The following is a 72,089-nucleotide window of genomic DNA, read 5'->3' as shown; positions in this document are numbered from 1 at the left end:
ACATTTGTAGTTTTTTTTTCTAGCGAAAAACCACCAAAAAAAATTTTAAAATACTAATCTTTATTGTCAATTAATAAATTAAACTTAAGAAATAATCAAAATATTATCAAAATACCCACGATCATGATGCACCAAAAGTTTAATTATAAATACAAAAACTTTTTAACAGAAAATATACATAATAAAAGCGACAAACCAGCACGTAAAGAAACTCAAAATAAATAGACCTGGCTTCATACCCTCGTGTCTGGCACAGAGATTCTAATGTTAAGGTATACTAATAGGTGTTTTCGTGGAGCACATCCTGAATGTATTCTGAACTTAACCCGGATACAAATATATGCGCAAGCGTGTCTCGGAATATATTCTGAATTTGTTTCTGCACGAACAATTTCCGGATGTTTTTTGGGTTGCCTATGCCAATTGCCTAACCTTATTCTTTTATCTTTATCTACGCTAGGACAAACAACACTCCAAAACAGGAAAAGTAATTTTACATAATATTGTGGAAATGAGATCTTTCATACTTATTTGCCAAATCTACAGCTAAGTCCCTACTTAATCTAAAATTCTGTATAAATTGTTGGTTATTAAATTGTTGCACAGTTTCCTCAAAAAAATTTGCATTTTTTGGAACATTTAAAAGTCCTACAATCTCTTCCAAATCTTCATCACTTGAACTGAGGTTCATCATCTAAAAAGTTTTTAAAAATAAGAAACTGAAATACATAATACAATTTAAAAAACCTTACCTTTTACAACATTTGTATGATAACACAACAATTCAAAATTTTAAACTTGTTAGGTTAGAAATACAATCTCGAATCTCTTAACAAAATAAATAAATTCGTCAAATCAACTTCTGCACATGTGCGGACAATAAATCCTCTCTTTAATCCCAGAACTTGTTGAACGCATTCCGAATACGTTCAGGACAAGTTGTTGCGCTCCGCGAACAGAGAACTTTTTATTCAGAGGAGGATTTTTCAACACCGCGAACAGCCAAAATTCTAATGCGCAAGCGTTCTTCCTCTGAACACGTTCAGGACGTGCTCCACGAAAACACCTAATAGTCCAATATAGCTCTTTCTCTGTCACTTACATATAATGCTCGTAAAATCTTTCTCTCTTTACTCGTGCCAGTACTGACTTCGGCGCGAAGGAGATTCTCCTGTCGAATACTCTCCGCTGTCGGCAGGGATTGTATTGCGCCCATAGTTGCCATATTTTATATAATTTATGAAGATCAAAAGAAATACACACAAAAACATTAATAGGAATTAAAAAGTTTTGAAGATAAAAAATATGTTTATGGATAGTTAGCAAGGTAGTGCCATGGCTCTATGGCACTACCTCACGGGCCGCCACTGCTCCATTAGTAGGGATAAACACAACAATAGGGAAACAGGTAACATAATAATTTCAAGAATGATGAATTGGTTGCACATGTAAGTCCATTTCAAATGAGTTGTAGGAATAATATTCAGACTTACTCAAGTAGTAGTAGTACTCAAGACTTACTCAAAACCACCTTAGATAACAGCGGAAGACTTTCTATGAGCAACGCCAGAAAATTTTTGATAGCCTTTCACTATAATCTAATTAATATTACGGTCATTACATATGTAGGATGGAGGTTGTTTAGATCTAGTATCATCAAAGCTTATATGTATTTGGTCCATATGCAAATTTCTTGATTTTTATCTGTGTCGATATTCCCCTGTTAGTCTCGCAGTTTGCTAGCTGTGTTGTGGACCAAGAGCTAGCAACGTCGGAAAAACAAGTATTTTAAGACAACTGGTTCTTTAATATTGTTACAAAACTGACTTAACTTTTCTATGATATTTTAGGCACTAATGTTTAATTTTAGTGGACTTTATTTATTTTTGATAACTTACAACTAAACAAATTAAAAACACTGAACTTTTATTTTACAAACTACGATATCTAATTTATTTATTACACCAAATCTACTAATTTATCTAATTACAAATTCAAAAGTACACCGACAGTTTAAAATTCACAACTAACTGCTAATTTCAAAATCCCTCTTATTTATACAATGCTTAATCATCTCGAATACAAAAGAATTATCCAGAATAAACGAGTATTTACATAATAATTTAAAGCACACAAAATCGATTTTTCTAGTACAATAACAAAAGAACAATTATTAGAAAAAGGTATGTAAACAACTCAATCGAGATCTTTCTTTAAATTAGGGTCCCTCATAAATCAATAAACCACAGGTGCATAAATCATTGCTTAAGAAAACGTTCTTGGTAAACATCTTCGGCGTCTTAGGCAGGGAGCTGAAAACAGTCGGGTGACATAATTATGTCACAATTTATTATTTTCTTTGCTTCCTCGAACACCGTACCGGCCATATGGCTACTGATACAGGTTGCGTTCATTACTGCGTAGCACACTTGTACAGATAGATATATCGTTTCTGTATCGGACATTTCTGTGGTTTAAAAAGTAATGGCAAAAAATTTTTTGTCTTAAAATATTTTTTAAATTCAATATACAAGGTGATTGATTGGTGTGATAAGAAAGCTCAGTAGATCCGCTATAGTAATAAAAGTTAATAACAAAAGTTGTAGGCAACTTTGAGCTTCACATTACAAAATTAGTTAGAATGTTACAGGGTGTTCGATAACATAGTGGCAGACCAAACTTATGTATTTTTTAACACGCTATATTTTATTTTATATTCGAAATCCTCTTAAATTTCCTATCACAAAAATGTACCTAAAGCTTTGTTATGATATACATATAGGGCATTTACAAAGTTATAACCAATTTTCTATGAAAATCGTAACAAGTTCAGCTCCCTGTAAAAATAAAAATAAGTACAACAGCAATGGTTTATTGGTGCCATATTTTTTTGTTGATTGTGAAAATTTTTAAGAATTGTTGGTATTGCTAATTTTCTTTATATCGAATACAGGGTGAGTCAAAACGCAAGTACATTCTTGTATCAGAAATTTTAAGTAAAACACCGTGTATTTTATATTACTATCGAAAAGTACCAATTCCGTACTTTAATTTTTGTATAATATTCCCTATGTCTAAATTTGTTAGTTTTCGAGATATTTTCATTTTTTAGAGCAAGTTATTAATAATTATTATAGGGTGTTTATTTAAAATTACTGAGAAAATAATGTATTTGCGTTTTGACTCACCCTGCATTCGATATAAAAAAAATCAGCAATATCAACAATTTTTGTAATTTTGCCAATCAACAAATATGGCACCAATAAACCATTGCTGTTTTGCTTATTTTTATTTATACAGGGAGCTGGACTTATAACGATTTTCATAGAACATTGGTTATAAGCTTGTAAATACCCTGTATAACATAACAAACCTTTATATTTTTGTGATGGGGAAGTTAAGAAAATTTCGAATATAAAATAAAATATAGGGTGTTCCATTTAAAAAAACAAAAGTTTGGTCTGCCACTATGTTATCGAACACCCTATAACATTCCCTAATTTGTAATGTGAAGCTCAAAGTTGGCTACAATTTCTGTTTTTAACTTTTATTGCTATCTATTACTATAGCCGATGTACTAAGCTTTATCACACTAATCAATCACACTGATTTTGTATTTACTTGTAACAGGTATGCTGCACGGTAATGAACGCAACTTGTATCAGCAGCTAGATGGCCGGTACGGTGTTCAAGGAAGCATAGGAAACAATATATTAATTAAAGAATCAGCTGTCTTAAAATAATTTCTCGAAAACGTTGACTTTTAGACCATTGGATTTCTGAAGACCAGCTGCTTGTTTCACCTTTTTATGCATGTTCAACGTATCATGTTTCTGTTCTAACAACTCTTATCTCTTCAGTCTGTGATTCAATTTTTTTTGGTCTTTTTCCTCGTGGATAAATTTTAAGAATTTTAATAAATTCATATACCTATATACAACAGATGTGTTTACTTCATTCCGCGTTGTTTTATCGAAGGTATACAGCCAACTACAGGGTTTACCCTTTTTAAAGTCTATTTGTCTCTGAATCTTGTTGTACATTAGTTTGTTCTTTTATTTTCTTCTTTCTTCCATTAGTTGCATTATATTGTCGTTCATCCAACATTTTCTCTTCTATTTCTTTTCTGTTAGATATCTTTCTCTGATCTTGTTAAAGGTTTCACTATATTTTGGAGTGATTCTTCGGCATTATATGTTTGCTTCATGTTAAATTACACTCAGCATTTATATCAATTGGATACTTTAACACTTTCATAGTATTTTCACAAGCAGCTTTGTGTAAAACAGTTTCACCTTTTTGGTTACATGTATTAATATCCAATTTTGTGCATTGTAGCAAATATTTAAAACTGTTTCAATTTCTACTGTTTTGTTTTATTCTACACTAGATAAATACATGTGCATAAGCAGGTTCTGACTGTAAGTATCCAATTATTTTTATTGAATTTCCGTACGCAGCGCATTGAAGCACGTTATCATCTTTATTGTTGCAATCATTAACATACATTTTATCGGATTGAACCAGATATTTGATATCAAAATTTTAACATAAAGAAGTACACAATTATACGAGAGTACAAGACAGCAGAAACGAAAAATCAATCATAGATTACTTTTTGGTAAGCAGCAACAAATGGAAAAGAGTACAGGATACGAAAGTGAAAAGAGGCTCGGAGATTGGCAGTGACCACTATCTAGTAATAATGAGAATGAGAACAACAGAGGAAAAAGAAGAAAAGAGAAGAAAGGGTAGTAAATAAAAAATAAAAAGTTACAAATTAAAAGAGGAAATATATAAGAAGAAATTCCAAGAAAAATTAGATAATACTTTGAAAGGTAGGGCAAAAAATACAAATATAGAAAAAAAAATGGGAATATCTAAAAACCAGCATAATCAAAGCAGCTGAGGAAACTTGCGGGAAAGCAAAAATAGCAAATACTAACATGAGGAGAACAGAATGGTGGACGGAAGAAATACGAGAGAAAATAAAGGACAAAAAAAGACAAATGGAAGAGATACCTAAACACAAAACACCCGGAAGATTACGAAGCATATAAAGAAAAAAGGAAAGAGGTGGTTAAAATAGCGGTGAAAGCAGGAAAGGAAAGGTCATGGAAGAGATTTGGACAAAAAATGACAAAAACTTATAGGGAAAACCAAAAACTCTTCTACGGTGCATTAAAACAACTCAGACAAAAGAAAGAGCACATTATGCCGAATATAAAAGACAAGAATGGAAACGTACTAACAGAAGAAAATCAAATAATGGAAAGATGGAGAGAACATTTCAAAGAGCTAACTCATGTAGACAAGGACAACATAGGGGTGATACAAGAAAGGAATGAAGAACAACAAGTGGAATCCATAACAAGAGAGGAATTAGAGAAAGCAACAGAAAGAGTAAAACTGTGCAAAGCACCAGGCAAGGATCATATCACCCCGGAAATGATAAAATTCATGGGGACAGAGGGAATGGATAGCATGAAAGAACTAATGAATGATATCATAAATAGAGCAGATTTACCAAAGGACTGGAAGAAAGACATTATATTACCAATACACAAAAAGGGAGACAAGAGAAACTGTAATAATTACCGAGGTATCACCATATCAAGTATCCCTGGGAAGGTATTCGCAAGAATAATAGAGACAAGAATAAAAACCCAAATAGAAACAACTATGGAAGACACACAGTGTGGATTCAGGAAGGACAGAAGCACGCAAGACCTTATATTCACATTAAGACAAGTAAGTGAGAAGGTAAACAAGAAGAATAGAGAGATACATATGTGCTTCATTGACCTGGAAAAGGCGTTTGACAGAATCCGAAGAAAGGACGTTTAGAAGACACTAACAGAAAGAGGAGTCGACAGACACATAATAGAAGTAATAAAGGATATGTACAAAAATAATACAAATACAGTAAGAACCAATAACGAGGAATCCAGATAATTTTCTACAAGTCAAGTCGTCAAACAGGGATGTGTGCTGAGTCCACTGCTATTCTCAGTGGTACTGGATGAAGCGATAAAGAAAGCCAAGAAAAAAATGAGAAAACTAACATTAGGATACTGGCAAATGAAACAGACTCAACTATCGGAGCTACTATTTGCAGACGACATTGTATTGATAGCAGAAAACAGAGAAGACTTACAGAACAATCTTGAAATCCTAGAAGAAGAACTATCAAACATAAATATGAAAATTAATACAGAGAAAACAAAAACAATGATAATTTCAAATACGAGGAAGACACACGCAATAGAATTAGACGGGAAACAACTAGAGCAAGTGGAATATTTTAAATACCTAGGAGTAATAATCGAATCAAATGGTAAACAAGACATGGAAATAAACGAGAGAATGGGACGAACAGGAAGCTTATTTAACACTATGAAAACAACATTTTTTGGGAAAAAAGAGATACCGGAAAAAGTAAAAACGGCAGTCGTTAAATCAGTAGTTAGACCAACAATCATGTATAGCAGCGAGACATGGACATTGACGGGGAGACAAAAATCCAGAGTCAATGCTATGGAAATGAGGTTCCTGAGGAAAATAGCAAACAGAAAAAAGACAGACAAAATACGAAACAAAACAATTAGACAAAACCTAAAACTAGAACCAATCAATGAAAAAAAATAGTAGAAGGACAACTTAGATGGTTCGGGCACGTGTGTAGAATGTCGAACGAGAGGCTAACAAAACGAGTGTTCGAAACGAGAATGCAGGGGAAATACAAAAGAGGGAGACCAAGAGTTATGTGGGTAGATGAAATCAGGAAAGAAGTCGAGAAGAAGGGATTGACATTGGAAAGTGCAAGAAACCTAACGCAAGATCGGAAAGCATGGAGACTACAATGCCAAACTTAACTCCACCAGCCTTACGCCTAAAGGTAGAAAGGCTGAGGACTAAGTAAGTAAGTAAGCAATATCAACAATTTTTGTAATTTTGCCAAAAATATGGCACCAATAAACCATTGCTGTTGTGCTTATTTTTATTTATACAGGGAGTTGAACTTATAACGATTTTCATAGAACATTGGTTATAAGCTTGTAAATACCCTGTATAACATAACAAACTTTTATATTTTTGTGATGGGGAAGTTAAGAAAATTTCGAATATAAAATAAAATATAGGGTGTTCCATTTAAAAAAACAAAAGTTTGGTCTGCCACTATGTTATCGAACACCCTATAACATTCCCTAATTTGTAATGTGAAGCTCAAAGTTGGCTACAATTTCTTTTAGACCATTGGATTTCTGAAGACCAGCTCTTTGTTTCACCTTTTTATGCATGTTCAACGTATCATGTTTCTGTTCTAACAACTCTATCTCTTCAGTATGTGATTCAATTTTCTGTGGTCTTTCGTATTTCGGTTCTTATTTGTCTATTCGGTTCTTATTCCTCGTGGATAAATTTTAAGAATTTTAATAAATTCATATACCTATATGTATAATACAACAGATGTGTTTACTTCATTCCGCGTTGTTTTATTGAAGGTATACAAGTATACAGCCAACTACAGGGTTTACCCTTTTTAAAGTCTATTTGTCTCTGAATCTTATTGTACATTAGTTTGTTCTTTTATTTTTTTCTTTCTTCCATTAGTTGCAGTATATCGTCATTCATCCAACATTTTCTCCTCTCTTTCTTTTCTGTTAGATATCTTTCTCTGATCTTGTTAAAGGTTTCACATATATTTTGGAGTGATTGTTCGGCATTATATGTTTGCTTCATGTTAAATTACACTCAGCATATATCAATTGGATACTTTAACACTTTCATAGTGTTTTCACTGACGGGGTCGAGTTCGCTCCCAATGTTAAGAATTTTACCTGAACTAAAAAAGGTAGAGTCCGAATTGGCTCCCATAGACAAAATTTATTTTACCTAAAAATGTCGAAAATATCACCCAGCGTTGTCACTTCTTTCAAATTTTCTCTTTTTGTTAGAAACAGGTACCTTCCTGGAAATATCTATGGGAAAGGAGGAAGACCTAACCGTTCGGTGTTAACTTAACTTTCGGGTATTAGAGTGTAGAGCGCAAACCGGCCGATTTCAGGTAAGAGCGCAAAACGGTCGAGCGCATACCGGGCGACACCGATAATTTGTGTTAAAATTGCCACATATGCCAATGTGGAACTAAAACAAACTCTAAAAGTATTTGTCTAAAAGCATAATTTTCCTATAAAAAGTCTATATCACTATGAAAATTTCCTAAGCAGTATAAATATTACACGATTTGGCAACAATGTCTAATGTTTCCGCGATTATATGAGAGCCTACCCGCATTCATGCGGGAGCCAATTTGTACCCTTCTAAAATATACCTGAACGAAGCGGAGCGAACTCGACTTCACCCGTTTTCACAAGCAGCTTTGTGTAAAACAGTTTCACCTTTTTGGTTACATGTATTAATATCCAATTTTGGGCATTGTAGTAAATATTTAAAACTGTTTCAATTTCTACTGTTTTGTTTTATTCTACACTAGATAAATAAATGTGCATAAGCAGGTTCTGACTGTAAGTATTCAATTATTTTTATTGAATTTCCGTATGCAGCGCATTGAAGCACGGTATCACCTTTATTGTTGCAATCATTAACATACATTTTATCGGATTGAACCAGATATTTGAATGCTTCCAGTGAGTCACTATAAGCCGCATAATGAAGAGGCGTAGTACCGAATTCATCAACTAATTTTGGGCTTAGTTTATAATCATATATAAGTTTAAGCACATTCATAGAGTTTTTGCCGGCAGCTACAGTATTTCTCATGATCATCTTTCAGTGCGTCACAGTTTTTCGATTTCTTTCTAACGCATTAAATTGTATGTGACAGAAAAAAAGGCACGTCGGTGATTACATTTCGTCGGTGACATTTTTATAACATTTATTCTAGTTATTCTAGTTGTCGATAGATGGCGCCATAATAAAAAAATAATTTTTTTTTAATTAGATAATAATATTACAAATATAATCTGTATAATTTATAAGACTATACAAATCAAAGAAAATACCATTTTATAAATGCAAGAAACACATTTGATTTATTTTTATTCCAAATTGAAAATAAAATGTGACAACTGTCAGATTTAACTAAAATGTCATGTTGAATAAATGTCATAAATGTCTTTTTCCTATCATTTGTTACGCACTGAAAAATGGTCATGAAAAGGACAATATGTGTAAAACAGTTTAACTTTTTTGGTTACATTTTCATGCCTTAATGTATAATGTTGTGTGTTGTAGTAAATATTTAAAACATTTTGTAGTATTGCTATTTTCATCTAAAACATTAATCAAGTTATGATAATTGTCGACTACGAAGGTTAGCTTGAACAGAATTTCCTTTACTAGCACTATGAAAGAAAGTTTGTTTAATTTTATTTGTAATATTAAATAAATGTGCGTAGGCAGTTTCTGAATGTATGTTTTCAATTATTTTTGTTGCATTTCCGTATGCAGCGCAGCGAAGCATGGTATGACCTGTATTGTTGCAATTATTAACATCAATGTTCTCGGATTGAAGCAGATATTTGAATGTTTCTAGTGAGTCACTATAAGCGACATAGTGAAGAGGCGTATTACCGAATTCATCAACTAATTCTGGGCTTAGTTTATAATCATCTACAAGAAACTTAAGCACATTCATAGAGTTTTTTCCAGCAGCTATGTGTAAAAAAGATAGACCTTTTTGGTTACATGCCTTAATATCCAAGATTGTGAATTGTACTAAATATTTAAGACTTTTTACTGAATCGTTGAAAACTGCTTCATGAAGAGGACTATTGCCATTTCCATCTACGATATTAATGAGGTACTGATGATTATCGATTAAGAAGTTTAAAGCTTGTACAGAATCTGTTTTTACTAGCTCTATGTAAGGCAGTTTGTTTCATTTTATTTGTAATTTTAAATAAATGTGCATAAGTAGGGTCTCAATGTAAGTATTCAATTATTTTAATTGAATTTCCATATGCAGTGCAATGTAGCACGGTATCGCCTGCACTGTTGCAATCATTAATATCAATTTTCTCAGACTGAAGCAGAAATTTTAATGCTTCTAGTGCCATTATAAGCCGCATCGTGAAGAGGCGTATTATCAAAAGCATCAACTACTTTTGGGTTTAGTTGATAGTCACTACAGTTGTAGTCATTAACGTTCAATTGCGTAGCGTCTAATAAAACTTTAAAAGCTTCCAGAGCATTAGCGTAAGCTGCTTCATGAAGAGGTGTACGTCCGTATTTGTCAACCAGGTTTGGATTTAATTTATATCTATGAATTAGACAAGTTAATATGTTGACAGCATTTCCTATAGCAGCGTTGTGTATAATACTTTTTCCGTTTTTGTTTGCAGTACTTAATTCAAATATATATAACTCAAATATTTATTTTTAGGTACGTATTTATCAACGTAAACAAGTGAATAATTATTCACACAAAGTAATTCCCTTTGTTCGAAGTATGCAAGTATATCAAGAAAGTCAAACAGGCAAGCATAATGAAGCGGTGTATCGCCATGTTTATTAGCAGTCGTATATTCCAGGTCATATTGTTCTATGACTGTTTTAAGAACAGTCAAATCACCTGCTTGTACAGCCCAATGAACAGATGTATTTTCATATGTATCTATAACGGTTAAATTCAATCCATGGTCTTTTAAATAATCAATCAAATCTAAAATAATATCATAATCTACCTTTTACCGAATACCGTTTTTCTGATCCCTCCTCAAAAGTTTCCAGTACTCATCAAAAAAAGCTGTTGTTTTAAAATCCTCCCGACATTTCATTTTCTCAAAGATAATATTAAAATATATTTTTAATAATAAAATATAATTTTAAAATATATTTGTCTGAGACCCAGCACATCATTATGATATAATGAAATACGGTACATCCTTTCTCATCAACACAGTTTATTTCAGCACAATTTTCAACTAAGTACTTCACAAGATGTGGACACTGAGCAGATAGGTGCAATGCTGTTTCTCCAGAAGAACCCCTATGATTAATAACTTTGGAAAAACCATCGTATTCCTGAAAGGCTGCACATGGATTCGCTCCCGGGTTCAGGTAGGAAGACCTAACCCTTCGGTCATAACTTAACTTTCGGGTATGAGTTTCGGAGCGAACTCGTGTACAATAAAAGTGGTTTTATAGGGGTTGGGAGCGAACCCATGTGCGCCGTCCTGAAATACAAATTTCACAATATTAAAATAGCCTTGAAATACTAAATAAAAGGTGATATATTTTCAACCCATCTTTGTTCACTAAGTATCCGACCAAACTCATTACTAATCTTACTGAAACATCTATCCTCCACTGATATTTTGGTTTTGTGAATTTCTTCAAAGAATTTAGATATACAATAGTTTATATTAAGACATAGTTTAAGAAGAGCTAAAAGTATAGAGTCGCTAATACGTTTATGACTGAGAAAATTCCAGATGTATTCGGTAACAAAGTATTCTTCGAAACCTTTGTGAATAAATTTAAATTTTCCGTTCTTTTCTTCCATTATCCCAATTGAAAGCATCGATGAATTTATAAAAGGAGATACACCAGTATTGAAGAGTTCCTGTAATTCTCGTGGAAGGCTCTGGCTAGCAGCAAACTTCCTTGTTTTTGTTAAGTAAGTATTTTATAGACCAATACTGTTTATGACACAACGGTCACATTTTTTTTGCAGAACAAAAGTTTTTTTCCTCTCTTGAATGTGTAATGGTAATGACCATATTCATTATTACAATGTAATTCTATTCATTAAAAAATATTGAATAGAATCATTAATTCAATGAATCGTTTTATCGATCCAATGACTTTTTTCATAATACTAATAATTTGTTCATTGTATATATGAAACTATACATCAGGATTATGCGGTTAAATTAATGAATATAAAACGTTGCACTAATGTACAATGTTCTTTAAATTACGAACTCGTTTATTGAATCAATGTTTTCGTAACATTAAATCAATATCAATGGGAAAGTCCCCGTTGTTGTCGACTTTGATTAATACCTCGATACATTGTTTTGATGTAACGCAATCATTGTTTTAATGTAATATACCTGAATCAATGATCAATACATTGTAGCAATAATCTTGTACATAAACCGATACATTTCTTAAAACTCTATAAGTGTTTTTATTGGTGTAAAAAAATCACGTGACAAGAGTTGCAGCCTCCTAGCAGACAGTTGCAGCTGCAGACTCTGAAGAGCGGTGTTTGGCACTAGTGATTTGGTTGATTTTTCTAAGGTATGTATTTACATATATTTTTAACTATTTATAAATTATTTTGTTGGATTTCTATAAAAAACAGTTGTACTTCTATTTCCACTTTTGCAGATTGATATGGACTTCGGAGTGGCATTTGGAGATGGAAATGAACTTATTGATGGATGGGACAGCAATTTCGAAAGAATTATCTCCTTTCTTCAGTGTGAAAGTCATATCAAGGATAAAACAAATAAATTTTTATTTGAAAAAATTACCCATGAAGACATTACGGAATGTAAGTACCTGTTCCTTTATTCAATCCTACATATCTAGTATTAATTAATTTTTGTTCTCTGTAAATTTAAATTTTTTGAAAAGCTAATTCGACAAATGAATCGCTTATTTATGAAAGGCCTCTTTAGTCCTGTCGCCAGGGGGGGGGGTACAACGGCCTCCTGTATTCAGATGGACTTACCCAAGTTTTTTTTATGTATTTTGACCTGTAGAACACGAATTTTTTGGGTAACAGTTGATCCGGATGTCGATAAGATTGTTATAAACCAAGAAGTTGAGGAATCACATAACAGCTATTTCTCGCAAAACAAAACATTTTTTTGTATTTTTTGGGCCATTCTAACCAAAAAATGTTCCTACAAATTTTTTCGTAGGATCCACAGTTTTCGAGATAAACGCGGTTGAACTTTCAAAAAATCGAAAAATTGCAATTTTTGAACCCGAATAACTTTTGATTAAACAATAAAATAGCAATTCTGCTTACCACATTTGAAAGTTCAAGTCAAATTGTCCTTCACATTACATTTCGAACATTTGTACTAATTGTAGTGGCATTTTCTGGCCGCTGATCACAGTTTAAAGAAGAAGAATAAGAAAAAAGAAGATATTAGGCTTCTTGACACGTGACGTGGGCACATCACTGTTTTTTTTCTGTGCGCGGCTGATCACACGCGTGTTCGAAATAATTTTATAAAAATTGTTAAAAAAGCGTTTAAAATGCCAAAAAAGGTCATCAAAGAGTGATTGTTTATCCCGAAAGCGGCGGAAATATGAAGAGTTGCAACAGAAAGTGCTAAAGTTGAGAGAGAAAATGGATGAAAAGGACTCAGGTATTTATATATTTTTCTTTGATTTTCTTATGGTAGTTAAATTAAATTTAGCGTGAATAAATAGCTATATTTATTAATTATTTACAAAGTGACAATTTTAATCAACTTCAAACATGGAGACTTTTATTTTGTTGTTATCAATATATTTTTCTGTTGCCATAGTACCTGTTTTTTCTCCATCTTCCTGTTCGAATAAAAAACAGGCACTATGTTGCCGGACTGCATTGGTTTTCCTATTAATGTTTATTTCGTAGAAAATGGGTTAACATAAATGACATGCAAAAACGTCACATTTTGCAAAGAAAAATTATATTGTTTGTCTCAATAAGGGTGCCTTGAGGTAGTCCAAAGTAATACAGACTAAATAATTAAGGATATAACAATAAATCAGAGGGTACTTTTAAGTTGCCCAGAAAATCTTTATGATTATGTGACCTGCTTCTATTTCTCAGAGGCACTTTATATTTAACTAATTTTACATATTTTACTTCGAATTTACATCACAAGAATAGCAAGTTACTTACACAAAATTTGTGTTTGGCTTGTCTTCAAACAATAATACTAGAGGAGCGGGTATGTTTTAATAGCCCAGAAAATCTTTATGATTTATTTGAGATGCTCCTATTTCTTAGGCTCTATTTTATAGTAGCCCAGAAATTTAAAATACAATACATAATATTTATTTAAATATTTTTTTGTACATTTTACCTTGATTTCACTTTTCAAGCGTAGCAAGTTTACTTACACTAAATTTTTGTTTGGTTTTGTCAAAATATTAAAAATAATATTACAGAAACCATTGTGGAGGTGCATAGCCCGTCAGTTTCACTAAATAATACAGACAATGAGATCCAATGCAATTTGAGCATAATTGAGGATTTTGGTTTTACAACCAGCAGTACTTATTGAGGAGTCGCAACAACAAACAGAAGATTTTTTCATTGAAGAGGTACTTACAGAGAAAGAATCTATTTCTCTAAATATGATTAACTTAATTGGGGAAGACCCATTAAAAACTAACCTTAATGCTTCTGAAATGTTACCAGATGTAGCAAAAAGGCTAAACTATTCTCTTTCCAAAGACTTAGACAAAAGTATTGTGGGTAAACTTACAGAAAAATTCTTACCTGCTACAAACTGCGAAAGACTTTGCCCACCTCAGTTGAATTCTGAGGTTTTATCGGCCATAAAAGATAAAAATAAAATTAGGGAAGATAAATACTTGCAAACTATGCAAACAATTTTAGCTGCAAGTATTATATCCCTTTATAAAGAGGTCGAATTAGGATTAAACAAAAAAAAAGGAATATCGAAACAATTGCCAATTCCATAAACTTCAATATAGAAGTGTTTTATAAGATGTCCTTGCACAGAAGATTTTTGCTCAGTTCTTCTTTAAATTTAGAATTTAAAAAATATTACACGAGCAACCTATAGACAAATATTTATTTGGGGAGAATTTGATTGAAATATTGAAAGAAAGCAAAGATGCAAGATCGGCAGCTTTTCAAGTCAGCTCTATAATGAAGCCACAAAAAGCCACTTTTTTTTCCGAAGACTGCGCCACAACGCCAAGCTGTTTTTACCACTCAGCATACAACAAGAGTTCTTCCAGAATCTAACAACTTCAATCAGCAGAGTTTAAACTTCAATCCAGCCTCAAACAGACCTAGATTTCGACAAAGCCACTACCCAAATCATCCTCAACCAACATCGAGATACAAACAGTTGAGGAGACAACAGCACCAAAACCCAACCAGAACAACCAGGAGGTCATACTAAAGGTAAATAAAAAATCAGCAGGAAATGTGGCTAATTATTTTAAAAACCGGAAAAAGATTACTTCAGACATCAAAGTTTTAAGTTGGGTCCAAGGTTTTAATATTTTATTTAAAACAACACCGTCTCAAAAGAGAGCACCAAAAGTTTTTCATAGACCCAAATGAGTCGTATGATTTAGCTATAAAGCAATTACTTGATAAGGGAGCTATTTCTCCTTCTTCACATACAAGAGAGCAATTCCTTTCTTCATATTTTCTAGTGCCCAAAAAGGACGAAAGTCATAGATTTGTTTTAAATTTAAAACAGTTAAATTGCTTTATAGAAGCCCCACATTTTAAGTTGGAAGCCTATAGGTCAGTTCTCAAGCTCATTTTCAAGGGTTGTTTTATGGCAAAAGTAGATTTACAAGATGCCTATTTTGCTATTCCTCTTCATGAAAATTAAAAAAAAAATATATTTAAAATTTGAGTACAAAAATATTCAATATCATTTCAACTGCTTACCATTTGGTTTGAATATCTCGCCTTTTATATTTACGAAAACCTTAAAACGAGCCTTAAACAATCTAAAAACAAGAGGCTTTACTTCTGTCATTTTTTTTAGATGACACTTTACTGATTTCAAAATCATATTTGAAATTTAAAGAAAATATTGTTGAAACTTGTTCAATGTTTTCCCGCCTGGGATTTACTATAAATAAAGAAAAAGTATACTTTCACCCACACAAATTATAACTTTTCTTGGTTTTACGTTTGATTCTAATAAAATGATATATTTTGCTCCTGCTACAAAAAAGAAAAAATAATTAATAGTATTCAGACCATCAAAAATAAAAGTACATGTATGATAAGATCATTTGCAGCTTTAATCGGTCAGTTGGTAGCAGTTTGTCCTTCAGTTAAATATGGAACATTATACTTAAAAAATTTAGAAAAAGAAAAGTGGCTTGCTCTTTCTAAATCTAATAGTTTTAACACAAAAATGACCATACCTAAATACTTGTAAAACGATTTCAATTGTTGGTTAGGTACATAACATACCAATTAGTGAACAAAATATAAAAGAATCTAATTATGTACTTGAAATATTTTGTGATGCATCTATTTTACCATGGGGAGCATGCGGTAATGATAATAAAACTCATGGTTTTTGGAGTTATGAACAGCGAGAACTACATATAAATGTTCTTGAGTTATTGGCAGCATATTATAATGACTTGAAATCCTTTTCCAAGGAATATAGGAATTGTAATATTTTGCTAAGAATAGATAACACAACAGCTGTATCTTGTATTAACAAGATGGGGAGTGTGCAATACTCTAATCTTAACAACATTTGCAGATAAATTTGGCAATACTGTGAAAATAGAAATTTCAAATACTTGCATCTTATATCAGTACAAAAGAAAATATTATTGCTGATTCAGAGTCAAGATCTTTGAAAATAGGAACAGAGTATTCTTTAAGTGATAATTGTGTTAATATAATTTTTAAGCAGCTTCATATTCCAGAAATCGATTTGTTTGCCACATATCTTAACAAAAAATGTGCAAGGTATGTATCTTGGAAACCTGACCCCGAATCGGAGAAAGTTGATGCCTTCACTATAGATTGGCATGGATTAAAATTTTATGCTTTTCCACTCCACCTTTTGCTATTATTCCAAGAGTTTTAGAAAAAATCATATGTGACAAAGCAGTAGGAATTGTGGTAGTAGCAGAATGGCCAAATCAGATTTGGTAACCAACCTTTAATAAACTGATATCAGGCAAAAAGATAATTTTAGGACCTGATAAAAATTTAATTTTGAACCCTTTTAGGCTTTCATATCCGGGACACCAACATCTTACCCTGACTATCGCATGTTTGTCAGGCAAGATTTTTTAAGAAAAGGTATTCCTGAGCATTCCATCGCAATTGTGATTGCATCTATTACAACAAAAAAAAACTAAATTTACATGATACAGTTTTCAAGAGAAGGTGGAGGTATAGTATAGAAAAAATATGGACCCTTTTGCTTATGAATTATCAAAAATTATTAATTTTATTAAATATATCGTAGATCAGGATTATACATATAGCTCTACAAACATTCATAGAGCTGCATTGGCATTCATAATAGATATACCAGAAAATCATAAAAACATGTTTAAAAAATTTTACAAAATATATATAATCTCAAACCTTCATTGCCCAAATATCAATTTACTTGGGACCCTCAACCAGTATTATTTTATTTAGAAACATTATTTCCTCCCACAGGTCTTTCCTTGAAAGAACTTACTTGCAAACTTGTAATGTTGATTGCTCTGACTACAGCTCACAGGTTGCAATCCCTATCTCTAATAAAAATTCAAAATATTTTCATGGATCAAGATAAAATTGCGATTTTGATACCAGATAGGATAAAGACTTCTTCGAAAAATAAAAATCAACCTATTTTAAGATTTCTCTATTTTAAAGAAAAACCACAGTTGTGTGTAGCATCGACTTTATGTCACTATTTAGAGATTTCTAAAAATATTCATCTTCAATCAGAGGACAAGTTGTTTATAACAATAAAAAAAAAACCATATAAAGCAGCATCTACGCAGACTTTGAGTAGATGGCTAAAAGATGTTTTAAAATTATGTAACATAGACACCAATATTTTTAAAGGGTATAGTGTTAGACAAGCATCTACGTCAGCAGGAGCTAGGGCTAGATTAAATAAGTATAGAAACTATTAGAGAGACGGCGGGATGGACAGAAAATTCTCAAGTATTTAATATTTTTTATAATAAACTTCTAGCAAAAGATTACGGACTCTTTGCAAAAACTATATTTTCTGTTTAGTCCATATTATATGCTTCTGCGTTTGTTTATTGTTTGTTATACATTGGTAATTATATGTTTATATTATTATTATTACATAAGAACAGTAATTTTCTTATTATTTAAAAACATTACTCTTAATTGTTCTAATATTTCTTTTTTTTGTAAAGTTCCTAATAAAAAAAAAATTTAAAATATCGATTTTTGGATTGCAATGTAGTTTTGTTTAATTATCGCACAATATTGCTTAATCTTTCAACAGCCTACAATTAGTACAAATGTTCGAAATGTAATGTGAAGGACAATTAATTGATTGGTTGACTTACCTGTTAAGGAAGGACAATCATAATTGTCCTATCTTACATTTCGAACATTTGTACGCTCCCTCCCTTTGATTCTTTCGAACCCACCCGTTTTTGTGCGATCAAAATAAAAAAAAAAAAAAAAAACAGTGATGTGCCCACGTCACGTGTCAAGAAGCCTAATATCTTCTTTTTTCTTATTCTTCTTCTTTAAACTGTGATCAGCGGCCAGAAAATGCCACTACAATTAGTACAAATGTTCGAAATGTAAGATAGGACAATTATGATTGTCCTTCCTTAACAGGTAAGTCAACCAATCAATTAATTATATCGGTTTTAATTATTTGTATTGCTAAAAATGTATTATTTTATTGTCAAACAAAACTATAAACACCTAGTGCTTGAGTGATGTTTTCAATGATTTCTCATTTAAAATCGAACGAGTAGGTAGAGGAGGTAAAAGTGCAAGCAGGGCTATTTCTACGTAGCATTCATTAAAACGCATGTATTAAGCACGGGAAACACTATGTGTTTATAGCTTTTTTTAACAATCAAAACATAAATTGTTAGCAATGCAAATATTCAAAACAGATATAATTTGACTCAAACTTTTAAAGGCGGTAAGCAGAATTGCTATTTTATTTTTTATTCAAAGGTTATTCGGGTTCAAAAATTGCAATTTTTTGATTTTTTGAAAGTTTAACTGCGTTTATCTCGAAAACTATGCATCCTAAGAAAAAACTTGTAGTAACATTTTTTGGTTAGAATGACCCAAAAAACACAAAAAAATGTTTTGTTTTGCGAGAAATAGCTGTTATGTGATTCCTCAACTTCTTGGTTTATAACAATCTTATCGACATCCGGATCAACTGTTACCCAAAAAATTCGTGTTCTACGGGCCAAAATACATAAGAAAAACTTGGGTAAGTCCATCTGAATTAAGAAGGCCATTGTACCCCCCCTGGCGACAGGACTACTTGTCACAAAATGTAAATTTTGGCAAACAAGAAAAAACTTTGGGCAGCTCGGCATGCAAAGTTAAATGCTATCCCGACTGGGCTAATATACTTTTGAGTCTGATATTATTGCATGTAACTTTTTTTGTATTGTAATATAATTTAAATCCACCAACCACTTAAAGTCATATATTTTGGCTATCTGTGGGCAAATTTTCAGCCATATCAATTATAACGTATTTTGGGAATGGAGGAAAATGTAAAAAAGGGGGTATTTTAACGATTTCTACTCTATACAATTTGATCAAAAACTTGTTTTGAATCAAAATAACTTGTTATAATGCCATATGACATTTTTGAGTCCCTTCTGTTAAAATATTATTTTTTCCATTGATACTTTAGGGTAATAATGCAAATTTGTTTAAATTAATAAACACCAAATAACTGTAAATTCGCAAAAAATAACATTTTGGGAAAAAAAAAAGAAGAAGAAGGAGAAGAAGAAAACTTTTTCACCTTAATTACTTTTACGACCATAGAGGTATATAAACTCCTGGACAAAATTAACGCACCACTTATATTTTTCTCAATAATATTTATTTATTGATAATTTACTGTACGACAAGTTGCCTATGGACCTTGTTTGACAGTGACAGTTGTTATGTAAGCTAATAATAGTCTTGTTTTAACAAGAATTTGTATTAAACTTCGTTTTAGACCAAAAGTGAGTTACAACTTTTCATAAAAAGTGCCGATTAAAGCAAAGTGCTACTGAGAAACAAGCTTTTTATTGTGATATTTTTCATCACATGCATGTTTGGAAGTTCATTTGCATAAAAATCAAATAAAAAAATGAACCGCCAAAGAAATTTGTCAATGGAGGAGGCAATGCGAGCATCGACTCTCCTAGATGAAGGATATTCAATGTGATACGTTGCAGGTTTATTAGGAAGACATCATTCCAGCATCAGTCGCAAGGTGAGGCGATATAATGAAACAGGGTCGTACCATCGAAGACCAGGGCAAGGGCGAAAACGTTGCACTAATCAAATTGATGATCGTTTTTTGAGACAACGTGCTCTCAGAGAGAGAAGAGTCACCAGCAATTTGCTAAAAATTGAACTAGCAGATGTTCGAAATGTAGCGATATCGTCTCGAACAGTTAGAATACGTTTACATGAAGCAGAATTGAGTAACAGGAAACCGGCCAAAAAACCCTTGCTTACCAGAGAACACAGGGTTCAGAGATTAAATTTTGCAAGATTGCATCAAAATTGGACCATCGATGATTGGAAACGAGCTCTTTTCTCCGATGAGACTAGAGTAAGCCTAAAAGCTCCAGAGGGTCATGATCATATCTGGCGAAGGGGAGGAGAAAGGTTTGCCAGCTGCAATATCTCTCCTAAAATACCTTTTGTTGGTGGCTCTGAAATGTTTTGAGGGGGAATTTGTTTTGAAGCTCGTACGGAGTTGGTCCCCATACGTACGAGGTCTATGAATGTCCATTATTACTTAGACAACATTATTGTCGAACATGTAATGCCTTTTACTCCGTTTCTTGGACCTAATTTTTTATTCATGCAAGACAACGCTCGTCCTCATGTGGCTCGACAGGTTATTGGCTACCTAAATGATGTTGATACTCCATTATTAGAGTGGCCACCTAACATTCCGGACATGAATCCTATAGAGCACCTATGAGACTATCTAAAAAAAAGATTCGAAGTCGTAGACCCCTTATTGCCAATCACAACCAACTCATTGAGGCCGTTATTGAAGAATGGGAGAATATTCCGCAAGCTTTTGTTGAACATTTGATATCAAGCATGCCTCGACGCATAAATGCAGTCATAAGAAGTAGAGGAGGGCCTACACCGTATTAGTGTTGACCAAGATGCATTTTATTGTGTTACTTTACTGATTTTCTTCTTTTTGCAATTTGGAGTTATGCTAGCTTAATTACGCATTTCCGGCAAAAACAATTTTTTAAAGAAACAATAAGGCAAATTAAGGTCATGATAAAGTCATGTTGGACTTATTTGTAGGTGTTTATTATTATTTCAATGTAACTTAGTTTTATTTTGTGTTCATATTGTAAATATTTAGATTAATTAAAGTGGTGCGTTAATTTTGTCCAGGAGTTTATTAACATAGAGTTAACCTACCTTCCGCGCTTCCTGACGACAAGATCTCATGGACTGGTTTGCGGCATCTCTTTCTAACACATTGTATCGAGAAACTAAGATGACATTAAGTGTGAGCATAGGTACGGAAGGGGAGGACAACTGTCGCAGCTTTACTATACGTAAGAGTGAAACAGCACTAATCCAAATACACTTAACGAAAAAGGTACGTAATAGTAATAAAAACGTTAATTCAGACAACAAAAGCAATACTTAAAATTTGTCCAATTCTTGGTTTTATTGCAACAACAAAACGATGTTCATCAATTCATTATTTTCGTTAGTTGATTCAATGTATTACGTTTATTGAATGGATGAACATCCATTGATTAATATTACAAACACTCTTCACTGAGCCAACGAACACTATTTATTGAAACAACAACGTCGTTTACTGACCGACGAAGACTATTCGTTGTGTAAGTAACAGTGTTATTTCTCCTAACGTATTTCGATTATTTCTTCAATTATTTCCGTTTATTCTTACAATTAATTCCGTTCATTCCCACAATAAATACGGTTATTCTTACAAGCAATTCTATTCACTCCTACAATCAGTTTCGTTCATTCCTACTATGAACGTATTTTATATTAATAATTACTGAATGCATTAGCTCAATGTATGATATTAATTGATTAATAATAATTTTGCAAATCCCCTTTTTTGTCCCAAACCTAATGGACTTTACACTGTGTGACATCTCATATATGGTTTCACTTATACAGTGCGCTGGAAAAAGTGTTGCCCCCTTATTAACTTATTTATTTTTAGCACATACGCAAAACTCTCGGACAGGTCGATTTTTAAAATAATCAAAGTATATTATAGCATCAATGTTTCGAACTTAACGCGATCCCTCTTCAGGTGACAGCCACAACTTTGGTTTTTTTAAATGGGAAAGTACATCACGTCACAGCTCATGTAAAAGCGTTTGAAATAGTGATTCCAAAAATGTATAACACTTTAATCCTTTCTGAGAGCGCAAGTGCAAAATTTCGATCGAATTCTTTTTAAACGCATTCATTTTTTTTGGAATCCTGAGAAAACTAATAAGTATTTTTGAAAAATTTAAACGCAGAATAAAATATTACATTATTATCGAGGGTTGAAAGTCCCTTAGAATAAACTGAAATTATAAAATTTATAATTATAATTTATATTTATACTTATATTTGAAATTAAAAATCATACTAAGTTTTCTCTTCTCACCCCTGTGACTTATTAAAATATTCATTATAGAAGTTCTCAGGAACTTCAGACCCTCAATAACACTGTAATATTTTATTTTGCGTTTAAATTTTTAAAAAATACTAATTAGTTTTCTCAGGATTCGAAAAAAATGAATAAGATAATAGACACACGAAAACTTCCTCCCAGTACGGACTACACTTGGAAACAAAATGAAATTATTCGGCACTTCGGCAGAGGTAACAGCATTGTTTAACAAAAAACGATAAGGAAAAGCCGTGACATTTCAAATGGTCAAGCAGAACATTTATTGTTTCAACAACTTCGTTTATTGTTACCATGAACGCATTGATTGTGGTTATTAAACGCAATAGTAGATTGATTAATGCATTCGTTGTCACAACAATCAGTTTACATCTATGAAATAATCAAATATTACTCTATATTAACAACATTTGTACATTGTTTTAATGAAATCTGTACGTTGTCACGATAAACCAAGGTAATTGGTTATAATCTCTCTAATTGCTTAAAACTCTATATAACAAAGTTTGCTTAGAATTAATCAGTTTACGCACTTCCGGACTTATATTAAAGGTATCTTTTTTCACTCCCGAAAAGGGGTGAAAGGCACCCCCAGGGGTGCACACATCGGCACAATATTACTTTTTTTGTTTAATTTTTTAATTTTTGCAATAATTTATTAATAACAAAGTCGCAACGTAGTTTAAGCTATCACGACTAGTGGCTATCGATTTAGTGTATAAAAATACTATGAAAAAACTACAAACTTGCTGTAGTTAGCGTATTATTTTGAGCTTTTCGACGAATAAACAATTATTTTGTTATTAACAAAATGAAAAAATATTTTGAGTATTCTAACTAGTCGTATTTGATTCAGCGACCAAAATACACCAGAGAAGACCTTAACACTATCAATTTCTTTACAGGGCTTCCAGTAAGACCTGGAAAATACCTTATTTTACCATAATTTGTTAATAACAATTAAACGGTCAATATTTGGTCTTCCAGACCACTTCCATTGGATTCAGCGGCCCAAAAAACCAATAATACCACCATCAAAACACGACGAACTAGAATTTCCCACGGGACCCCTTATGTTGCGACTAGACTTAATAGGAAACCAGTAACATAATTTGTCGAATGATGAATCATGTGAGTCCAGGTTGGAGAATAGGTTGTACAAATAAAATTCAGACTTACTGAAGTAGTAGTAGCTATCAAGATTTATTCAAAACTTCCTTACACCACCTCACACTATCCACATCTTGAACATATCTATTCTATTTAGTGACCCATATTACATCCTAGTCATTATTTAAGGCCATGGGTACATAATTCGCAAATATTTTACGGCTATCCCTAGTTTTTCTGTCTTTACACGGCAAATTACGTGTAGTAAAATTCACACTAGTATGGATATGTAAACATTACTAGAATGCCATTCTACTTGAAAATGTCATCATTAACTTAAAGATATGGCCTTTGAATGTTATTGGCTAACTGTTGTTTGTATACTTGCAAATTATTCATTCAGTTAATAAATGTGATTATTTCATTTATAGGAGATTCTGACCAATAGAAAGCTACAGAAATCTGAATTAAATCGATAATTTTTGATAATCTCCCGTCGTTAAGTATATTACGTCAGATGCCCTTCGTTGCAACATTAATTAATACATTCAGTGACATTAATGACAATTAATGTTTTAAAAATTATAAAAGTGATGACTTTCAATCGTCAAATATTTATAAAAACTGTGTGTTTAATGGTACTTACATAAATAAATTACAATAAAATTTTGGTTTTGAACAGTTTTATTCATAAAATAATCGCAACAAATTGCACTCGACCTCTGAAATTAATATAGAATTTCAGAGCTCTTGTGCAGTTACTACTGATAATTTTTTTGCTAACTATGTATTCAGTGATTGTAATAAATTATATGTACAACAGAAACTAATACTCAATCGAGAAAAGAGGAAAAGTTTGAAAGTGATTTTTAAATAATATATTGTTACTATGGAACGCTTGCAATTTTGAACATCTTTAACAACAAAATACTTGGATCACTGAATAATATATTATCCTGACTTATTCTCTGCTTGGATCTTCCACAAATAATACACAATAAATAACTTTTTATTAAGTTCACGTCTTAAATCAATTATTTATCAAATACACTACATATTAATATTATTTAATCAACAACTCAAAATATTCCCGATGTCATGTCAAATATTTAAAATTGTCACTGATTGTCACTGTCTAACTGACAATATGCTGACAATATTTTATTCGACTAAGTGCGTTGTAAGACAAAGATAGATTTGGAAAATATTACCACCGATATTGTGTTCGTTTTTTTCGAATCCTGAAAAAACCAATAAATATTTTTGAAAAATTTAAACGCCGAATGAAAGACTAAATTATTACCGAGGGCCGAAAGTCCCTTAGAATAAATAAAAAGTTTATTTTGAATGAGATATTTGAAATTAAAAATCACACAAAATTTTCTCTTAGTTTTTCACCCCTGTAACTTATTAAAATAAATATTGTAGAAGTTCTCAGGGACTTTCAGCCCTCACTAATAACGTAATCTTTAATTCTGCGTTTAAATTTTTCAAAAATACGTATTAGTATTCTCAGGATTCGAAAAAAAAAAACGAATCCCTATTTGAATAGCCTTGCAGCCGAAAATACGTACCCATCCGCTTAACGAAAATGTTTCAATGGATTAATAAATAACTCATATTTATTTCTTAAGTATAGTAAGTAAAGTAATCTCACATCAATTCATATTTTCTTTAATTTAAAACAGCAGTTTGCTTCGGATCTATCTCCTTAAGACACATCCCACTTTTTTCTATGTGTAATGAAGCTGAAGACTACTATTTTGACATCACCATAGCATACATAAAGAAGCGCTTAATACGCGTCTATTTAACTATATTCCTTTAACTAGCATCATTTAAAATTTACCTTCCCGAAGATCTTGCTAAGGTCAGGCAAACTCCTTGATTTACCCAAGTAAAAAAAAGAAATCCACCTATTGTATCTTTATTATTAATTTATTAATATGTCAGCCCAAAATAGCATGTTTTAAGCAGTCTTTTTTTTTGTATTTCAATATCTACCGATTTCCGAAGTGGAGGCCAAAACGCCACACCGCACATATCTTATGGAAAATATAATGTCTCAAATTCAATAAAATTTACATGAATAGATTGGTCTCGAATTAACGGTTATTTAATATTATTGCGCCAACTCTGAATTTTCAATAATAAGAGCATACATTGATATAAATAAATCTGAAAAGAAGTTAGAGAGAGAAAAATATTTTAAAATTCCTAAATTATCGGTACTCCATAAATATTCTCCGGGCGTTAAGCCTCTTATTATAATATTTTCACTAATCCGCTTAGATCCCGCGGGGATTAAGCTGTTTTAAATACCACCCAGTGATAATACTGATTGTAAATGGCATTTTTATGAACTTCGAAAATGTGATTTCAATAAACTTTAATTGCAATTTGCGCCTCAATTAATCATAATTAAGAGTTGGCGCAATGATATGAAATAACCGATAATTTAAGACGAATCTATTCATGTAAAGGGTACCCCCCGTTAAGATAGGCAAAATGCCCTCACTCTCAGAATTAATTTTTTTAAATTTTTTTACGTTCTCTGCAATTAAAAAATGAGATAACGCGGATTTTTAGCTCGCCACCCCCCTTACCCCTCCCCCCACAGCCAAAAACGTAGATTTTTAGATTTAATTTTTTTAGTTGGGTTGCAATTGATTTAAAAATTTCAAAAAATTCACACGTGTAGTTGAGGCTTTTGCAAAACACGTCTATTTTTTATGGATCCTTAGGTCGAGTGTACATAACCTCAATTTTTTTTTTAACTTTTTTAAAACCTATAACTTTTTTTTGGAGGGGGCTGCAGGTCCAATTTTTTTTTGATTTTGTGTATTTTATCAAAAGCTATCTCTCTGATTGTTTTCAGATTTTTCCGTCAGGTGCGCCATCTTGAAAAATCCGGAAAACTGTTTTTTTAGGGGGTTTTTAGGGATTTTCTCCATTTTATAGACTGCAACATAGATCAACTCAAGGTTTTGTTAATAGATTATGTATAACTTGAAATAAATGAGTATTTTAGGATTATGAAAAATTGGGGTGGCGAGCTAAAAATCCGCGTTATCTCATTTTTTAATTGCAGAGAACGTAAAAAAATTTAAAAAATTTAATTCTGAGAGTGAGGGCATTTTGCTTATCTTAACGGGGGGTACCCTTTTATTGAATTTGAATAACATTATATTTCCCATAAGAAGTGTGCGGTGTCCTTTCATTTTCAACTTAAATTGTGGCATATTTCCCAATAAAATAGTAAATTGCATTTGATGCCACAAGAAAAGAGTAGCTTCAGGAAGCCTAGGAATATCAGGAATATCATTAAGCCTATAGATATATGTGAAAGAATAAAACGGAGTGACTTTAGATACAGAAAACATTGGAAAACACACTAGGCGTAATAAAGATATTCGAAAGTGAAAAAATTTTGAATCCCATGTAGTGGAATATGTGAAAAAGAACAGATTAAAATAATTTTAGACAAAGAAGAGGGATAATAAAGAGAAGAAATACATGAGCAAAATGAATTAAAATTGTTTGCTGTGACTAGGGAAGAAACCGCTGAGATTTAGTTGACTAAGTAAAGACTATTTTATTGTTTTTCTAATCTCGTGTAATTACAGTACTGTCCAAGTTTTTCGTAGTTGAATTAATAGGTTTGTTCTAGCAAACAGTCAAACTAGTTAGAAACCGTCAGCAAACAGTTGGTCAGTGAGAGAACATAATACAGTCACCAGTGCTATCCCCTCTACTCGCGCTGGTCCGCTATTCGCTGATGGTTTCAAACCGTTTGAAACTGATGCTAGAACAAACCTATTATCTAATATATTTTTCCTGATTTTCATTAAGTCTAAGATTTGTTCATTAGTGGTTGTATGCTAAATCGCTGTTTGTTATATTCTATTGATACAACAATATAGACGATAATATTCATTATTGTTATATAGCTTTGTGGCCTAATATTTCCTCTGATAGATCAAGATCACTGCATGAAACTTTTAAATATAACTTCAATTATTCTTATGGCTTTCCCACGTACAGCTTTGTGTAGAACGGTATCACCTTTATCATTGCAATCGTTAATATTTAATTTTTCAGTCTTTAACAAATCGGTGAAAGCTCCAAGGGAGTTGTTAAAAGCTGCAACATGGAGTGGTGTATCCCCATGAATATCAACCAGAGTTGGACTCATATTACACTCATCAATTAGATATTTAAGAATTTTCGTAGAGTTTTCACACGCAGCAATGTGTAAAACAGTTTCACCCTTTTGGTTACATGTCTTAATATCCAATTGTGGGCATTGTAATAAATATTTACAGCTTTCTAATGAGTCATTGGAAGCTGCGACGTGAAGAGGAGTATTGCCTTTTTCGTCTACAACATTAATGAGGTGCGGATAATTGTTGACTAAGAAGGATAAAGCTTGTACAGCATTCCCTTGACTCGCTCTATGCAAGGCAGTTTGTTTCATTTTATTTGTAAAATTAAATAAATTTGCGTAAGCAGGTTCTGACTGTAGGTGTTCAATTATTTTTGTGGCATTTCCGTATGCAGCCCAGTGAAGCACGGTATCTCCTCTATTGTTGCAATCTTTAACATCAATTTTCTCGGATTGAAGCAGATATTTGAATGCTTCTAGTGATCCATTTACAGCCGCAATATGGAGAGACGTACTACTATCTTCATCAGATAAATTTGGGCTTAGTTTATAGTCATTTATAAGAAACTTAAGAACATTCATAGAGTTTCTAGCAGCAGCTATGTGTAAACTAGTTAGACCTCGATGGTTACATGTCTTAGTATCTAATTTTGTGCGTCTTAATAAATATTTAAAACTCTCTAATGAATCGTAGAGAGCTGCTTCATGAAGAGGAGTATTGCCATCTTTATCTACACTATTAATGAGGCACGGATAACTGTCGATTAAGAAGGTTAACGCTTCTACAGAATTTCTTTTACAAGCTGCGTGCAAGACAGATTGTTTCATGTTATTTTTAATATTAAATAAACATGCGTAAGCAGGTTCTGAGTGTAGGTATTCAATTATTTTTGTTGAATTTCCATATGCAGCGTAGTGAAGCACGTTATTACCCATATTGTTGCAATCATTAACATTAATTTCCTCCGATTGAACCAGATACTTGAATGCTTCTAGTGAGTCATTCACAGCCGCAATATGGAGAGGCGTATTACCATTTTCATCAACTAGCTTTGGTTTTAGTTTATAGTCATCTATAAGAAACTTAAGCACTTTCATAGAGTTTCGACCAGCAGCTATGTGTAAAACCGTTTGACCATTTTGTTTACAACATGTATTATTATCCAATTTTGTGTATTGTAATAAAAATTTAAAACTTTCTAATGAATCGTAGAAATATGCTTCATGAAGAGGAGTATTGCCATTTTCATCTAAAACATCAACGAGGTACTGATAATGGCTAACTAAAAAAGTTAAAGCCTCTACAGAATTGTTTTTACTAGCTTTGTGCAAGGCAGTTTGTTTCATTTTATTTTTAATATGAAATAAATGTACGTAATCAGGCTCTGAATGTAAGTATTCAATTATTTTTGTTGCATTTCCGTATGCAGCTTTGTGAAGCACGGTATCACCTGTATTGTTGCAGTCATTAACATCTATTTTCTCAGACTGAAGCAGCAATTTGAATGCTTCTAGTGAGTCATTATAAGCCGCATCATGAAGAGGTGTATTACCGAATTCGTCCTCTAATTTTGGGCATAGTTTATTGTCATCCATCAGAAACTTAAGCACATTCATAGAATTTTCATACGCAGCCTTATGAACGACTGACTCACCACGTTCGTTGCATTGATTAACATCAAGTTTGGCCTGAGTTAACAAATACTTAAAAGCTTTTAATGCATCGTGTGAAGCTGCTGAATGCAAAGGTGTATTTCCGTAATTATCTACCAGATTTAGCTTTGTTTCTGCATTAGTATTTCTATTAAGTCCCATAGTTAAATGTTTAATTACATCTATTGCGTTGCTAGAAGCTGACCTGTGTAATAAACTAACACCTCTCTTATTTTTAGCAGTTAAGTTTACTTTGTTGTTTTCCAAAATTATTAGAGCATTAAGAGAATTGTTTTTAGCTGCATCATGGGCAGGAGTATTGCCGTATTTGTCAGGAATATCACAAGCTAACTTACAAGTAAAAATTAAATATGTTAAAGCATCTGCAGCATCTCCCCTCGCTGCACTATGGATGATTGTATCACCATCGTTATTTTTTTGTTCAAAGATATGTCTGTATTTATCTTTTGAATAAAGATATTTGATTATTTTTATAGCATTTCCACCTGCTGCGCTATGTAAAACAGAATTACCTTTGTTGTTGCAGTCGTTAATGTCCAATTGAGCAGTCTCTAATAAAAATGTAAAAGCTTCCAAGGAATTAGTGGAAGCTGCTTCATGAAGAGGTGTATATCCGTAGTTGTCAACTAGTTTTGGATTTAATTTATACTTATTAATTAGACAAATTAATATATTGACAGCATTTCCTGAAGCAGCTCTGTGTATAGGACTTTCTCCGTCTGTGTTTACAGCACTTAAATTCAAATATTTATTTTTAAGTAATAAGCTTTCAGTCTGTTGATCCACCCGATTTAATAATTTTACCGTTTTTGGAGGTTTATAAGAAGAAACAAGTGAAGAATTATTCACACAAAGTAACTCGCTTTGTTCGAAGTATTCCATTATATCAAGAGAGTCAAACTGGCAAGCATAATGAAGCGGTGTATCTCCATTTTTATCAACAGCCGTATATTCCAGTTTATATTTTGTTATCAGTGTTTTAAGTAAAGTAAGAAAACCTGCTTGTGCAGCCCAATGAACAGATGTATCTTCATCTTTATCTTTAACGCTTAAATCCAATCCAAGATCTGTTAAATAATCAATCAAGTCAAGAATAACATCATATTCTACCTTACACCGAATTCCTTTTTGCTGATCCTTCCGTATAAGTTTTAAGTACTCATCAAAAAATGTTATTGTTTTAAAATTCTCCCGATATTTCATTTTTTCAAAGATCATATTAAAATATATTTTGTATTTGTCTGAGTCCCAGCACATCATTATAATATAATGAAATACAGTCAGTCCATTTTCATCAATGCAGTTTATTTCAGCACCTTTTTCTACTAAGTACTTCACAAGATGTGGATAGTGAGCAGATAGGTGCAATGCCGTTTCACCAGAAGTACCCCTATGATTAATAACCTTGGAAAAACCATCGTATTCGTGAAATACAAATTTGACAATATTAAAATAGCCTTGAAATACTAAAAGTGATATACTTTCTACCCATCTTTGTTCACTAAGTGCCTGACCAAACTCTTTACTAATCTTCTTGAGACCTCTATCTGATATTTTGGTAATGAGAATTTCTTCAAAGAATCCAGATACACCGGCATACTGTGAATTAAGGAAAAGTTTGTTAAGAAGAGCTAAAAGTATAGAGTCGCTAATACGTTTATGACTGAGACAATTCCAAATGTATTCGGCGGCAAAGTACTCTTCAAAACTTTTGTGAATAAATTTAAATGCTCCATTTTTTTCTTCGAATATTCCAATTGAAAGCATCGATGTATTTATAGAGGGGGATATATCAGTATTGAAAAGTTCTTGTAATTCGCGTGGAAGGCTCTTGCTAGCAGCAAACTTTCTTGTTTTTGTTAAGTAAGTACCAAAAGCATCTCTTACAACAATACTGTTAATGACACAACGGTCACATTTTTGTTGTTGAACAAAATTGTTTTTCTTCTCTTCTAAAAAAGCTTATAAAACTCATACACACTTAACGATTTAGAAAATATTTTTGATATATGCTCTAGATGATCCTCGTTGTTTAGTAATATATCGATTAATAATCTTAACGCAAATGGAGTTGAACAAAATTTTTTAATTCCCGGTGCTTGTGCTTTTAAATCGCGAAACACTTTTTTTGTTTTCTGTAAGCTAGTTACATTTTTAAATGTAACGTACTTCTCAAAAAAAATCTCTTGATCTTTTTCATTAAACGGCTCTACCACAATTGTTTCCACGTCAGGCTTATTTCGAAAGATAAAATCGTAGTTCCTGCAGGCCATTATTACTAATAAAACGTTCAGATTCTCTAAATTTGATGCATCAATCAAATCTTGCACTTCATGAATGTACTCTGAATTATTTTCGTCTATTCCATCGATTACGATAATCTTCTCAATAGATTTTAAAGCCTGTATTTCGAAGTTACCTCTAGTATCTTCACTGTAGCTTAACAATCCTAAAAGACTGAGATTCGAACTTTTATTTTGTAGATACTCTGCTGCTTTTGATAATTCTATATTTATTATCCATGTCAGTCGGGAGCAACTATAATCAGTCAACTTTCGCGACAATATTATATTTTCTAAAAGAGTTGTTTTTCCAGCTCCTAGAGGGCCAGTAAGTACAGCTACTTTTTTATTAATCGTATTTAGTTCTTTGAGTAAGAATTCTTCAGAAAACAAATTCAGGAAATCCATACTCAAATGTCGAGGCACATAGTATTTTTCTGATGTTATGGAAGGTATTGAATATTTTCCTAAAGTTAAAGGTTCCTTTTTAATTAATTGCGATATAAATAACTCGTCAGTTAGATATTCTATCTTGCAAATTGTTACTATATGATCTAGCTAGTACAATATGTTGACCTTGGAATTCTAAAACTGTTGGATTTCTCAAGTCTGAGTCATCAGTGGATAACTTATATAACTTTAATAGATTCTACTAGTTCTATGTACGATTCTCTGTTTAAATCACATGATTCTCCTGCAGATTTAAAAAAGGAAGAAATATAAGACTTATCCATGATATCTGTCGACTTACAACCATCCATTAAATTTGCAATCTTACAATTATTTAACAGATGTTTTAATGTTACAGCTTCACCTTGAAATTCAATAGTCGTGTTACATACTATTTCTTTTGTATTTTCATCGAATAGATTCAAGCGGATTTGATCGTTTTCAACCTTAGTATCTTGAAACCCGAAATTTTTTGCAATAATGATAACCTTCTTTTGTTTATTAGTCTCTAATATTCTCGATATTTTGTTATATATTTCTTTACTTTGATTCTCGTCCATTTCGAGAAAAGAAACAACTAAATATTGAACGTTTTTTATTTCAAAACATTCCACAGTACTTTTAATCGTTTTGTAATTACTCTGTAAAGCTAGAAATAGTACTTCTTTGAAGAACATTTCATCGGGTTTGTCTTGTTTCTTATAAATCTGTTTTATACTGTTAACTATTTTAGCTAAATATAAATCCAAATTATGTTCAACTTTGATTAAATTAATGGCAATTGAAAACTGATAGGGATTTAAAAAAGAGATTTCGTAATTTAAAAACTGTTGAATGCATCTATCATTTTCCTCTCTATACCAAATAAGTCTCATATAATTTTTCGTCATAAAAACGGAATGTTTAGAGCCCAAATTTCGCCAGTAGTGAACATGATTTATTATATACAAATTTTTTAACGAAGGGTTTTTTTTCTCCATGCTCATAATGAGGTCAGAAATTTGTTTATCAATTTGTTCTATACTAACTTTGATGACCACAAATTTGGACAGAAACTCTTCAATATCAGTATGATTTAGAGAAATATTTCGCCACGTAAGTTTGTCTTTATCGACATCGCTTATATTTTCTTGATAAGTTTTAACTTCGTCAAATTTTTTGCGATGTTCTTCTTGAATACTACCCATTCTAACTTGAGTTCCAAATATTTTGTTTATTATATTATTTTCAGATATTCTTTTAGAGTTAAATGTACTATCTGGTAAATTGGCATTGGTACATAATACTATAGCGTTCGTCTTGAGATCTTTAAACTTCCATTTTATGTCATTATATGACAGAATATATTTGTAAATACTAAAATTTTCAGATTTTGGATTAGTTGACCAGAAGTTCTGATGAGAGACTTGTTTGTTTTCCTTAAATTTTGCCTGTAGTAATAAGCACTCATCATTAATTTTAAATACCAAATCGTCGAATTTTCCAGCCTCTATATACTCATTTGCTAAGCTCCAGTTGTCAAAATGTTTGAATGCAGCCACTGCAAATAGGCAATGGAGTTTCCATTCATAGTCAGTGCCTAGATTTGCGACTGGGCCTTTAGGATATTCTCCTACCGCTTTTTGTGTTTGTACCTTTCGGGTCTGCTTGTCCTAAAATATATAAAAGTGTGATTGAACCATAAAGTGGTACGAGTACAAAATATAATAAAAATATACGAAAAACAACTTTGGAATATTTTCAAATACAATTGGATATGGTAAGTGAGTCAAATATTTGGATATGGTAATTGAGTCAAGTATTTTCAAATAGTTTAAGTTTGAGTTGTGGTTCGAATTATAATTTGACAACATTTATGATTTCATTTTATACTACCAAATATACAGGGTGTAACAAAAATACAGGTCATAAATTAAATCACATATTCTGGGACCCAAAATTCGATAAATTAAATCACATATTTTGGGACCAAAAATAGTTCGAATGAACCTAACTTACCTTAGTACAAATATGCAAATAAAAAAAGTTACAGCCCTTTGAACTTACAAAATGAAAATCGATTTTTTCTAATATATCGAAAACTATTAGAGATTTTTATTGAAAATGGACATGTGGCATTCTTATGGCAGGAATATCTTAAAGAAAAATTATAGTGAAATTTGTGCACCCCATAAAAATTTTATGGGGGTTTTGTCGCCTTAAACTCCCCCCCCCCCCCTTAAATCTTGTGTACATTTCAATGAAGTTATTTTTGTGGTACCATTAGTTGAATTCAATATTATTAAAACTTTTTTAGCTCTTATGTTTACATTAAAACTTTATGTTGTTCCTTTAAACCCCGCAAATGGTTGTGTACGTTCCAATTAAACTATTACTGGGATACCATTAGTTAAACACAGTGTTTTTAAAACTTTTTTGCTTCTTTGTACTTTTTCAAGAAGGCACCTTTTATCGAAATGTGGCTTCTTTTTATGATTCAAAATACATAATATACATACCTAAAAATGTAAATCATAAATAAATTTTCCTATTATTATAAAGTCTCGATAATCGTACTTAACCATATACAAATATATGGTGGATTTGACAAATATTCAAAATATCTTGATAAAAACTGACTTTTCGAAAAAGTACTAAGGGGCAAAAAAGTTTTTAAAACGTTGTGTTTAACTAATTGTACTACAATAATAATTAAATTGAAACGTACACAAAAGTTTAAAGGGGGGGGGGGGTTAAATGAACAGAACCCCCATAAAATTTTTATGGGGTGTCTAAATTTCACTATAATTTTTTTCACTATAATAGTTTTCGATATATTGGAAAATATCGATTTTCATTTTGTAACTTCAAATGTCTGTAACTTTTTTTTGTGCACATTTGTACTAAGGTAAATTAGGTTCAATCGAACTATTTTTGGTCCCAGAATATGTGATTAAATTTATGACCTGTATTTTCGTTACACCCTGTATCTAGTTCATTTCAAGGATTTACTGTCTAATTTCTAAAATCAATTGTTTTAAAGAAGTCTCCTGTTTCGGTAGTCGTGAACAAAATGACATCCTCGTCAGATGAAAATATAGCAGTAGGCCAGTCAACAAAACATTCAACCTAGGAATTTTGTACACTAAGATGAATCGTTATGTAACTTTTTGCATTCGATTCGGGAGAGTGTTAGGAAATTTTGTGAACTAAATTGATCGCCGGGAGATGAAAATTGATGAAAATTTTGGGAATATGAATTGCATTTTAAACGTGCATTTCGAAGAGATGGAAAATAATAAATGGATGGAAAATAAAAAAATTTAGAACTCGGGAAGTATTGACAGAAATGAATTTTAATACTCGGGGGTTTTGTGGGTCGCTGAGTACGAATTTCACGACCGCGATGGTCTCCGAGTTACCTGGTGTCCAGACTGACCAGGGTGGAACTCGTCGCTTGGAGTTTTATGTTATAATCATTCAAAATCAGTCAATAACCATTACTCGGGGGTTTTGGGGGTCGTTGAGCAAGAATTTTATGACTGCAATGGTCTCCGAGTTACCTGCTGCCTAGGGCGGAACTCGTCGCCTTAAAAATAATTCATAACTATTATTCGGGGGTTTTGGGGGTTGCTGAGAATGAGTTTCATGTCGGCGATGGTCTCCAAGGTACCTGGTGCCCAGGGTGGAACTCGTCGCCTAGAGTTTTATGTTATGTTATGTAAACCCCCGAGTAATAACCATTACTCGGGGGTTATATGGGTCGCTGAGCAAGAATTTAATGTAAGCAATGATCTCTAAGGTACCTAGTTGCGTGGTTCAGTTTGCATTTTTATTGAAAAATATAACTGACTCCAGGTTACAAGCGTTGTCAATGCAAAGGTGGTTGTAAAAGTAATAAGTGTGCATGTCGGGCAAACAATACTATTTGTAATTCCAAATATTATGGTTCACTACCTTAATCAAAATAAAAGTGATTAGTCTTCAAATGTTAATTTAAATAAAAAATAACACATCATGGATAATTTAACTGGCACGATGCTTTAATAACACTATATGGCGAAACCGACATATTAACACTGAGATGAAGTCAAGAATTTATAAAACCAGTGTAACGGCAACAATAATAAAACACCGCTAAACGCCGTAAAAATGAGTGGCGCATACAATATTCCAGCTACAAAAGATCTGATATGAATATTGCGTGGCGCGAAAATGTATTTTCATTTTGATGCAAAACAAAATTTTAGTTTTATTTTAAAAGATTTTTCCATAATATTTGCTTAATTTGAAGTGAAACTGCAACACAAAAGAGTAACTTTGATACAGTTTGAATTTTGAAACTCTTGTGGTGCGTTTACTTCTTTATAGGAATGGGAAAAACCTACCGGTTTAAACCTAAAACCGGTTTTTTTACTTCGTAGTAACCGGTTTTACCGGTTGTTTTTTGTCATGGTTATAACCGATTTTTTCTTTTTAAAGTAAAAACCGGTTATTAGGTTTTTACCGTGATTAGGATTAGTTAAGGTATTATTTTGGATCCCAATCATAATTATTATTCTCAAGTAATTATTCCAAACAAAACCATAATTCAAATTTTATGTTATTTTATAAAATACAGAAGCAAACTGAAAGTATAATCTCACATCAGCCAGAAACAATTATTAAGTTTTATATTTATTTATTTTTATATTTCCTTAAAAAGGTATTTGTAATCATAATATTTACATAAGACGTGATCTGGTTGAATTAGACGCAAACATCATCCATTTTTCACACTTAACTCTTGACATTGAAAGTGGGTGAATGACTTTTTATGATTACCAAAAATAATGCTCTGACTATCAATATCGAATTACTGATTACAAATACGAATCTCCAAGAATTTCGCTACGTTTTCAAAACGATACACTCATACAGGAAGTATTAAGTGAGTTAAAATGTACCTATTCTACAAATATACAAACGTGTTAAAAGTAATACATGTTCTTTCGATAGTAAGTACTAATTCTGATCATATTAATATCGAGCCGAACGGAGTATCGCAAACTAAAATGTATTGTAAATGTAATTTTTTAACCTATTGGATTAAAAAAAACCGAAAACCGGTTTTTCCAAAAACCGTTTTTTTTGGCCGGTTATAACCGCCAGGTTAAACCGTAAGCAAAAAAACCGGTATAACCGAAAACCGGTGTTTTGTCAAAAACCGCCATCCCTACTTCTTTAGCAAATATTATGGAAAAATCTTTTAAAATAAAACTTAAATTTTATTTTGCATCAAAATGAAATTTTATATCTCCACAATGAGCTCCACCCATTTTACGGCGTTTAGCGGTTTTTTATTCTTGTATGAGGAGTTTTTCAAAGTTTTTTTTTATAAATTATGAAGTTGAATGCAATTTTTCTTGATTACCCGTTAAGCTTTATAAATGGGCGCCTTTGTCGCATTATCTTCCAAATGATCTAGTGTCCGTCGAATGTAAACTAGATTTTTTTCTATTCGAAATAGATTGAAAAAAATTATTGGGATGGCCGGTTAATGAACTCGGATTGCCCATTGCCAGATCAAATTTAGCGTCGTAACCACTACAACTACATAAACCATTTTGGGAATAATCGTTAATTTTATTATACTGTTGTAGCTTAATAACTTCTAAACGGCTTAACCGATTTTGATCACTAAACCTGAGTTTTAAACTTATTGGCAAGTAGTATCTGAGGTCTAAGGTGCATCTAAGGTCAAGTATGATAACTGAAGTGTTACAGGAATTATTGAGCTTGAAAAACCGTTTTTCCCATAGGAAATAGATTTGATCATACGTATGAAGCCTATAACTTAAAAATTCGAATTTTCCCGGATATGAGGTATACACTGTCAGCTTCGTCTAGAGTCCTTCTACAAACGCCCAGTTATTGGCGCAAATTGTAGGTTGAAATTTTGAGTAATTATTGTCGAAAAACCAAAATTTTCAAAGTTTAGTTTTTTAGTTTTTCGGCGATACTGAGCCGTGTCTATGTCTGATCCTGACAGCTTAAACACCATTTAAAAGTTAACTCAACACTATTGATTTGGTGTATTTGCGGTTCTCCTGTCTCTTCTTGAACCGAAGATATGTACCCCCAAAAAATATGCCGTTTTGTACCTACCACGTCCTATAGCTGGCTTATGGGTAGTCAAAAGTCACAAACTACATCGGTTCTGAATTGGTCCTGACCCCCTCTTTAAACACAGAAAAAAAATTCAGATCGGTCTAACTTTTCCAGCCACATACATACATACATATCCACAAACATTTTCCATTTTTTAAATAGAAAATGAGTCATATTTCTGAGCTCGGTAAAGGTCGGACTTAAATTTTCGAAGTGTTTGGGAGTTTTGGGGACGAGAATGGGCCGTAAAATCCACACCCTTGGACCAAAATGTATGGTTGATATATGAATGAGTGTCTTTTTCTGAACTTAAAGATGGGATTTGGCACAATTTTCAATTCCGTCAGATTTAGAAAATCGAAAATTTCGTGTACCGTAAAATGATTTTGACCGATTTTGTACTTTAATCCTATAAAAATCATATTTTAAATTTTGCTACATTTTTGTATATGCAAATATGTTATGAGTTTAGGCGTCTACTTTCAGTAGCTTAGATTATAATTACAAGAAAATAATCATGACTTAGAAAAAAAAAATAAAAAATGCTTTTGGCCAAGTTCACCCCATCTGGGGGGAAGTTGACCGTATATGCTATTTGCCTGTTAAACTTATTTTTTAGAAAGTTCTCTAAGTACGGTAAAGTACAGTGAAGTTATCTATAAAAGCCAAATTCCGCCTTACTACAGTGCAATGACAAAAACATTATTTTCTAACAAGGTTAAAACATGTTATTTAAACTCACATTTACCGCCAAATATGTTTGATATACTTATTAGAGAAAAATGGTTAAATTTTCAGTACATATTTACCGATGGGTCAAAAGACGCAAATGGAACGGGCTGTGCAGTATTCCACGAAAATAAAAATTACCATCATCAATATAGCCTACCTATTGAATGCTCAATATACACAGCAGAAATGATAGCAGTAATGTTTGCTGTTCAGTATGTACTACTGAATCCAACTAGCAATTATGTTATATTTACTGACAGTAAAAGCGTGGTGGACAGATTGAGTAACATTCAAACAGTCAAACACATAAACCACATTGAATTGAATATTCTTAACACTCTGTTTGAAATTATACAATTAGGAGTAAATGTAACAATTGCTTGGATTAAGGGCCATTCGAGAATAAAAGGCAATGAACTAGTTGACAATTTTGCTAAATCAGCTTATGTGATCGGAGAAAAAATAAACAAAAATTTAATTCCAGCTTCAGATATTGATACTTTTAGCAGACAAAAACTTAAAAATAATTGGCAATTGCATTACAGAGAATGTAATACTGGCTCAAATTTTGCTCATTGTAACCCTAGGATATTCTCAAAAAGATGGTTTTACACAGAATATAACAGACATTTTATAAAGACCATTAATCGGTTGAGAGCCAATCATGCTCTTACGCCATCTTACATGCATAGAATCGGCTTGGCAGAGACTCCCAATTGTACTTGTGGCAAAATCGGAGATCTAACACATGTCATATTAGAATGTCATTTAAACATAAATAACATAAACGACCTTTATAAGGACTTAAAAGATTTAAAATGTTTTTTGCCAATAATCCTAAATACTTCAATATTTACAAATGATATGGAAATACTTCATCTCATTTATAAACATGTTAAATTATGTAAATACAAGTTGTAAACGTAATATGTAATAAATAGGCATAATTTGTTAATGTGATTTGAAAAAAATTAAAAAAAAAATAAAAAAAATAATAATATTAAAAAAAACAGAAAATAAAATAATAACAAAAAAAATAAACAAAAAAAAAAAGAAAAAAAAGGAACAAAAATAAAAAAGAATAGAAAAAAAAGTGAAAAAAATTAAAATATATATTAAAAAAACACAGTAAAATAATTAAAAAAAAACAAAATAAACAAAAAAGCTACACAATGTACCAATGTATCTATAAAACTAAAATTGTAGAATGTACTTATGTTATAAGAAATTTATGACTATGAATCTGCAATCAATCAGAAACAAGTCTGGCTAATTGGCTCTGCCAAAGCCATTTTTCAAAAAAAAAACTTATTTTTCTTTTAGGTGGGGTTAATTTGACCGTTTTTTAAACCGTTTTTTAAACCATTTTTTTTAATTCGTTATATCGGTGGATTAACAACCCTTGGAATATTAATTCTTTTTTATTTATTTAAAAATGAATTCTTAGATATTTGTAAATTTGAATCGTTAAAAATAATTTTAAAAGTTATACAGGGTGGCTGAAGTATATCAGAATAGATATTTTTCTAAGTTTTTTGGTAAAATTCACCCCAGCGGTCAAAGTAACCCCATTTTACGGTATATAATATATAGTGTCGCGTGTAGGGGGCTGTGAGTGTGCGCCACTGTAATGACATGCATCAGAAACAAGACCCGATACAGCCACAATACAAAGACTACTGGAAACGGCAGATATGAGAGTACAGAGAAGAATTACAGGAAATATGCTGAGAGATCGAAAGAGGAGTGAAGACATTAGAACATAATGTAATGTACAGTGTATAAACGAATGGACACTAAATAGAAAAAAAGAATAGAATAATCATACAACCAGAATGGGGGAGACACGTGTGGTCAAAATAGCCAGAGTTAAATCACGAATCGGTGTTTAGAAGAAGTATTGGCCGTACGTGCAAAAAATGGAGTGACATTTCCCGAGTTCTACATTATTTATTTTCCATCTCTTCGAAATACACTTTTAAAATGCATTTTTCTTATGTACAAAATGCAATTTCATCTACCGGAGATCAATTTAGTTCACACAATTTCCTGACAATCTCTCGAATCGAATACAAAAAGTTGCATGACGATTCATCTTACTGCACAAAATTCCTAGGTTTTCGACTTTTTAGTGCTTCGTTGATTCGCCTACAGCTGCATACTTGCTAGTGACAAAGCTTAAAAAAACATACCAAAAATTTTGGGTTTAGCCATTTTATACGATAAATTTGGGACATAGGTCTTATATAGTGGCACAGGAATTGAATAGTGATCCTGTTAAATTATGATAATTACTTAATTAATCCTGTTAAGATGCCTTTGTCTTTGGTCATATGAAGAGTACAGAGGAAGAACAAGGAATGTCACATTTTATACATATTGAGATAAACACCAATAACACTGTTCTACAAAAAAAAACTTTTTCTTTTTTTCTGACTATCTGGCACTTGATTATCAATGATTTTGGTCTCCTAAATTCAGATTTACTTTCAAAATTTCTCTATCAGGCACCGTTTTTGAGTAATTTGAATTTTTGTTTGATCCATTATTTTACAAAATACGCCAGTGGAATAAAAGACTTTTTAAGGCAGGACCAACTATACGTGGGTTAACTGATGCCAGCTAATATATATTACGAAAATATATTTAAAAAAAAATAAAAAAAAATATTTTTGTCCCCTACACCTTTCCTCCTTAGATACCCCACGTGAGAATAATACACATTTTACGTATGTTTTTAGCTGCTGTATATTTAACATGAAAACTAAAAAGTTTTTACAAAATATTTTTTTTAATACTAGTAGAATATATACAAAGATAGAAAAACATAATTTCACATTTTATTTTTTGCTTTTGTATTTATCGTCGCAGTTTCTTTTAAGATTCCAGCAGTAGTCTGCAAGCATTGAAGGTTGCCATTTTCCCTCATACCTTTTTTCCATTGCCGCTATCTCTTGATGAAAGCGTTCTACATGCGCATCTGATACTTTGCTGCAATCATCTGGTAAGTAGTCTAAATGGGAATGAATGAAATGAACTTTTAAAGACATATTACGTCCCATATCTTTATATGCATTTAACATTTTCTTAACTACATCTTTATAGTCTTCAGAACGATGTCTTCCCAAAAACTGCTTACATACTTTCTTGAACGCAATCCAGGAACGCTTTTCTTTTCTAGACAAAAGTGTGTCGAAACTATCGTCTTTCATCAGATACTTTATTTGTGGTCCCACAAATACACCATCTTTAATTTTTGCATCAGACAGGCGGGGGAACTTGGTAATGAGGTAAGCAAATTCTTGGCCATTTCTATCCATTGCTTTCACAAATTGTTTCATTAAACCCAGTTTAATGTGAAGCGGTGGTAAAATTACATCTTTAGGGGCAACAAGAGTTTCATTCGTCACATTTTTCTCTCCAACTATTAATTTTCTGGTTGGCCATACTGTTCTTACAAAATGTTCTTTTCGAGCACGACTATCCCACTCACATAAAAAACAACAGTACTTCGTATATCCTCCTTGCATGCCAACATGTTAGTACATGTTGAAGCACACCATATGATTCTTTCGTCAAACTTGCATAACTAATGGGAACCGAAGATATTAAGTTACCGTTATGAAGTAAAACAGCTTTTAAGCTTGTTTTAGATGCATCTATGAATAGGCGCCAATCAGAAGCTTTATATGGTCTATCCAGGGCTGTCATTAGGCCTCTGATGTCCTTACAAAAGGTCATGATGTCATCTTTCTCAAGAAACTTGACAAAATCAAGCTCTCTGTCTCTATAAACTGTTACACGTGTGTTTGGCTGTAAAAGCTTCTATTCTTGCAAACGTGAACTCAGAAGCTCTGCCTTACTCTTACTTAGACCTAAATCTCTGACCAAGTCATTCAATTCACCCTGAGACAAAAGATGCGGCACTACGTGTTTAGAAGGCTCATATGTTGGGTCTAATGCAGACAAGGGCTCTTCATTCTCTGAGTTATTTTCCCCCGCAGAAGTGTCCAAAGGTGTTTCTGCTTCTGTTTCTGGCATATTCTCAATTACACTATGGATTTTATCTTCATCACGGGGAACTGGTCGTACAGGAATTTCTGCATTATGAGGTACTGGTCGTATAGCAGAAGATACGTTTATGGGGTATCCTATGTGTTGTTTAGACTTCCTGCTAGTAAAACCCCGTACATTTGTTAGACAAAAGTAGCAATCTGTAACATGATCCTTGGACTCGCGCCATACCATTGGAACACCAAAGCCCATCGAAACAGGTTTTCCATTCCACCACTGTATCAACTTCACATAACAGTTCGCACAACAAAAATGTGGCGCCCATTTTTTATCCTGATCACCAATGGCACAACCAAAATATAGTTTGTAGGCTTTATGTACAACTGGAGACATTTGTTTTCTGTGTCTTTCAAAAATGTATTCACCACAAATATAGCAGAAACTGTCTGGGTTATTGCGGCACTTATAACGTGACGACAATTTCTCGGACACTTAACACACTTGACAACTTTCTATAAGAACGAATTAGATGAAACTAACCCCACCCATATTGTTACATTAGGTTTTATAAACTGCCATGCGCTCATGCGCACGAGGTTAGAGGTACCGCCTCCGCCTTGTCGAAAGTTTGTGCTATTATTAGATCCCTCTCTTTTGTCTGTCCTATTGTGTTGTGAGGATTATAATAATCCCGAAAATATAGTTTTAGGTATATTTTTGCCCTTGGTTACTAATTTGGTAGGAATTACCAGGTAGATATTATCCTACATAATTGTATTTTAATTAGGGTAATTTTTACCTGAATTTTACCATAAAATACTAAATATCTCAAAATCTGTGCCTGATAGAGCAATTTAAATTAAAGATTCTGATTTAGAACGAAAAGGCCATTTAGGATCAATCATCAGTACCCCAGAAAAAAATATTTTGTAGAACAGTGTAATATAAAGCTTTAATTCTTATGATATCTAAAAACTACTTAGTAGATTCTTAGCAGAATTCTAGCAATTCCTTTTCTATAATTTGAATATAATATAAATCTATATTAACTTAATAATTTAATAATGTCCCAAGAAACTGCTAACATTCCTTTTTTTTCAGTGGCGTGCGGACAATCCTGGTCCTTCGCCTGGATACAAATTCTTAGAAAATTTATAAAGACTGATCTTTCTGTTTATTGTCCTGAATCGATAGCCTAGTCCAGGGGTCACCAATTAGCGGACAGCGGTTCGCATCCGGACCGTGAGCTAGTTTTGTGCAGACCGCGATTTAATTCAGAATATAGTGTTTTGCAATTGAAAATGTTTGGCCATGAAAATGTGTACTATGTTTGTCAACTTATATGTGCGTAGCCGCTTTTCAAGAAGGAACTTTATTAAAAATCGGTACAGATCTGAGCTAACAGATGAATCTCAACTCCATACCTAATGAAAATTATTTGAACTAAACTCATTCCAGACTTCAGACAGGTGTAAGATTTTTTTACATAGAAAACAATTTTTTAGCTAAATTCAAAGTTATCTTTTTGCCCGAAAATGTATTTTTAGGTTTTTTGGGCGATTTTAAACAAAAAAGGTTTCTTATCATTTTTCTTAAAAGTTGATAGTTTTCGAGTTATAAGCGATTTAAAATGTCAAAAATGCGAAAATACGCACACACATTTTCGAGGCTTGAAAACTCATGTGTAAATTATTAGTTTTCCGGTTGACTAGTGCTTAAATTGAAGCTTATACATTCAATTTCAAGATTCTAACGAGTAATCGGGGCTTATTTCAATATAGATCGTTGTTTTTTAATTGTTAATCGCCGGTCGTCGCACTTTATGATGCGTCTCTGTCGCACGTATACATATTATACGTACTTATGCCAAAAATCCCCAACAAATACTGGAGATTTATTAAAATTTTATAATATATTATTAACATAGTTTTTTTAGATACCTAATTTATTTATTTATTTATTCAATTAATTATTGCCAATGTGCTAATTAAATACGCCAATCATATAGTGCGATACGCACCACATAGTTCGACTTGCCGCCGCGGCGGATTAAGTGTCGAGAGGACGCGTATAATTAACAATTAAAAACAACGGTTTAAATTAAAATGTGTCCGATTACTTAAAAGAAACTTGAAATTGAATGTTTAAACTTCAATTTAGGCACTTGATAACCTCAAAAATAATTATTTACACATGAGTTGTAGAGCTTATTTTCGCATTTTTTAGATTTTAAATCGCTTCACTCGAAATTTATCAACTTTTGCGAAAAAAGATCTTTTTTGTTTAAGACGACCCAAAAATGAAAAAAACATTTTCGTGGAAAAAAACGTGATGTTTTGAATTTGTTAAAAAAAGTGTTTCAACAATTTCTGCCTAAAAATTTCGCCCGGTACCCTTCTGATTTGTTGTTATGATGGATATATTTTTTACCAAGTACAGTAGACTCCCGTAGGTTCGGCCACCTCGGGACTGGACCCTAGGCCGAACTTAAAAGTGGCCGAACTAACCGATGCCTACCTAACAAATGCCCATTTATTGTTTGTACAGATCTAGCAAACACAAAACACTTGCACATTCTGTAGAATACAACATAGATACTCTGACACATATTTAACACAGACGAAAGACAGAAGGTTACAAAGCACTACAAAACAAAGTTGCAGAACTGTAAGTAGGACTAATAAAATTTAAAAATATTACTATACATTGGTGGTTTGGATTCGTAAACACTTAAAAAATCTACTATTTTTTTCTTTTTTAATGATTTTTTATGTTCAAAGTCAAGCCACTTTTTAATAAACAATATATCGATGGCAGTTGCTTCTTTTTGCTGTTTGATATAGGTAGCTGCCAGTTTCAAAGCTGCTTTATCTTCAACGTGGCTTATTTTATTTTCTTCATCTTCCTCTTCTATCTAAGCAGCATCTGCGTCGTTATCTTTCTCATTTTCCTGGCGAATGGCACACTCGGCGATTTCGTCGTTGTTCAAAACCTTGTTGTGTAGCTTCTTTTCAAACTTGATCCACTCCAAAACATCTTCTTCAACAATGGGACCACAGTTCGGTAGTTGCTGAAGGGCACGTAATAGTGCTGCATTGTCATCAGGTTCGTTAAAAAGAATGTTGTTTGGCTCATTTTCTGTTGTGTTTGCTGGGTCAATCTTATTTTCTATATTTGGCCAAAGTTTTTTCCAAGATTTTAACAACATAAACGTGGAAACTCTCCCAATGTATTATCCGTCGCAGAAATCAGCGTGGATGGACACAATTGTTCAGGGAATAGTTCGCTTACGAATTTGTTCCCAAAGTAAAAAAATATTTGACAAAATTAAAACTGCCCATCAAAGCACTTCTACTTCCTGACAACGCCCTTACTCACCAGGAAGATATTCAGTGTGACGATGAAAAAGAAGTTAAACTGCTATTCCCAGTCTTCAACAGCCGATAGATCAAGGTGCCACTAACTGCTTCCAGAGGAAGTATCGCCGAAAACTGCGATGACAATGACAAATAGGGGTCATTGTGGATGCTCGAAGCATTTGAACACAAGTCGACCATTATCGTCTCTCTGGTGACTTTAAACTCCGCAGCAGATGTTTCTTTCGGGGTGCAAAGTTTTTTCTGGGCAGAAGTTTAAAATTTAACCCAGGTTCGTAGACGTTGTCTATTTGCTCTGGGCTCAAGTTTAGGTCACCGATGATTTTTAAAAATCTTGCACAAAAATTGGTGGCCGCTACAGGCAGAGAGCCGGCCGGACTAAGAGGAGACCGAACTAACCGAGGCCGAACTTACGGGAGTCTACTGTATCCACAAAGAAACCGAATCAGAACAACCGGATATAGGTAGCATTAGGTCCGGACCCCAGAAGTGTCACAGGTTTTCGAAACGGACCGCCAGGGAAACTAATTGGTGACCCCTGGCCTAGTCGATAGTACACAGTTTTTGCAACCACATGGCGAGAAAAGCCAAAATTAATGAAAAAGTGACATTCCTTGTTTTTCCCCTGTACTCTTCATATCATATAAACATGTGTGTGCTTCGAGGAGGGCCATAAAATCCAAAGTTCTTGCTATCTCGTCCGCAATGACTACATAAGCACCACAACTGGCGATAGCGACTCGACGTGGGATGCAGAGCTGACAAAATGGTTGCGTTGCAGTAGAGTTGCCTTTTAGTGGGTGAAAATACGTGTGTTTACACGTGAAAATACATTAGCGTTGTCGTTGCGTTGCAATAGGCTGGCGGTCGCCAGTTGCTTTTGATGGGAACACGGCCTAAATAAATGCCAAGATGTTATTGGTGAATTCGAACTCGAAATAAGAAGCGAAAACAGAAATAGGCTAGAGAAATTTTGTCAAGAGTTTAAAATTATAGCGACAGATATATTTTTTTAATTACATACTAGCATGTAGACTCTAAACATGGAAATCATCTGTTGATAAAAAGAGTATTATTATAAATCAGATAGACCACCTGCTTATCAGCAAGATATACAGTCTAAACCTAAACCATCTAAACTATTCCTTTCTATTCTATCAATTAACGTGTCTGTGGTATTTTTAATCTATATTTAATGGCCCCGTTGATAATTCTATCAGGCCTTGATATTCTGGCGTTTTTTTCTAAGATAATCCATCTCTACAAGCTCCAATTTTCTCTTTCCTTCAGTGTTGAAAGTTTACACTTCACTTCCTTATATTATGACAGACTCCGCAAATACTTTTACATTATATATTGAAGACACCATACTCCAATCACCTTCTTTTCATTGTGTATTCGTTGTCTAATTTCCTCTTGTACTAGCCCATCTGTTGATTACAACGCAGCTAGATATTTAGATGATTTTACCTGTGTTATTTCAACATATTCTGTTTCTTGCACACTTTGTTGAGTCCTATTCTTTATATGCTCCGTATAGTATTCTCGGCACAAATTTGATATCATAGGAGTGCTACTTTGTATTTGGGAAGTACCCAATTTGTACCCAAATTCGGTTGGGCAGAGAAAACAAGACATGTGAGCTCCCACGTCGCATAGGATTAACTTGGGCAGCGTCTTGTAAATTAAAATAAACCTATATTTAAATTGGACTTACCTGTATGCCTCAATAGGAAAATCTTTGACCAGTGCATGTTACCTGTACTCACTTATGGAGCGGAAACATTAACACTTACAAAAAAAGGCAGTGAACAAGATTCGTATAACTCTGAGGCCTGTGGAGTGCCAGTTGTTGGGTATCTCCCTGAGGGACCGAATCCCAAACGAAGAAATACGTCATAGAACAAAAACAACAGACGCTGCCGAAAGAATCGCATTGCTAAAGTGGAAATGGACAGGACACGTCGGCGTCGGCAGATTATCAGACAACCGATGAACAAAACGTATTATCGAGTGGAGGCCAGGACAAGAGTCACTACGGAGCAGGGGATGTCCACCAACCAGATGGACCTATGATCTGAAGAGTGCTGTAAGTAACTAGATGCACGCCGCACAAGGCAGAGACAGATGGAAACTGGTGAGGGAGAGCTATGTCCAGCAGTGGACGCGTACAGGTTGATAATGATGATGATATTCTATACTCTAATTTCTACTCCTATTTTATGTTGTAAATACAAATCCATTATACCACAAATACAGACAATCAACTTCTTACCCTCGACGGAACACTCTTCTTCCGTAAATTTAGCCCATCCGCATTATCAGGATCCATCGAGTCGGCAGTTATAGACCTTGATCTTTTGGATCAACTGTAATTAACAATATTGTTGTAATTAAAAATAAATGTCTTATCATACTTACGTAAGATATACAGGGTGCGCCATTAGTGCGAGTAAGTCAAATTACTCGTTTATCGTAAGAGATACAAAAAAAAATTATGGTAATGGTATGGTAATGGTAATAATAATAATATCATATGACATTTTTGCCGGGGAGATCCTTTCGAAGAACTCCGGCGCCATTTACATCTTTAACCCTGTTTCAAGTAACTAGTGTCGATGTACACTAGCAAAGGGGACCGAAGGCTTAACATGCTCTACGAGGCACGGTGAAAAGGTTCGTATCATTTTTCAAAATGAAAATGGATTGTCGTTGGCGGGGCTCGAACCCGTGTGCTCTGGCATATTATGAGGCCAGTAATCATGCCGTTGAGCTATGACCGTTCACAATTATATAGTGTAATAAATTGATAAATTTTCCCCCCGAACCACCAAAGGAGAATTAAGAAAGAACATATGCAAAAATTTATGTAGGGTGCAAAGAAAGCAAAATATGAATAGGTCATAATATGTAGCAGACAGTGTGATTTTTTATTTGCCATAAGTACGTTATCAATAAAATGAATAAGCGTCGAAAAAAAAAAATAAAAACTGGATCCCGCCAAAGGATACGGCGCCACTGAGCTGTAACGGTTGCTTATACGAAAAAAATGCCTAGGACCTTATTTGTAGGGAAAATAGTGGTCTTTATTTCTGTATAGGTTTTGTTTTAATAAAATGCATATATTATAATGAGAAAATCGTAAAAACCTGCTCGCTAAACTTATTTTCAGAGTTATGGGCAGTTTCCGCAGGGATGTTGCAATAACCATATATATTTATGAAAAACCCTATCGATGGATCATAAGCCCGTATGGGTCAAAAAGCAAAAAAAAATTCAAACCTCCGTTTTATTTTTATTTTTTGACTACAGGGATTGCACCAGGAATTGCTTTTGGTATCGATGCATGGGTAATCAGAACGTACACAAAATACTATATTAATAAAGGGCATGGTGTGGGAAGGATTCCAAGAAAACAACTTTTTTTAATAATTCTCCTTTTTCCGGGATGGTTCAATGGAAAAAATGGGGGTGCATTATACAAATTTGTAAATAACACCAGTACATGGATAATCGCTGGGTAAAAGTTTTTTACGCTAGCATAAATGGTGCAGTGCATGAAGTCACGTATCCATACAAGGGCGAACCCTGCTCCGTGTAGCACCTCCACATAGTGGATACGTCGGCGAACCCCGCGCTCACCCTATTCGATCAACCGGTTTGCGGTTTATATGTGGGGGTGGGAGAGCTCATAGCGTATCCATTCGAGCTGCTACACGGAGCGGGTTGGTTCGCCCTTGTATGGATACGTGACTTGAGAGTTATAGCAATCGTTATGAAACCAGTTCAGCACAAAAATAATGATTAGCAATTTAAATTAAGCATAAATTGTAATTTCGAATACCAAATTTCGAATTCCAATTGTGAGTTTTTTCAAAAATCGTGGAAGATATAAGAATAAGCTAAGGCTGTGGGAATCACGTAATGACTCGCTTAAATCTTTTGCTCACTCTGCTTTGAATAACTCAAAACATTATCTATTCGTGATGATAACTGCTGGTCCTAAAAACTATAATCGTGATTGTAATGCAAAAAATCCTGTTCCTTTTTGTAAATTTAACGTCAAAAATATTTAGTCATCATCATCATCAATGGCGTTATAACTCTTCGAGAGTCTTTGCCAGGTTTACTATTTCCTTTTGTTTGTCTGTCCTGTGTCACTATTTCCAATTTTCTCACTCTCATTGTCTCCCAATCTTCTCTGACTGCATATTTCCACCTTTTTCTAGGTTATCCTACAGACCTTCTCCCTTCTGGCCTCTCCCCGAGCAGCTATGGCTGATTTGATTTATGGATACATTTTTAAAGTTTTTTTCCTACAAACGTGTTAAAAATGCAACTTTTCGCACTCCATAGGAGCGTTAAAAATGTTACCTTTCAGCACTGGGTGCTTTAAAATTTTTAAGGCATTGCAGTTAAAACTGAAATGTCAAATTTTGAAATCAAACGTCAAAATATTCTTTATATTTCATTTATTAACATTAATATTAACAGTACAACTTGCGCAATTTAAAAAAGGTTTTTTAGAAGGTTTTTTAAATTTAATTTAAACTGTATTATTGCATTTTTAACATGTAGAAAAAAACTATTAAACTTTGTTAGAATATACAACAATAAAAGTAGATGTTGTTCTATATTTACAGAATCCTCTATTTACAGAAATTTACAGTCACGTGACACGCTGTCACTTTTGTAAGGACGTTTTAGTATTGACTCTTATGGGATTATTTTGTTAAACTTGAATATTTTATTTTGTAGTGATAATAAAGGAATACAAATTGTTAGAATTCATTAGTTATTCTTTTATAATGTCATTGATAGTTCAACGAAAATATTTTTTGTCTTAATAAAGATTTATTGACATAATTTGCGATAGCGAGGTTATATAGGACATACCGTATCCGTACTTTTTGGAGTCAATTCGGATTTATCAGAGCTAAAAATCTAAAAAGTGTATGTAATATGTACAAAACTTATAAAAACGTAAATAATATTATTATATCATGTGTATATTGCCACATCCTTTGATATATAGAAAAAGTTAACCTCAGTTCATCCTTATAACAGCGTTAATTAATTTTATTCTTTGATTTAATTTTTTTTGGAAACGAGGAAAATAAAAATACTTTACATCACTAGTTTTTCATGTATTTTTACAGTGAACGACACAACAAATAACATGATATGGCTTTTTTTTAAATGTCCCATTTAAACATACAATAAAGCGTCCTTATAAAGGTTGAAGCAACCGCCACCATGAGCAGGTCCGTGGATTTTGCTTTAACACTTTGTTAACGCTCAGAGCGAATAGGCAGTTTTGATGTAATGTCAAGAAAAATATAAAAATGGAATGTCAGTCAAGTTCAAGTAACAGTTTTTGTAAGTATTGTCCTGTAATTGAGAATGAATAAGTTATAATTGTTGATATATAAGACGTTTGTAGAAATGATATTGTATGATACACGTGTTAAAATTAAATTTTTAAGGCACTCATGTGAATTGCAGAATTCGCTTCACTCATTCTGCAAACCTTCACATGCGTGCCTTAAAATTGTATTTTTAACACTTATATCATAAATAACTATAACTATTATGGATGCACACAGATCCTCAATTACGCTTTTTAAAAACTGGATATCGAATAGTAATGCCCATAAATTTGTTCCCAAAAACACCAAAAAAGTCAAAATAATCGAAAAGCTTTTTATAACTTTTCTTGCGATGCGTGGAACGAATTTTTGGCATTACAATCACCATTATCGTTTTCAGAGCCAGCAGTTATCATCACGAATAGACAATGATTTGAACAGAGTTATTCAAAGCAGGGTGAGCAAAAGATTTAAGCGAATAATTACAACATGATTCCCAGAGCCTTTGCTTATTCCCCATATCCACCATTTTTGAAAAAACTCAGAATTGGAATTCGAAATTTGGTAACCGAAATTACAATAATTCATGCTTAGTTTTATTTGTTAATCATTATTTTCGTGCCGAAAAGTGGTTTAATGCTGATTGCTGTTACAACTCTAATGCACTGAGGCTGAAAAACATTTGCGTAGATTGCATTCACGGGAAAACTTTTAGAGAACTATGCGGCAGCAAATATTTCTTGGGGATTTTTGTCCGGGATTTTTTGTGGGGATTTTTGTCCATGGATTATTTGTCCGGAGATTATTTGTGGGGATTATTTGTGGGGATTTTTTGTCTAGGGATAATTTGTGGGGATTTTTTGTCCGGGGATTATTTGTCCGGACCCCTGATAGCCATATGCTATCCCGGAATAAATTGTAGGAAATATGGTGCTCTTCATATTTCTATTAACGAATTTTTTGCAAAAACTTATAGGAAGGGCTACGTTTCGCAAAAACCACAAATTACCCCCTTTAAAGTGATGAAAATGGGTGTTCTGGGGCGAAATGTTTTAAGAAAAAGTTAGTCTCATAATAAGTACCCCTCTATACCAGAAATAAAAATAAAACCCGACTTGTGTCGAGTTTGCGAAGTTCAACCTTTTTCCTACACTACTGTTTTCAAGTGAACTTTAATATAGAATTTATTCCAACCTGTACCGAACATTTTGATTCTACATATTCTATTTGATTAGGCTACCAGTCCTAGTCGGTGTTTTTGTCATTTTTTGTACAATTAATTGCTATATTAAAAACGTTTTGCATATTTTTGTTTAAAGATATATTTACCTATACAATAAAAAAATTGAAACTTATCCCAATATGAATGGGGTATCGCAATCGCATTAAAATGCGCAGTGAATCTACCTGCAAAATCTTCGTTTATTCCACAGGCAAAACATTTACTGCTGGTTTTTCCTAGTAGCATGGACCGGAAATTATGCCAGAAACATATTATGAAAAAACTAGTTTGGATTAGAGATTTAATAAGTCAGAACGACTGTTAAAGGAGATAGTAGTTGAACATCTTTATTCTGGTTGGAATGTTATGCTTTTTCCCTGCTCATTTTTTCCCTTGCCTATAAATAGTTTTTATTGATTTTATCTTCGATTTCGGCATGACTATTTTAATATTTTCAAATCGTCAGTAAACTTGCCAAGAGTAAATGACGCTTAAATGCCAGCATACGGTATACATGAAGCCAGTGAGAAAGCAAGTGAAGTGGGCAGGTTACTTGCCACAAGGTAGGTACTTGTTTTTTGGAGACGTTTACTTGAGTCATATTTTAAGGCAAGGAAATAAAAAAGAACTCAAGCTAAACAAAAGGCAAGTACCTTGTGACAAGTAACCTGCCCAGTTTACTTGCTTTCTTACTGGCTTCATGTATACCGACCTTTAGGGTAGTAGCCACTGGGAACACCAAGTCAAAATTTGTGGCCCAGTCAATTTGGAGGGTTAGCTGGTTTGTGGTTCGATTGGCATATATTTTTGTGTCATCGCATCATAATCACTCATTGGCATATAAACCTTAAAAAGCAAATGTCCATTTTGCTATCCAAAGGATAACCAAATAGCCATCATTCTGGCACAGGTGTATAGGAAACCCTATAAGAAGATGGCTGGATAACGTAATAAGTTACTGGTTAGAAAATATAAGAACAATGATTGTTAAAGACTGGAACGTTCAGTGCGAGAACAGGAAAAGTGTCACGACATCAGCACAGCATGCACCAAGCTATACTATAACTGACAGAGGAATAATCCACTTCAGCCAAAAATCGGATTTTAAACTAGGAATTTACGAATTTATAATCCCTAGGGATTGCTTAATAAATTAAGTATGAGATATTTAAATAAACGACAAATATTTTATGATTGTGATACATAGATAATAATGACCACTCTCACAGTAAAACAAACAATAAAAAGTGTCAGTGTGTCTACGTTTTCTTAGTAACCTAGTTTAGGTCAGGAAACACAAAATACGCTATAGTTTACTAATTTGAATACTGCTATTCTATTTATAACCCACACCCCACACCGACATTATCTTAATAATATTATTTTATAACCTCAAAATTTTAAATCGTAGGAAGAAATTATTAGTAGGTACTTACCTGTATGTTTTATTAAACTTACTAGTTATATTGGTGACATCCAAATCATAGTAGAATTAAAAACTTGTGTAAGTCTAATGTCTACTATACGAATGGCTTATCGAATAAACGAATGCGGCGCTGATACCGTAATCTTCAGTGAAAGTGAACAGGACTGTATTTAGCGCATTTAAATTGATTTTACTAGTACGGGATCCGAATATAGGTCGATCTGTACCCATCTGCTTGCCGGATGAAACATTTTTTTATTAAATTTCATACATGACGAATATCTCTAGCATGGGTTGCCTGAATAGAGAACGTGAACTCACAGAAATTGCCAGGAACCGTAAAACATCTTATCTTGGACACATATTTAGACACGACAGGTATAACAGCCTTCAGATTATTATAGAAGGGGAAGTAGAAGGAAGACGCGGACCTCTCTTCGGTAGAAGACAAATGACCTGGCTGCGCAACATCAAAGAATGGACAGGATTAGGCTTTCAAAGTCTAATAAGAAAACCCAAAATCGAGAAGACTTTGCAGAAGTCATTGAAGAAAAATACTGCATAAATATTTAGAGAGAGTAATTAAATTAATCTCTAATCTAGAGACTAATCTATGAATTGTACTGAATGTGCCTATTTAATTTAAAAATAAAATAATTCTACCATAACTTAAAAAAATGTGTTTGGATAATATTTGATGCCGGGATAGTTTCACGAGGTTTTTTCCTGGTTTTCCCTAGTGATTTACTATGGAATCTCTAACGCGAGAATTTTACTCTCACCGTTGCATGTGGTTGTCTTTGTAAAGACAGATCACATGGTATAGTTTTTTATGACGGATTTTCTTGAGTTGAGGTTGATTTCATGTAATCGAATGAACTATCTTTCAGCAAAGTCGTCCCAGGAATGCAACTCATAAATATTGGAAATATTATTTTAAAGTCTTCTACTTTAAAATGTATAATATATGTCTGAACTGCCGATATAAATGAGTCAGATTAAATAAATTATTAGAAGAATTTTTTACTAAGCAACAGTATTTTTGTTTAATTCATAAATATTTTTTGTATTTGGACAACGGCATCCGATTTGGACGTCGAAACGTTAATAAAATATTTTTTTTAGTAAAAGTGTGGCCTATTTCCCATCAAAACTAATTAATCTGTGTTTGGAATAGTGATTTTAAACCATTCGCCCCTCCCCCCTTAAGGATAGCTATGACACGATTTTGATAGGCAACCTATGCTAGAAAAATTTGTCTATGTATGAAATTTAATAAAAAAAAAATTATCTGGCATATCTGGATCTTAGACTATGACTATACACTATACACTGCGCGTCAGAGAAAACGGGCACCCCACAAAATGGGTCATATTTGGTGTCTCAAATTTCCTAAACTTGTTGTCCAATGTAAGTGACTGTTTAATATGTTATAGTCTTATTCTTTAACAATATCGCTGAAATAATATTTTTGTTAGACAGGTAAATTGTTATTGTATATCGGGTGTACCAATTAAACTGTGTTTTTTTCAGAGTTCACCACATCCTATGTAATATTCTATCATTTATAAAATACTGAAATTACAACCCAACTTTACCCTCAGGCTTTCTTAATATTCTGTTTTTTCATTCATTCGCTTATGTTGGATAATAAAAAAGTTAGGCACTTTAACGACTACCCTTGTTCTTCATCAATACAGGGTATTTCGAAATAAGTGCGACAAACTTTACGGGGTAATTCTATATAAAAAATAATGACCGTTTGCTTTATAAATACTTTGTAAATATTTGTCAGTTTTAGACAATTCAGACATGGCTTACTTAAAATTTGAAAAGATTTAAACCCCTAATTAATAATTTGCTCTAAAAAATGAAAAATCTCGAAAACTAATAAGTTTAGACATAGGGAATGTTATATAAAAATTAAAGTACAGTAATGGTTCAACAAATAAAAAAATGTGGCATCAATAATCCATTGCTGTTGTGTTTATTTATATTTATATAGTTGTTGAACTTGTTACGATTTTCTTATAAAATTGGTTATTTGGTAAATACCTATCCTGTACAACATAACAAATCTTTATATTTTTGTAACGGAGAAGTTCAGAAGATTTCGAATATAAAATAAAATACAGGGTATTCCATTAAAAAACATAGGTTTGATCTGCCACTATGTTATCGAACACCCTGTAACATTCTAATTAATTTTGAAATGTGAAGCTCAAAGTTGGCTACAATTTTTGTTATTAACTTTTATTGCTATCTATTACTATAGCAGATCTACTGAGCTTTTTCACACTAATCAATCACCTTGTATAATACACACCGGTAAATTTTATAAGACACTGTCTAAATACTCCACTTGCCTCAGCAATATCTACTATTAAAATACATTCCCTAAAATAGCTCCATTACCTTTATCAGTAAAATACATTAACATCATAATGCTATACATGATAAGCTAGTTAATTATTCAAATAAAACACGTAACAGTTAATTGACTATCTAGTCAATTAGCTGTTTCCGTGCCCACTGCCTTTTGTCTACAGTATTGTGCAAAGATCGATCAAAATCGGTCCAAGTTTCAACGTGCATAACAACAAGAAAACAATCAGAACTGGCGTATACAGCATACTATAGCTCAGTAAATGAACGTGAAACGCGGCGATACCGTGTAATTTTCAGAGTCACGACGGATTTGCTTGATTATTTCATTCATTTGATTCTAATAAATACAAACCTACAGGAATAAAAATTACAGCGATTATTTCATTGATAGGAGATTCTGACCAATAGAAAGCTACAGAAATAAAAATTAAAGTGATAATTTTTGATAATATCCGGTCGTCAAGCATTACGTCAGATCCTCTTCGTTACTATGCAAAAATCTAGTGATATGTAATGATATGATGCCACAGCTGGCGATCGGGGCCGGTCGACCGTAAGAGTATCCGTGTTGACGCATCCCCTCTTCATACCCCACTAGACGAAATTAAAGAAGTGGCACGGAGAGCGTATTTAAGACGAGGAGGAGATTCATAGGATCAGTTTATTCCTAACGTGCTGAATTAGGAATAGCTCAATGGCAGAGATGCAGCGGGTTGAGGTGGTACTCTGCCTAGGTAGGCGCCGCAGTATTGACGTGGCGTTCCACCAGAACCGTTACCGCAGTGAGCGGTAGTAGCGATGGACGAGTGACTGTGTGTCGCTGTTTAACCCGGCTTTGGTCGCTAGGTAGGTTGTTACGCGAGTAGTCACGCGTGATATTTTCTCTCACATATCCAAGTTTTGCATTTCTTTACAAAATTTTACAAAAAAGATGGGGTTTCAACAACGATAAAGCCATTTGCTTTAAAAAGACACGACGTTTTTCTGTTTTATTATTATTATCTTTATATAAAATGTGACTATTGATGCCGCCAATATTTAACATTGAAAAATATAGGGTAAGTGACCATCTAAAACTAACCCGTAAAACAGAATATAGGATTTTTATATCATCGACCACATCCACGGCGCCTTTTATTACATCATAAAATGATAATATTTTAGGTTTTAAGGGAAAAAATAAAATTAATTTTTATACACAGTTGGTGACGCCGGTGGTCGCTTGATGAGAGAATCTCTCACATGAAGCGCACTGACTCAACAATATGGTGATACTTAGTAAACTGAGTCACTCTCTGAGCGGACGAGTCTATTAGATTGTCGAGGGAGGATAGTTTTAGGAGACTAGAAGGAACTACAGTGCGTATAATTTACCAGAAAAAAAGTTGTGCGCAATTTTCTGAAACCGTGAGAGAAAATCTCATATAGCGACCACTGGCGGGTTAATGTTATCGCATTGAATCGAAATGCGATGTCTCTGAGTCTGAATGTATGGATAGGTTGATTCCATGTAGCGAGATTGTTATTGTATACAGTGGCGTAACAAACTCCGTCGCCCCCCCCCCCGCAGAATTTGAAATGGGGCACCTTTTAACCCAGGAGCAGTCGCGCCGTTAGAAAAAATCCAACTTTTTATCCTTTTCCGTGATAACTTGATGAAAAATTTTGCAAAATAACTTTCCACTAGTAAGTGCCTCGAAGAAGATTTTAGTAATGCGTGGGATTTTTTTATTTTTTTTATTTCTTTTGTATTTTTTTGCGGAATTTATGGCTTTGGTGAGAACCAATTAGCTTTAAAATTGGTAGAAATAGATATTTTTAACATAACAAGAAAACAAAAATAATATAAAATAGAAATTTGTTTTAAATTCGTATTTAAATTCGTATTGTTAGATTTTTCTCTACTCGCGACTGCTTACGTGACAGAAGTGAGCCCGACTACTCCCGCGTTAAATAATTATTACTAAATACGACTTGTTTAACAAAAACTTTTTTGTGTTAGCGTAATCATTCACTGTTCATAACAACTACATTTATCATCTTTGTTGGTATACCGACCCGTCTCGAGCCGGGATGCAAGGGCGCAGCGCGAGCCGCCCTAAAAATAGCGAAAACAAAAATTTTATAGCAAATTTTACTCCAAAAGTGTATGCTTAATTTTTTATTAAATAAATGAACTGCGAAATTAGTTTTTTTAATACAGTGGAACCTCGATAACTCGGATTAATCGGGACCGCGGCCGATCCGGGTTATCAAAAATCCGGGTTAGCCGGAGAATATGGTAAAAATTAATAAAATACGGTATACTTACAGATAACCTCCATTATAATTACAAAAACATGAAACACATATGCACAGTACACATCTAAATTACGTATAGTTTTATAGAGTGTAGAGTTTTGTTCATTTCTTGGTAAAAAACTCAGTCATACTGTACAGATGTACCGACACCATATGATGCTGCAATAAATTCATTTTAAAGATTCGCCTTTATCAATCCTATTACCTAATGTTTCTAGTTTCTTTTCCATTGTCACTACAACATTTTTACGTTTTGTTACCATTACGTAGACAAAAATCACGCAAACACAATCTGAAGCACGATTACAGAACGGAAGTGATTAATACGACTGTACTACACACAATACGGTCACAAGGAACAATGTTGTTATTTAAGAACAGACTAAGACCATTGTTTCAAAAAATAATTTTTAAATAGTCACGTCTATTTTAAACAATGCTAAGACAGTTTGACATAAATAAAGGAAAAGGAATACAGACAGGTGTCTGTTCTTTCCGATAAGCCGAGACGGTCGCTCTGCCGCCGTGTGCATGAATCATTTTTACTATTGTATATGTAGTTCAAATTACACAAATACACATTATCTCTCAAATATAATTTTGCCCACATACATTTTTATTTGATAAAATTTTTAAATTGTTTATTTGTTAAATTTTTGTCTCATGAAAATCGGTCCGGGTTAGCCGGACTTCCGGGTTATCGGGGGCCGACTTATCGGGGTTCCACTGTATACACGAAAATATAAATTTTAGAAAAAACTGACTCGACCATTGAAAATTCAGAAAATATTACATAACAGAAAAATTATAGATTTTTCTAAACTAACATCTACGGCTTCTATATTTTTTATTTATAACGCTCGAGTCACCCTTCCCACAAACATTGGCAGTGGCGCACTGTATGGCAGCGTTCGTCGTAGCGAGCAGTTGAGTTAATTTAACATTAGTTTTTAACTAATTAATCAAATTAAATTTTACAAATTGGCAATGAAAGAAGAATGTTAATGATATATTATAGTTATATCACAAAGAAAAAAAAAATATGTCGATAAGTACAGTGTGGGTGGAAATTGGGACTTATATAAATTTTGTTCAAAAAATATTTAAAAATGTGATACTAATACAATTTTACCCATATAAATCTGAAACTTACACAAATTATTTTTTAAACATCGTACTAAACCATGTTTTATTAAAAAAAGTATCAAAACTTTTATTCAAATCATACAACGTCTCAAAAAATGTAATTTTTGAAAACTTCGTAGTTTTACAGAATAACTACCACTTTTAACTGGATATTACTTAAATGTAAAGGCCTATATTACAATTGGATTGGTGTTTTTTTAAAGCCTAAGGTGTAATTTTTAAAATGTAATTATTTTACTTTGAAAAACAACTTCTTTTGTTGTTTTCTGTACAACTTAATACCTACAATACATTTAATAACCAACTTTAAAAATAGTAAATGTTAAAACAATTTTTTCTTGATCTCTTATAGGTTTGCACCTATAACACTGTAGGTTATACACCTACAGTGTGTTTGCGTAACTTGGAACCTATGAGAAACTTTTTTAATATCTATATTGCGAAACAAGTTATTTTTCATAAAATGCTCTGAATGGTATAAAACCTAAGTTGCAATAATCAGATATTAAATTTTATCGATTTTTAGTAGGTATGTCAAAAAATATTAATTTCGCTCAATAGTATACTACTTTTATATTTTACAATATTGAAAAATGTTATTATAAAAAGTTGTTCGCAATTATGTTTAAATATGCAATTAGTTATATCATTCCAGTTGAAATATTGGAACTATAAAGGTACTTAACTCTTGAGCGAAATTCATATTTTTCGACATACCTCGTATAAAGTTGGTAAAATGTGATACCTATATGTATTACCATTGTATAACTAGACAAGACTTTCTTAAACAATGATATTACGACTGAATCTTCGTTTTGATACAATGCAGAGCTTTTTATAAAGAATCTTACAAGAATTTTATAAAGAATTTTTTCGTAAAATTAAAAAATTAATAATAAAATAGTTATCATAATTGTAATAAAATGATGTTGGTTATCAGTAATTTGAGAAAAATTTACAAAAATTAATTATTTCTTTACAAGGATGTAATTGCATATTAAAATTAAAATCCTATATTGTGAAATATAAAGGTATTTTATTTTTGAGTTAAATTCCTATTTTTTGACTTACCTCGTATAAAATTGGTAAGCTTTGATATCTGATGGTTGTATCTTGTATCTCAGATTTAAGACCATTCAGAGCATTTTTTCATGAAGAATGACTTTTTTTTGTAAAATTGATAATAAAAATGTTTCCCATATGATTTGAAGCCACGCAGACATACTGTATAAGTGCTCAAAAAAAATTATTTTGAATTTTTAAATTGTAATGTCATATTCGAATTCAGCATAAAAAAAGCAAATAGAAACATTTTTGAACAAAGTAAAATTATGAATTCACCGATATTTTTTAACATTATTTAAATACCTATACAAAACAGTTTTATTATTTAAACAATTAATAAACAAGAGGCTAAATCTGTGAGTAGAACGTTTTACTTTAAGATAAAATATATAAACTATCAAAAAATGTTTTAGAAAAATATAAGCTTGTTTGATTTTTTCGGAAACAATGCAAGTTTCCTACATGGACTCCCCCTAAAGCGTAAATGTTATAATTTCTTTATCTTACCATTTATCTGTTGAGAGATTATCCAATGATTACACAAGTAAAGTCGTCAATAATTGATAAATAAATGCGCACCAAACTGATGCAACTATAACCGTAAAACAACTCCAAACATGAATAACATTAAATGCAAACAACCAATATGAAACTACTGGCGATAATATCGAAATATTAAACGTAGGTAAAAGTAAAGAATAAAGAAAGAGAAACCCATTTCTAGATTAAAAAATAGTGTTCTATTCCACAAATTGCAATTTTGAAATCTTTCAATAGTCACGTACATAAAGCATTATAATAGTTTATTGTCGTTACCTACCATAAAATTTCTGTAGGCCGGAAGGGATTAAGTTTCTAGATATTATGAGATGATTCACTTGGCGAATACCTCTATTTAGAAATTTCCGATTTTAGATTTAAACACACAACGTAAAATAATATAACAATAACAGATTTTTACATAATATCAAATGACAAGATGGGGCCCCTAAAGGATTGGGGCCCTCCGCAAGCTACAGCGGTTATTTTTTAATGATTTTAATTTCCAATTGTGTAGTACGATTTTTCATCACCTGTTTAATTCTATCCAATCTGATTATTATTTCAGCGGGAATATTCCACTGTACATAATTACAGTGGGAATTTTTATTAAGTATTTTGTTTCTGTTTCATGACAACTGCTCATTATACTATGATAATGTTTTCTAGTTTTGACAACAGTCACATTTAATAAAATTAACGAAAATAAACACTATGATTCTGCATCGGTGGCAGAAATTATAACCTTTTTTTAAAACTGTAGTCAACATTTCAAAAAGTTTGTGTTAACTTATCAGGTTATACCTACTTATTTTAGGTCAGCACTGATGATGACCTGTTATCAGATCTAAAACTAGTTCTGTGATGTAGCTCTTTTAAGGAATTTTAATAAGTATCCTTTTTATAAAGGATTTTACGTGTTTATTGTAAGGTATACAGTCAACTACAGGAAAATTTTTTCCTCGTAGATCTTTAATTATTGTATTATACTAACATTGTTATCGCATTTTGACAGTAGTAACTACAATTTTGTTTTTTTACAGATAACCTCCAAGGAGGCTTTCTTAGGGGGCGGAACGAAGACTAGAATATTGTTTTATTTTGATATTCTTGAGTTTATTTCGTATTGGAAGAATAAAAATACATTTTTTAATTTACAACGAGATAGTTCCCGGTACATTTAAATATAGGCGGAAAGTCCCTTTACATTAAGAGGAAATAGTAGCGATCAACAGGTAGAGAAAACGCGTTCCAAGATTGCGGCTGTAATTTGGAATATTTTTTCGAGACATTTGGCACACGTGTTCGTAATATTATAAAGAATAGCGGTACAGAGCCCAATTTGAAAAATATATTAATATGTGGAAAATACTCTGTAATTAAATACAATTTTAAAATAACGAGCCTGTACCGCCATTAAGAAGAACAAAAAAATACACTTTCTTCAAATAAAATTTTATCCGATGCCTAGATTTTGTGTCATTTTGGAACTACTAAATTTTTTTATTTCATTAGTAGTTCCAAAATGACACAAAATCTAGGCATCGGATAAAAAAGTTTATTTGAAGAAAGTGTATTTTTTTGTTCTTCTTAATGGCGGTAGAGGCTCGTTTTTTTAAAATTGTATTTAATTACAGAGTAATTTCCACATATTAATATATTTTTCAAATTGGGCTCTGTACCGCCATTCTTTATTATATTACGAACACGTGTGTCAAATATCTCGAAAAAATATTCAAAATTACAGCCGCAATCTTGGAACGCGTTTTGGCTACCTGTTGATCGCTACTGTATCACCTTAATGAATTGCTGTTGTACTACAGAGGGAAAAGATAATAACACAATTTTGTTATTTGCTATGTATGTATTTATCTAAAACATCGGTGTGTATACCTCCATTATCCCAACACAACTTAATACGACGCATACTTATCCGTCTCAGCATGTCCGGAGTTGCTAACATAAAAGCTTGGCGAACTCTAGTTCGCAAGTCCTTATTTGAAATAAATATATCTGCGTTTTCTAATCTACTCTTTAATGAAACCCCAAAGTGCATTGTCCGGCGTTGTCAAATCTGGACTTTTTGGAGGCAGTGGAATTGGAGAACCTCGACCAGTTCATCGGTCCGAGATTTCATTCAGACGATTGCAAACACGTGCCATCCTGTTGAAAATAAACAAGGTTCCCAATGAAAAAGTCTTCTTCTCCCACGACATCAAAGTTGTTCTGGATGGTGATGGTTATTCAAAACGAAACACAAGATCATTCATAATGTCGGCCATTGTTTTATTGTTATTACGATGTTTGTGTATCCACACTGCAGCCACCAAACCCTCTTCAATTATATACTCACTTCTGTCCGCCATTACGTTTTAATCGCAACTATTGTTGTCTGTATGCGTGACCAGATAGGTGACCTTGACGATGCGCTTGCGCCGAAAGGCCAACAAATATTGGTGCGGTGTTGAAACAATATTATTTTTAGTGTAAATGGACTTTCCGGTCACCCTACATACCGAAAACTTTTCGTTTATAAATTCGCAAAGTGTGTTCGTTCGTGCGTAGCCGGTCCTGCAACATCTAGAGGCCACCTAGCGATGGATTCCTCTGTAGTTTTGTCTTCTGAATCCAAATCTGAAAACCGCATTTCGGTTTCACTAACCATCTTCAAGATATCCGACCTCAAAGTCATCATTGTGACGTCACAATCCTTCTTCAAATATTTATTTTCTTCCGACACAGCTAAACGTCAACTCAACTTGTTTTCATTTGACGCAACTAAACGTTGACATAAAATTGAAACGTCAAATAAATAAATTTTATTTATTTATGTTAATCTAATGTTAAGTTGCAGTTCATTATTTTCAACGAAAACTTTTATTTTTTCAATAAAATAGTTTAAATATTAATTTTTATGGCAAAGATTTATATAAATAATTTTAAATATTATGGTACAACAGCTTAACCAACATGACATTCGGCTGGCTTCGGCTATAAAGGCCTGTAGCCGTAATCCTGCCCGAGGCGCTTATTTTATTTGACCTGTCTACTCAATGATATAATAATGTAGTATATTATGTATACATATTTATGCATTATTATATAAAAAGTGTCTAATTAATCTGGACACATATTATTGGTTAATACAGTTAATAAAAATGACAATGAAAGAGGCACAAGCAGTAATAGATTTAGGTCAAAAGACAACAGAGAAGATCTGGGTCCAAAACGGAGTCAGATAAGGGGATGACCTGTCAACTGAGTTATTCATTACAGCTCTAGATTGTGCAATAAAAGAAGCAACAAATAACGGAATAATTAATCAAAATGCAGTACAAATAGTAGGTTATGCAGATGATATCGTTATAATAGCCCGGGACAAAAGATCATTAATTAAGGCATTCTCTGAAATAGAAAAAGGGGCAAAAAGAAGAGGACTAGACATAAATATGGAAAAAAAACAAAGTACATAAATGCAAGCATATTCAAGAAAACAAGACTAACACAAATGATAATAGATAATTACAGATTTGAGGAAGTAGATACATTCAAATACTTGGGAACGATGAAAAATAAAAAAATAATAAAAGATAGAAAATTAAGCAAAAATACAAAGATGCAAATATATAAGAGTACCATAAGGCCAGTGGTAATGTATGCCATAGAAACCAACACCCTAACGTTAAAAGAAGAAGAACAGCTGAAGGTATTTAAAAGAAAAATAATGCGCAACATTCTGGGACCAAAAGTAATAAATTAAAACGAAAGTAGACCCTGGATGAACAACGAAATAGAACAATGGATGGAAGGAGAAAACCTACTGAAAGAAGCAAAAGCACGAAGAATAAGGTGGTGTGGTCATATAAGTAGAAAAAGTGAAGGTGATCCCATTAAAGTTATTACAAGAGCACGAGGCAGAGGCCTGAGACAAGAGCACGAGGCAGACCAAAAGCAAGATGGAAACAGCAAGTCGAAAACGACTTAAGAGTTATGGGAATTCGAAACTGGAAAAAAAAGACTGAGAACCGAAATGAGTGGAGAAAGGTAGTGAAGGAAACGAAGACACACCAGAAGCTTTGAGGAGACAGATTAGAAGAAAAATGGACTGATCCCCCATGTCTTAGTGGATCATTAAAGTGAAAAACAGCTATAACTTCCACGGGGGTGTACAGCTTATACAGGGTGTTTCATTAATAATTGTCCATATAGTAACTGGAGAAACCTTAGCACAAAATACGAAGATTTAACCTAAAACACTTAAATAAAATGTGGTTCCTTACTGAGTTAGAGGGTGTTTTATCTAAAAATTGAAAAACTATTTTTGCTCAGCATATTAACACTATTCAACGCATTCTTTTCATACTTGGCAGAAAGTGCCACTATTATACACCCTACTAAATTATGATAAACAAACGTTTCTAGCTACTACCAGCGGCGTGCGACAGGGGATAGTGAATGGTTGACCCTTCTCAAATTCTACGCCACTAGAGTAATTACTATTTTAGTGCCATTTTTAGATTCTCCAATACTTTATCCGTAAAAAATATACTCTTCATTGGTAACGATAAAGTCATTAGTTTTCGAGAGAGTTGAAGTTAAATAGGAAACGGCAGAGTTATTTTGATTAATTTATGAGATGATTCATGTGATTAAAATTTAAAAATTATTTGTACCCAGTACTTTAAAACTATTTGACGTATCCTTATCATACGTGGCAGAAAGTGTAGGTACTGTACACCCTACTAAATTAAGATAAATAAACGTTTTTAGCTACTACCAGAGGCGTACGGCAGGGGATAGTGGCTGGTTGACCCTTCCCAAATTCTACGCCACTGACGAAATTGCTATTTTAGTGTAATTTTTGGATTTTGCAATATTTTTTATGTAAATAATTTACTCTTCATTCGTAATGATAAAATGATTAGTTTTCGAGATATTTGAAATTATAAATGAAGCGACACTACACTGATCAAAATAACCGTGTCGTTTTATTTTTAACTTCAAATATCTCGAAAACTAATAACGTTATCGATATGAATGAAGAGTGTATTATTTTCATAGAAAGTATTGGAGAATCCAAAAATTGCACTAAAATAGCAATTCCGCCAGTGGCGTAGAATTTGGAAAGGGTCAACCATTCACTTTCCCCCGTTGGACGCCTCTGGTAATAGCCAGAAACGTTTGTTTAACAAAATTTAGTAGTTTGTACAGTACCTATACTTCCTGCCAATTATGAAAAGGATACGTCGAATAGTTTTAGAATGCTGAGCAAAAATAGTTTTTAAATTTTTAGATAAAACACCCTGTAACTCAGTAAGGCACCAAATTTTATTTAAGTGTTTTAGGTTAAATCTTCGTATTTTGTGCTAAGGTTTCTCCAGTTACTATATGGACAATTAGTAATGAAACACCCTGTATACATAATATACATATTATTGGAAACATTTTTATTTTTAATTTTACGAAAAATCTTATTCTTCATAAAAAGTTCTGTATGGTCTAAACACGAATAATCAACCATCAGATATCAAATATTAGGTATCTATATTATACGAGGTATGTCAAAGAATATAAAGTTCGATTAATATTAAAGTATCTTTATTTTTCACGACATTGAAAATTGTTATTATAAAAAGTTGTTTGGAGCTAAAAACTATGTTCTAATATATGCAATTACTTGTACGTCCTAATAACAAATAAATTATTTTAAAATTTTTCTTAAATTACGGATACCAACATAATTTTCATAACTCTTTTATTACAATTTTACGAAGAAAAGTGTTTCTTCATAAAATATCTGCATGGTGTAAAATCTAAGATGCAATCATAATATATATCAAATTTTATCAATTTTTTTCGAGGTGTATCAAGAAATATGAATTTTGCTCGAGAGTAAAGTACCTTTATAGTTCACAATATTTAACGACAATAATTGCATATTAAAACATATCTTTTAATACTAAACAACTTTTCATAATAGAAATTTTCCATATAAATTTAAATACGCAAATAAAAAAGTTTTCGTTATGATAATGCTCGCATTAACAGCTTGTTTATTTTGATTAAGCTTTTGTTTTACTGAGCCTGTTCTCCAAAAGAACTACCCGTTGCAATTTACTGGGCTACAATGCCATATACTCCACAGGAAGTAATCGATACTAATTACGGCTATCCGGTTAGTTCTTGAGCCGCTAGTTTGAACTTAATCTGAAGTTAGATTGGATCAAAACCATACTTGGCGTATCGAAAAAAGCATACAATTTGCAAATTACAAACTGCAGTATAATATAGTATGATGCAAAAGAATGGAATAAATTCACTATTTCAGAAAGAGATGAATTTAAAAAACTTAAAAGGTGCCATTTTTAATTGTTGAATGGCCATCAATTACCATACTAAGCCTAGAGGCGCTAACTAACATTTGACAATTTGGTGCAAAATTGATTTCAAAATTTAATCTAAAAATTTTGCCCCTTTAGGAGTATATGGACTAGATCACAGTCTTTTGTATGTATATGTTATCGGCCAAACCCGATTTGGCCTAGGTCAAACTAGTTTGCCCTAAGCGTGTTAAGATAAACTAGTATGGCCTAGACCAAACTAGTTTGTCCTATCGGGCGTAAGTCAAACTAGTTTGTCCTAGGCCAAACTAATTTATCCTGATATAATTACAGACACTTCAAGCCAAACTAGTTGGGTCTAGGCCAAACTAGTTTATCCTGATATATGTAAAGACGCACACTTCAGGATAAACTAGTACGGCCTAGTCTAAACCAATTTAGCCGAGTCGAAAGTAATTTAGCGAACATGTAATGACTTTTACATGCAGGGAATTCCCAAATCACGTCCCAACAGGGATGGCAAAAAAATATAAATAGATATATTATATCATCTGATACATCGAATATAGATATTGATCCATGCTATAAATCAATATATTCTTGAATAATTAAATAATATAAAAAATAATAAATAAAATGATGAATTTTTCTCCAAAAATTGAAAGAATAAAATCGAGCAAGAATTAATATTGTTTTCACCAATTTTGAAAAAATGTGAAAACGTTGAATTTTCCACGTCCGTCTGTCTGTCCGTCCGTCCATCTGTCTGTCGGTCCGTGAACTCAACTCCTCCGTCATTCTACCAGGTAGAATGACAAATTACATGTCAAATGAAAGCTTATAATCCAAGGGCCAAGGATGATATAAAGGTGAGAAATTTGAGCTAATAGGTTGTCTATCCGTCCGACCGCGAATATACCTCAATATTATTGTTTGTTTGTTGCGAATAATTAAAATTTTAATAAAAATGATTATTTGTTCAAGAACAAAGTATTTTATTTAATTTATTATTTATATTAAGCCGTACTAGTTCGCTGAATTACTTTCTTCTTCTTGGCTTTTTCTCATAGGAGTCTATTCTCCCAATCGCCATCTCTGATGTCTTTATCTATCATAGCATTTCCTATGTGAGTTTTCCATCTCACAGCAAGTCTTCATCTCTTAGTCTTCCCCCTGCGGATCCCAGTCCAGTAATCTTTTCGGCCACCTTTGCTCCGGCATTCTTTGTACATGCCCGTATCATTTCACTCTACTTTTACTACCACAACTATTTTGTAATTGAGCATTCTACTTCAATTCTGTTTCATATTTCCTCTGTTCTTATTCTATCCTACCGGGTGATTTGTAGACAGCTCATAAACTCTAATTCAACTGTTCGTATTTTATTTCGTATTATTGTTTTCACTGGCCATTCTTCCGCTGTTCTAGGGTAATATTCAGCAGTATGCCCTGAAAAATCCTTTTTTGTTTTTTTTTAGTTAGAATGTTCTTCCATATCACTCCATGTAATGCTTTCGTGGCTTGTTTTCCCCGTACTATTTTCATTTCTATATCGTTCATACAAGTGCCATCTTGGTTTATCATTTACCCTAATTACTTAAAAGTCTTACAACTCTTAATAGTGTCTTCTAAACTTACGTTTAAATCAGCAACCAATCTGTAATCAAGTACTTTTGACTAGGCTAAACTAGTTTATCCTGATATAAAAACAGACACTTCAGGATAAACTATTTTGTCCTAGGCCACAATAGTTTGGCCTAAAATGTGCGTCTTTATATCAGTATAAACTAGTTTGGCCTAGAACAAACTAGTTTCGCCTACGCGGGATAGGATAAATTAGTTTGGCCTAGGCCATAGTTTGTTCTGAAATCGGGTTTGGCCGGTAACATATACAGAGAGAGTCTGTAAAGTGGAATAAATTCAATATCTCAAATACTAATTGTTTTTTTGGAAAATGCTCAGACCCGTCGATTAGTATTTCAAATTGTCCTTTTTGACATTCAATAAAAATGTATACAGGGTGTCCCAATTTAGAGATATGACGTCATCGTCGATTTTCTTAAATGGCAACACTGTCATTTTGATAGCTAATTTGATAGGGTTTGTAAAGTTATACATAACTGCAAAATATCAAATTTTTATTCTCTACCATTTACAAGATAAGAGAAAATAACAAAGTTATATCTGTAATTTGGAATATATTCAATAATTAAAATTCTAACTGTTTTTTTGAAAAATGCTCAGACCCGTTGATTAGTATATCAAATTGTCATTTTTGACATATAATAATAATGTATACAGGGTGTCCCAATTTAGAGATATGACGTCATCGTTGATTTTCTTAAATGGCAACACTATCATTTTGATAGCAATTTTGATAGCGTGTGTAAAGTTATACACATCTGAAAAATTTCAAATTTTTATTCCCTACCATTTACAAGATAATAAAAAATAACAAAGTTATGAAGAACAAAAAGTAATCAAATAATAATTGAATTTATTTATTTCAATTAAGAAAATGCTCATAACGTTGCCCATTGACAATTTGACAATAATTGAGGGCAACATTATGAGTTTTTGCTTAATTTATTGAAATAATTAAATTCAATTATTAGTTGATTACTTCTTTTTCATAACTTTGTTATTTTTTATTATCATCTAAATGGTAGAGAATACAAATTTGAAAATTTGCAGTTGTGTATAACTTTACACACCCTATCAAAATAGCTATCAAAATGACAGTGTTGCCATTTAAGAAAATCAACGATGACGTCATATCTCTAAATTGGGACACCCTGTATACATTATTATTCTATGTCAAAAAGGACAATTTGATATACTAATCGACGGGTCTGAGAATTTTTCAAAAAAACTGTTAGTATTTTAATTATTGAATATATTCCAAATTACAGATATAACTTTGTTATTTTCTATTATCTTGTAAATGGTAGAGAATAAAAATTTGATATTTTGCAGTTATGTATAACTTTACAAACCCTATCAAATTAGCTATCAAAATGACAGTGTTGCCATTTAAGAAAATCGACGATGACGTCATATCTCTAAATTGGGACACCCTGTATACATTATTATTGAATGTCAAAAAGGACAATTTGAAATACTAATCGACGGATCTGAGCATTTTCCAAAAAAAAAATTAGTATTTGAGATATTGAATTTATTCCACTTTACAGACTCTCTCTGTATAAAGAATACTAAGAAAATGTGACTTGTCTTTCACACGCAATACAAAAAAATTTTGGTGCCAAAGCCAACACCCACCAGAAGAAAATACTAGGTGCATTAATAAATAAAATTAAATCTTTGGCGTAACCACATAAAAAAACTAAAGATTTAGGTAATGAAATAGCTATTTTATAAAAAATTAACTTTTCGCGCCTCCTCAGTTCGGAACATCTTTTTATATTATAGTGAATACCAATTTTCATTTAATACTGACGACTCTATAGAGATAATAGACAAATTTTATAAATTTTTATAAAAATTAAATAAACATAAAAATATAAAATTTTTTATTTATAAAACCTAATAATTTTTTTGTTTCAATTTAGAAAAAGATCGTTCAGCAGTGGCATTAGATATGGGCAGAGTGAGTAGAATGTGAAGAGCTATTGTTAAATTTGAGTAAACTGCAGTAAATTCGTTTAAAAATATAAATTTTGAAATTTTACAAAACAAAAAAGTTTTAAATTTGAGTTTCCTGTAACGT

At 32.6% G+C, this 72,089-nt stretch overlaps 2 protein-coding genes across 2 annotated transcripts; both read right to left on the bottom strand.

Annotated features, from left to right (window-relative positions):
- Window positions 1–27,723: 27,723 nt before the first annotated feature.
- Window positions 27,724–32,267, bottom strand: LOC126883796 (serine/threonine-protein phosphatase 6 regulatory ankyrin repeat subunit B-like). The gene is made up of 2 exons (XM_050649466.1): window positions 31,747–32,267; window positions 27,724–31,471 (listed from the first exon to the last, which is right to left on the bottom strand). The coding sequence occupies exons 1-2, from the start codon at window positions 32,265–32,267 to the stop codon at window positions 27,724–27,726; spliced, it is 4,269 nt and encodes a 1,422-aa protein (XP_050505423.1).
- A 221-nt stretch (window positions 32,268–32,488) lies between these two features.
- LOC126883795 (uncharacterized) lies at window positions 32,489–54,665 on the bottom strand. Its single transcript, XM_050649465.1, has 3 exons — window positions 54,589–54,665; window positions 48,837–48,930; window positions 32,489–33,961 (listed from the first exon to the last, which is right to left on the bottom strand). The coding sequence occupies exons 2-3, from the start codon at window positions 48,891–48,893 to the stop codon at window positions 32,489–32,491; spliced, it is 1,530 nt and encodes a 509-aa protein (XP_050505422.1). The 5' UTR covers window positions 48,894–48,930; window positions 54,589–54,665.
- Between the last annotated feature and the right edge of the window lie 17,424 nt (window positions 54,666–72,089).

The sequence above is a fragment of the Diabrotica virgifera genome, chromosome 4 (genome assembly GCF_917563875.1).
Source record: "Diabrotica virgifera virgifera chromosome 4, PGI_DIABVI_V3a".
Classification (NCBI taxonomy): domain Eukaryota; kingdom Metazoa; phylum Arthropoda; class Insecta; order Coleoptera; family Chrysomelidae; genus Diabrotica; species Diabrotica virgifera.
This window is presented reverse-complemented; position numbering and strand designations above follow the sequence as displayed.

Bases quoted from the DNA above. Each gene is read 5' to 3' on its own strand.
- LOC126883796 (XM_050649466.1), bottom strand. From the start codon at position 32,267: ATGGATTTCCTGAATTTGTTTTCTGAAGAATTCTTACTCAAAGAACTA. The intron at 31,472-31,746 runs GTACGTTACATT...TGTCATTAACAG, and splicing joins CAAGAGATTTTTTTTGAGAA to TATTGTTGTAAGAGATGCTT.
- LOC126883795 (XM_050649465.1), bottom strand. From the start codon at position 48,893: ATGGATCCTGATAATGCGGATGGGCTAAATTTACGGAAGAAGAGTGTT. The intron at 33,962-48,836 runs GTAAGAAGTTGA...TATATATTTTAG, and splicing joins AGAAGAGTGTTCCGTCGAGG to GACAAGCAGACCCGAAAGGT.